This window comes from Lissotriton vulgaris, chromosome 7 (genome assembly GCF_964263255.1).
Source record: "Lissotriton vulgaris chromosome 7, aLisVul1.2, whole genome shotgun sequence".
In the NCBI taxonomy this organism is placed as follows: domain Eukaryota; kingdom Metazoa; phylum Chordata; class Amphibia; order Caudata; family Salamandridae; genus Lissotriton; species Lissotriton vulgaris.
In genome coordinates this window covers 116,616,410-116,688,498 of record NC_141695.1, presented here as the reverse complement: position 1 = coordinate 116,688,498, position 72,089 = coordinate 116,616,410, and the positions used below count along the sequence as shown (strand labels likewise).

At 46.6% G+C, this 72,089-nt stretch overlaps 1 long non-coding RNA gene across 1 annotated transcript; it reads right to left on the bottom strand.

The window, feature by feature from the left end:
* Nucleotides 1-37,197: 37,197 nt before the first annotated feature.
* Nucleotides 37,198-57,847, bottom strand: LOC147700954 (uncharacterized). The gene is made up of 2 exons (XR_015297419.1): nt 57,750-57,847; nt 37,198-39,100 (listed from the first exon to the last, which is right to left on the bottom strand). It is a non-coding gene; the product is annotated as an uncharacterized LOC147700954 (long non-coding RNA).
* Between the last annotated feature and the right edge of the window lie 14,242 nt (nt 57,848-72,089).

The following is a 72,089-nucleotide window of genomic DNA, read 5'->3' as shown; positions in this document are numbered from 1 at the left end:
CTTTGTCCATGGCTGTCCTAGCAATCATTACCCACCATATTTTCATCCTCTGCAAAGTAGTCATCAGCATAGTACTGAGTCGTCCTACCAGACGCGTTATTCTGCTGGTCAAAACTATTCATTGAATTCTGAGGCGGGAAGGAACGTGCGTTCTGGGGAATATGTCCACGTCCCCTTCCTCTAGGGGCTTGTTGAACGCCTCGACCTCTCGCACCAGAAGTACCATTCGTACACTGTAACAAAATCGGACAGCTACTCTTAAAATGACCCTCTTCTTTACAATATGCACACTGATTGGGTCCATACGGTAAACGCTGTTGAGAAGACTCGTTTCGTTGCGAGTTTCTCGAATATTGCTGAGGCTGCTGATAATCACGCTGATTATTAGTGCGGGGTGGATACGCCTGTTGCATCAGAATTTTAGTTTTTAATTCCTTAGTTTTTTTATCCACTTTCTCCAACTCATTTTTGTGCCTATTTTCGTAGTACTGGGCGGTGGCTAAGATCTGTGCTGACGTGGAGACAGCCCAAGCACTCTCGGAATCCTTCAACTTAGCACACAACTCCGGAAGTAAGTTATGCACAAATTTGTCAACGAACAATCTCTGGCCACCTTCGGTAACCATATCCTGACCGTTATGATCTACGAAAGTCTCTTCGAATCGCGTGAAAAAGTCAGACACAGTCTCGTCCGTCTTCTGCTTACACGCAGACAACTTGTCCCAGTTTATACGTAATTCAGGCATTAGAGTCTTCATAAAAGTTATTATTCTACCAGGGAGTTCCGCAATTAAAGGTTCGGGTTTAGCACCACCAATTTGTCTGCTATCTACAGCGGCAATGTTAACCCATGTGTCACCTAACTCTCGATCGTGATCGGCGTGGCGAACCTTTCCCCATAAAGGCTGTGGAACCACGTTCCCAAACAACATGTCTATATCGGCTAAGTTCATAATGCATGAGCTTACAGTCTGTGATAACTCCTTATAATACCCTGCAGGATTTTTACGGGGGTCAGGCAATGTCTGTTTAAGGGCCAAGACTTCAGATCTCTTCCAAGGAACATGAACCCATACACGCTGGAAATGCGGCGGGATGGCTGGATTAGCATTTGCGTCCCTTTCCCTCCAAACCGGCGGAACCTCTCTCATGGGATACTGTCGCACCTTTTTCCTACCGGGTGTGTCACATTCAAATAGTGATCGAGAAATGCCCCCTTTACTCCGATACGACAACAATATCGCAACCACTCTCAACATCAGCGCCTACAATCATGCCCTCCGAGAACTCGAACCGCACACGGTATAGTTCAGGCATATCGTGTTCCGGATCATTTCCCTCCAAATCTTCACAGAGAAATACACACATTTGCTCAAAAACATATCTTTGCTTCGATGCTTCCCATCGACGGAAGACTTCCACAACAGACTGTACATCATATCTCACAGTATCCACAACCCATTTACGTGCTAACCGATTCAGTAATTCTCTCTTGATAGTCAGGCAGTTGTCTCCGCAACTGTCTTCGTTCTATGTTAGGGGTCGTATTAGGAGACCCAAAGAAAGGTGAGAAAAGACCAGCAACAGTGTTGGCCATTCTCTGTCGAACAGAAGGAGAAACTGCGGAAGGACAGAAACACCAGGAAAGGCGTGTTGAGGTAAAGCAGAGGTGAAAGCAGTAGCAGAGGTAGTATTAGGATGAGTAGTCGGAACAGTAGGCGAAGTCGTAGGGAACATAGATAGAGTAGGTAGCAAAGGCAGCGGCCCTTGAGGGGGCTGCGCCGGAGGAGCAGGAACCAGCTGAAGAGGAGCTGGTGATTGCGGTAGAACCTGTGGTCCAACAATAAGGGGGTGCACAACCAAAGGTTGCTGAGGCGCGGTAGCGTCTGCACATAAGGAGGTGGTGAACTCAGTAAATGAGACATTAAAGAATCTTTATCAAGTACTTCCTTTGATTCTAGTCCTTTACGTGGCAAAACTGGGTAGCACTTATCTACTGCTAACTTCCTACTTCTAAGAATTTGCTCACTCTCTTGCTCTTCCTCATCTCGGAACGCAACTGCAGCTTGTACCATTGACATACCTCGTTTATTTTTCTTTGCTAATTTCATTTCTTTCTGTTTTGCTTCTTTGCGCCATAGGCGGAAAGAGTCAAACATCGCCGGCCGGGCTTTCTTCTTAAAAAGATTTACCTCTAGATTATCTAAAATCTCTGTGTCAAAGTTACCATATTGGGGCCATTTTAGAACACCATCGTTTCTGGTGTATCGGATCCATACTTCATTATATGTGATGGGGCCTATGCCGTGTTTCACATAGAGCTCATGTGTTGGAGTTCCAATCGGAGGAACCGGACACGAATCCTCCAACCGGGAATCCCTATTACAACCAAGGCAAAACAAATTTCCAAGTCTGCTAAGACCAGGCATCTTCACGCTCTAGTCTAGCTTCAAACTTCGAAGGATTATCGAATACGATAGTCTTGTGAATACACAAGTCCTTCGGTTTTGGCACTTGCAAGTTCCAAACAAAACCGTCCCGAAGGATACCCAAAAACTAAGAACCAAACTAAGGACTGGGAGACACTCCACTTCTACTTAACTGAGATATCGATGACGTCATCAGAAGACTTATTTATCGTTTCGCTCTACCAATCATCAAGGGTCCAAAACAGGGCGTAGCCGTCGGGACGCGGGGAACCTCGCAGCAAAGACCTTCGGACCACATAGACATGCAGGGGTCACTGAAGTGGTTGGCCGTCCTCCGGAATTTTCACACAAAGCTCCTCACGAACCTCTGGCTTGGACCGGTACCGCTGATACCGCCTCACGTTGGGCGCCAACTGGAGTACCCGGTTTTTATGGACCTGGCGGTGCCAGGGAATACACCTGAAAACTCCTGAGTCCTTCCTGTTTCAGACTACAGAAACACAGAGTCTTCTAGGTGAAGTCAAATATCGTATTTATTGGCTGCAGCCAGTAACAGATATCCCAGCATGAAGCGCATGTATGTTCTCAGGAGACTGCTCTCTTTTACGAAGCCAGCCTTCTTCTTTTATACAAAATAATGTGCTTTAGGCAAACATTCCTTATTTTACGGTTGACCATCCAAATATTTTTACTACAAAGGAAAAGCAAAGTCATGATGACAAGCCCACATTTCTGTTCATCCAGCTCATAATTAATTACCCGGCGAGGTCCAGTATTCGACGGACCCCCAATAAAATCGGGCACCTCCTCCTCGTAAAGCAAGTCATAAAGCAAGAAACAGGGACAGGTGTGTGCAAGATTTAGGCATGGTTTGTGTGCGATGAAAGGTTTATGATATGTTGTGCCTTAATACGAATCTAGCTCGGCCGCTGGCCGAACAGGTTTGGCTTCGGGCAGAGGAGTCAGCTTGCCCAGGTCACAGAGGAGTCAGCTTGCCCAGGTCACAGAGGAGTCGGCTAAGGTGTACGTGTCCTTCGGACCAGTTTTCGGCCTCAGTCATTTGGCTACGTGAGGGCAATCACAAGATGGATGCCGTTCACAAAATGGAACCCGAGGGTTCCTGACGGAAACGCTGATTTAACGGTGAATTCGTCACTCAAATATGACGAAAATGCTTATACATAGTATACTTGTCATTTCCGGTCCGTTGATACCAAAATTGTCATGATGTGACGATGTTCGAAACACGGGTCCAGAATTTGCGGTACCACAGACCCTCCTTTTGCCCTTACATAGGCAATTTAACCTATACTCACTCTAATCTGAGTCTAGTTCTATATTCATGAAGTCATTGAGATGTTGCTGTAGCATCATCTTATTACTTAGCTCGTTTCTTGACACAGGTTTCCTTATACACGATGTAGCACAGAAGCCACATATTGCAGGACCGGACTGCACACACAGACAGAGCAGAAAAAGAATGGCCAAGACCACCCCAATGACTATCAATATCTTCCAACCCCAGGCGGATATCAGTTCCCAGAACCACCCCATCAGTGACCAGTCTCCTTATCCACGTGAATATATTCAGAGATTTTATGCAGTTTGGAGATGGCCTGGTATACTGTCGGAGCGTTATCTGGGATGAAGATGCAGCAACTTGATTGGATCACCTTACATACCCCACCTCGGTCTGCAAGTATGACGTCTAAGGCGACCCTATTCTGAAGAGTCATAAGGCGGTCCGACTGGAGCTCCACAGTCAAGTTACTAAGGGCACCAGCAGTTTCGACTATGGTAGATTCAACTACCCTAGTCAATTGGCGAATGTTCCTGCTGTTCACCATAGGCCCCCAGAACGGCAGAAAACCTTTTACGAAGTCTCCAAATTCTTGTCCCGTAGTGTCGACTTTACTCACGACACCTCTAACAGTCCTTGTCCTATGGTAATCTGCCGCAGCCGTGTAGGTGGGAGGCAACAGAAACTAAATGAAACGCATGCCCGAGAAGTCGGGGGATAGCCATGTATACGCTCTATCATGGCAGATGAAGTAGGTGCCCTTAGCTGCTAGGAATGAAGGGGAGGTCTGAGACGAAAAGACATACGTTTCAGTACAGACACTCTTCCCTAACTGAGCTCCGGGATTCCTGCCATTACCTTGCAGACATAGGTGACCCTTATGGGGTACAATCCAAATCGGGGAGGATCTCTTTGCTTGCTCGTTCTCATTCAGAGCAACTCTATATCTGGTTATGTTCCATCTAGTGTATGCTTGCAACTCATCTCCAGGAATGGTTCTATACGAGTCAATGTCTCTACTCATATTCGTGATTCCTACCACTAATGCCTTGTTGCTCGAGTTACTTCTCGTGGGACGTGGGGGATATGGTTCGATGGCAAATAGGAACATCGTCTGAAACGCCCACAAGGAACCATAGTAGCTGAATGGCACGACGAAATATGGGATGACTTTATCTGTCGTATGTGGCATAAGACCACACACCCAACAATTAGTTGTGTTCATTACTAATTGGTGTTCGTGTAACAGCTGAACAAATGAATTATTTGTAAATTCTGATCTTCTAGCGGTCTCGTGTTCAGGCAGAGGGTGAAAAGAATGTGAGGAAACAGTAGGAGGAGGTATGGGCTGTGTAGTGGGTGCAAATGTCACTTGAAAAGTGAATAGAACATATCCGATAAAAAATGTCATCACACTAAGCAACATACAAATACATAATGCCAGAAATCGTGTTCCTGTCATTAATGTACACATTTTGGCTTTAAAGTTCATTGGTCTGGCAGGTCTCTCCATCTTAGAAAACTCCATCCTTCCTAATTTGCTGCCTGCGGTGGTAGGGTGTTTCTGCTAAAGAGTGCTTCTGTCAGTCCAGGGTGACTCCCTTAAACCAACAGAACTGTCGACCTAATGTCTTCAGCTGCACTCCAGAGACTTGGGCAACCGTGACCCTAGCAGCAGAACCGGATGGCGGTTCGAAAAATAAAAATGAGCAAGTTTCTCAGATGAGAGAGCTGCACAATCAAAAATAGTCAAAAAGTAAATTTTTATTTGTCCATAGTCATAGTTCTTGGCCTCAAATTGTAGCGTGTTTTTCCAGGGATTGTCTGGTTTTCGAACAGTTCAGGTTCTGTAATGTTCAATCGCATCGACGGTGGCGCAGATCCTTGCAAAATGTCGTCGCTCTCGCGTACAGTTTGTTCCTTTTACCTGTGCATCACTGAAAAGCAGGAAGCGAGGCAAAGTTTCAGTCTCAGAATCAGCAATCCCCTCCTGGACCCACCGGTCGTGAGGCAGGGGTAGAGGGACCCTTTTGCAATGGGCCCCGTGGATCCAGTGTTTCTTTCCTTCTACTCGTACGGCGGATCTTGTGGAGAGAAGTACTAGGTGGGGACCGGTCCAGCGGGGCTCATCATTCTTTGTCCTCGGAAAATTCTTCACGAGCACATAGGTTCCAGGGTCGATAGGATGTCCTGGAGCTTCAGTAGCTTGAGGTAGAGTATCATGTACCTGTTGGTGTAAAACACGCAATTTAGCCGTCAATTCGTACAAGTAATGAAGCAGTACAGAGTGCTCTAAGTCGATGAATCTGGCTGGCCTTGGCACTCCCCATATGTTGGCCGGACGGACAAACACTATTTCGTAGGGACTAAGTCCTACCCTCATGTGCAGTCATTCTTGTGGATAGGAGTGCCAAGGGCAGAGTGTCAGGCAAGTAAGACCAGAACTCGCTTGAATTTTGGCCAGTTTTAGTTTTAGCGTGCCGTTATAGCACTCTACTAATCCAGCTCATTGGGGGCGATTTGCAGCGTGGAATTTTTGATGAATGCCTAGCCCTTCAAACACTTTCTTCATCACTCGACCCACAAATTCACTCCCATTATCACTCCAAACCATTCTCGGCATTCCGAATCTGGGGAAGAACTCCTTGATAAGGGCTTTAGCGGTTGATAAGGCACTATTGTCTTTCAGGGGGTATGCTTCTATCCATCTTGAAAAGGCACAAACAACAACGAGTACGTATTTCAGATTGTTGCACCTCTCCATGTGGATGAAATCTAGCTGCAAAACCTCGAACGGGTACGTAGGAGGAGCAAAATGACCAGCTGGAGTTGGGGTTCCCCTACCAGGATTGTATTTCAGACACACCATACAGTTCTTGACTATATTCTCTGCATACTCAGGGATTCTGGTGTTCTGCCATACTGGAGCCAGTAACTTGCAAATTCCTTTCACACGGATGTGCGCCATTCCATGCGCCATTGTAACCACTGCAGGCACATACGCATCGGGTAGCAACCAACACTGATGCTCCGACAATTCAACCCAACAACCATTTGCGTCCAATTTACCTGTGCTTTCTTTCCATACCCTCAGTTCTCTCTATGTAGCTCTTCACACTCTCAATCGTGTCTTCACACATACCAACGTCACCCACCCATCGTGCAGGGCCTGCAACATACATTCGACTCATTGTATTCCTTGCGGTTTCTTTCGCAACCTCATCCGCAAACGCATTTCCACGACCAGCATCATCTGTAATCTTTTTGTGTGCACTGCATTTCACAATCACCACTTGCAACGGCAAACTCAGTGACTCAAGAAGCTCATTCTCCAACTGACCATGCTGGATCTTAGCACCATGCGAAGTCAAGAAACCTTGTTCACGCCACAAACGTCCAAAACTATGGGCAACACCAAAGGCATACTGACTGTCAGTGTACACATTCACTTGTTTTCCTTTTGCCAACACATACGCTCTTGTTAATGCAATCAACTCTGCTGCTTGCGCTGAGTTATGTGGGATACGTGCAGTTTCAACAATCGTATGCAAGGTCGTAACAGCATATGCCGCAGTCGTATCGCCATTCGGCAACTTGATACATGAACCATCAACCCACAAAGTGCCATCACATTCTGCTAGGAGAGTGTCCCTAAGATCTATTCTCCCTTTCGTTTCTTCCTCAGTTCTGAGGAAACAATCATGTGACTCTTCAACATTTTCTGTCTCGACTGGGATCGGCAACAACGTAGCTGGGTTTAATGTATTACACCTTTTGACGTGCACATGACTCGCTAGGAGTGTCAATTCATAACCTGACAATCGAGCACTAGTTAAATGCTGTGTCTTGGTTCTGTTTAACAAAGTGTCCACTGCATGCGGGACCATCACGATTAACATGTTATTCATTACGAACCCAGCAGACTGTCGAATAGAAACGGCTGCTGCAGCTGTGGCTCTCAAGCAACTCGGCAATGCCTTAGCTACCGGATCTAGAGTCGACGAAAAGTACGAGCATGGACGTTGCTTGTCCCCAAAAGACTGTGTCAACACTGAAAATGCACAACCTTCTTTCTCATGGACGTATAATGTAAACGGTTTACTGTAGTCAGGGGTACCCAACACAGGAGCCGAACACAATGCATCGCGTAATTCTGAAAAACTTTTCTGACAATCTTCAGACCATGGGATGGGATTCGGTGTATCTTTACAAGTTAATGCCACCAAAGGTTTGTCCAATAAGGAGAAATTCGGTATCCATTGCCTACAATATGATGTAATACCTAAGAAAGCACGCAGTTCTCTCTGTGTTCTTGGCACACTCAACTTTGCAATTGCCTGAATTCTTTCTGGGGTCAGTTTCCTTCCCTCCTTCGATAAGAGGTGATTTAAGTAGGTCACTTCTTGTCAACAATATTGCAATTTTGAAAGAGACACTTTGTGATGCAATTCAGACATATGACACAACAACGACAAGGTGGCTTCTTTACAACTCTCCTCAGTATCTGCAGCAACTAACAAATCATCGACGTACTGAATAAGGGTAGCGCCATCAGGTAAAACAATCGTATCAATCGTGTCAAGCTGTGTTTTCAAAGCCTGGCTGTATATTGATGGACTTTCGCAGTAGCCTTGAGGAGCGCGCTTGAAGCGGAAACTTCGGCCTCTTAAACTGAAGCCAAAAATATCCCTGCTCTCCTTGGCAATTGGGATGCTGAAGAAAGCGATCTTCAAGTCAATCACTGAGAACCAAGCCGCTAAAGCGGGAATCATAGTCAATAGGGCAGTTATATCAGGAACAACCGGAATCTGTTGCACAACGATCTTATTCACCTCTCTAAGATCAAATCACGAACCTGTAAACAGGTGGCTGGGAAGGATCAGTGCGTTTCAGAACAGGACTATTTCAAACATTGCCTTTCGTCTCTTCAATTACATCTTTATCAATCAGGTCATATATTATTGCCAACAATGCCTTTTCACCTTCGCTAGAAATTTTGTACTGGGGAATGCGTGGCATTCTAACATTGGCTTTCAATGTCACAACATATGGCAATATTTCCAAAAGACCCACATCATTAGGACCAGTAGCCCAAAGAATATCCGGAAGAGAAGACAATTCTGTTGGAAGTTTATCCTTTGATAAATACATCGGAGAAACCACTCTCTTGCACAGTGTAAGTTGTACTCCCGAAGGAGAACAGTGCAGTCGCATACAATCTTTTCAATAGGTCCAATCCCAACAAATTTTCACCACAACCTGTCGTCAGAATGAGGGGTGCTTCCAATTCACAAGGTCCAATAGAAAGGGACATAGGACTAGAAATCGGGTTCCTAACTGGGGCGCCAGAAAAACCTACAGAAACATTCATTTCGCCAGACAAAGGTGCGCCAGGGAGTTTTGAGAGCATAATAGAACTCTTTGTAGCACCAGTATCCAACAGAAAAGGCTCTGACACACCTGATGTAATCACCTCAACATAAGGTCCACTCTGATCTACTGGAACTGAAACAACTCCCTCTCTTTGTCCATGGCTGTCCTAGCAATCATTACCCACCATATTTTCATCCTCTGCAAAGTAGTCATCAGAATAGTACTGAGTCGTCCTACCAGACGCGTTATTCTGCTGGTCAAAACTATTCATTGAATTCTGAGGCGGGAAGGAACGTGCGTTCTGGGAAATATGTCCACGTCCCCTTCCTCTAGGGGCTTGTTGAACGCCTCGACCTCTCGCACCAGAAGTACCATTCGTACACTGTAACAAAATCGGACAGCTACTCTTAAAATGACCCTCTTCTTTACAATATGCACACTGATTGGGTCCATACGGTAAACGCTGTTGAGAAGACTCGTTTCGTTGCGAGTTTCTCGAATATTGCTGAGGCTGCTGATAATCGCGCTGATTATTAGTGCGGGGTGGATACGCCTGTTGCATCAGAATTTTAGTTTTTAATTCCTTAGTTTTTTTATCCACTTTCTCCAACTCATTTTTGTGCCTATTTTCGTAGTACTGGGCGGTGGCTAAGATCTGTGCTGACGTGGAGACAGCCCAAGCACTCTCGGAATCCTTCAACTTAGCACACAACTCCGGAAGTAAGTTATGCACAAATTTGTCAACGAACAATCTCTGGCCACCTTCGGTAACCATATCCTGACCGTTATGATCTACGAAAGTCTCTTCGAATCGCGTGAAAAAGTCAGACACAGTCTCGTCCGTCTTCTGCTTACACGCAGACAACTTGTCCCAGTTTATACGTAATTCAGGCATTAGAGTCTTCATAAAAGTTATTATTCTACCAGGGAGTTCCGCAATTAAAGGTTCGGGTTTAGCACCACCAATTTGTCTGCTATCTACAGCGGCAATGTTAACCCATGTGTCACCTAACTCTCGATCGTGATCGGCGTGGCGAACCTTTCCCCATAAAGGCTGTGGAACCACGTTCCCAAACAACATGTCTATATCGGCTAAGTTCATAATGCATGAGCTTACAGTCTGTGATAACTCTCTGATAATACCCTGCAGGATTTTTACGGGGATCAGGCAATGTCTGTTTAAGGGCCAAGACTTCAGATCTCTTCCAAGGAACATGAACCCATACACGCTGGAAATGCGGCGGGATGGCTGGATTAGCATTTGCGTCCCTTTCCCTCCAAACCAGCGGAACCTCTCTCATGGGATACTGTCGCACCTTTTTCCTACCGGGTGTGTCACATTCAAATAGTGATCGAGAAATGCCCCCTTTACTCCGATACGACAACAATATCGCAACCACTCTCAACATCAGCGCCTACAATCATGCCCTCCGAGAACTCGAACCGCACACGGTATAGTTCAGGCATATCGTGTTCCGGATCATTTCCCTCCAAATCTTCACAGAGAAATACACACATTTGCTCAAAAACATATCTTTGCTTCGATGCTTCCCATCGACGGAAGACTTCCACAACAGACTGTACATCATATCTCACAGTATCCACAACCCATTTACGTGCTAACCGATTCAGTAATTCTCTCTTGATAGTCAGGCAGTTGTCTCCGCAACTGTCTTCGTTCTATGTTAGGGGTCGTATTAGGAGACCCAAAGAAAGGTGAGAAAAGACCAGCAACAGTGTTGGCCATTCTCTGTCGAACAGAAGGAGAAACTGCGGAAGGACAGAAACACCAGGAAAGGCGTGTTGAGGTAAAGCAGAGGTGAAAGCAGTAGCAGAGGTAGTATTAGGATGAGTAGTCGGAACAGTAGGCGAAGTCGTAGGGAACATAGATAGAGTAGGTAGCAAAGGCGGCGGCCCTTGAGGGGGCTGCGCCGGAGGAGTAGGAACCAGCTGAAGAGGAGCTGGTGATTGCGGTAGAACCTGTGGTCCAACAATAAGGGGGTGCACAACCAAAGGTTGCTGAGGCGCGGTAGCGTCTGCACATAAGGAGGTGGTGAACTCAGTAAATGAGACATTAAAGAATCTTTATCAAGTACTTCCTTTGATTCTAGTCCTTTACGTGGCAAAACTGGGTAGCACTTATCTACTGCTAACTTCCTACTTCTAAGAATTTGCTCACTCTCTTGCTCTTCCTCATCTCGGAACGCAACTGCAGCTTGTACCATTGACATACCTCGTTTATTTTTCTTTGCTAATTTCATTTCTTTCTGTTTTGCTTCTTTGCGCCATAGGCGGAAAGAGTCAAACATCGCCGGCCGGGCTTTCTTCTTAAAAAGATTTACCTCTAGATTATCTAAAATCTCTGTGTCAAAGTTACCATATTGGGGCCATTTTAGAACACCATCGTTTCTGGTGTATTGGATCCATACTTCATTATATGTGATGGGGCCTATGCCGTGTTTCACATAGAGCTCATGTGTTGGAGTTCCAATCGGAGGAACCGGACACGAATCCTCCAACCGGGAATCCCTATTACAACCAAGGCAAAACAAATTTCCAAGTCTGCTAAGACCAGGCATCTTCACGCTCTAGTCTACCTTCAAACTTCGAAGGATTATCGAATACGATAGTCTCGTGAATACACAAGTCCTTCGGTTTTGGCACTTGCAAGTTCCAAACAAAACCGTCCCGAAGGATACCCAAAAACTAAGAACCAAACTAAGGACTGGGAGACACTCCACTTCTACTTAACTGAGATATCGATGACGTCATCAGAAGACTTATTTATCGTTTCGCTCTACCAATCATCAAGGGTCCAAAACAGGGCGTAGCCGTCGGGACGCGGGGAACCTCGCAGCAAAGACCTTCGGACCACATAGACATGCAGGGGTCACTGAAGTGGTTGGCCGTCCTCCGGAATTTTCACACAAAGCTCCTCACGAACCTCTGGCTTGGACCGGTACCGCTGATACCGCCTCACGTTGGGCGCCAACTGGAGTACCCGGTTTTTATGGACCTGGCGGTGCCAGGGAATACACCTGAAAACTCCTGAGTCCTTCCTGTTTCAGACTACAGAAACACAGAGTCTTCTAGGTGAAGTCAAATATTGTATTTATTGGCTGCAGCCAGTAACAGATATCCCAGCATGAAGCGCATGTATGTTCTCAGGAGACTGCTCTCTTTTACGAAGCCAGCCTTCTTCTTTTATACAAAATAATGTGCTTTAGGCAAACATTCCTTATTTTACGGTTGACCATCCAAATATTTTTACTACAAAGGAAAAGCAAAGTCATGATGACAAGCCCACATTTCTGTTCATCCAGCTCATAATTAATTACCCGGCGAGGTCCAGTATTCGACGGACCCCCAATAAAATCGGGCACCTCCTCCTCGTAAAGCAAGTCATAAAGCAAGAAACAGGGACAGGTGTGTGCAAGATTTAGGCATGGTTTGTGTGCGATGAAAGGTTTATGATATGTTGTGCCTTAATACGAATCTAGCTCGGCCGCTGGGAGAGGACCTGGCCGAACAGGTTTGGCTTCGGGCAGAGGAGTCAGCTTGCCCAGGTCACAGAGGAGTCAGCTTGCCCAGGTCACAGAGGAGTCGGCTAAGGTGTACGTGTCCTTCGGACCAGTTTTCGGCCTCAGTCATTTGGCTACGTGAGAGCAATCACAAGATGGATGCCGTTCACAAAATGGAACCCGAGGGTTCATGACGGAAACGCTGATTTAACGGTGAATTCGTCACTCAAATATGACGAAAATGCTTATACATAGTATACTTGTCATTTCCGGTCCGTTGATACCAAAATTGTCATGATGTGACGATGTTCGAAACACGGGTCCAGAATTTGCGGTACCACAGACCCTCCTTTTGCCCTTACATAGGCAATTTAACCTATACTCACTCTAATCTGAGTCTAGTTCTATATTCATGAAGTCATTGAGATGTTGCTGTAGCATCATCTTATTACTTAGCTCGTTTCTTGACACAGGTTTCCTTATACACGATGTAGCACAGAAGCCACATATTGCAGGAGCGGACTGCAAACACAGACAGAGCAGAAAAAGAATGGCCAAGACCACCCCAATGACTATCAATATCTTCCAACCCCAGGCGGATATCAGTTCCCAGAACCACCCCATCAGTGACCAGTCTCCTTATCCACGTGAATAGATTCAGAGATTTTATGCAGTTTGGAGATGGCCTGGTATACTGTCGGAGCGTTATCTGGGATGAAGATGCAGCAACTTGATTGGATCACCTTACATACCCCACCTCGGTCTGCAAGTATGACGTCTAAGGCGACCCTATTCTGAAGAGTCATAAGGCGGTCCGACTGGAGCTCCACAGTCAAGTTACTAAGGGCACCAGCAGTTTCGACTATGGTAGATTCAACTACCCTAGTCAATTGGCGAATGTTCCTGCTGTTCACCATAGGCCCCCAGAACGGCAGAAAACCTTTTACGAAGTCTCCAAATTCTTGTCCCGTAGTGTCGTCTTTACTCACGACACCTCTAACAGTCCTTGTCCTATGGTAATCTGCCGCAGCCGTGTAGGTGGGAGGCAACAGAAACTAAATGAAACGCATGCCCGAGAAGTCGGGGGATAGCCATGTATACGCTCTATCATGGCAGATGAAGTAGGTGCCCTTAGCTGCTAGGAATGAAGGGGAGGTCTGAGACGAAAAGACATACGTTTCAGTACAGACACTCTTCCCTAACTGAGCTCCGGGATTCCTGCCATTACCTTGCAGACATAGGTGACCCTTATGGGGTACAATCCAAATCGGGGAGGATCTCTTTGCTTGCTCGTTCTCATTCAGAGCAACTCTATATCTGGTTATGTTCCATCTAGTGTATGCTTGCAACTCATCTCCAGGAATGGTTCTATACGAGTCAATGTCTCTACTCATATTCGTGATTCCTACCACTAATGCCTTGTTGCTCGAGTTACTTCTCGTGGGACGTGGGGGATATGGTTCGATGGCAAATAGGAACATCGTCTGAAACGCCCACAAGGAACCATAGTAGCTGAATGGCACGACGAAATATGGGATGCCTTTATCTGTCGTATGTGGCATAAGACCACACACCCAACAATTAGTTGTGTTCATTACTAATTGGTGTTCGTGTAACAGCTGAACAAATGAATTATTTGTAAATTCTGATCTTCTAGCGGTCTCGTGTTCAGGCAGAGGGTGAAAAGAATGTGAGGAAACAGTAGGAGGAGGTATGGGCTGTGTAGTGGGTGCAAATGTCACTTGAAAAGTGAATAGAACATATCCGATAAAAAATGTCATCACACTAAGCAACATACAAATACATAATGCCAGAAATCGTGTTCCTGTCATTAATGTACACATTTTGGCTTTAAAGTTCATTGGTCTGGCAGGTCTCTCCATCTTAGAAAACTCCATCCTTCCGAATTTGCTGACCGCGGTGGTAGGGTGTTTCTGCTAAAGAGTGCTTCTGTCAGTCCAGGGTGACTCCCTTAAACCAACAGAACTGTCGACCTAATGTCTTCAGCTGCACTCCAGAGACTTGGGCAACCGCGACCCTAGCAGCAGAACCGGATGGCGGTTCGAAAAATAAAAATGAGCAAGTTTCTCAGATGAGAGAGCTGCACAATCAAAAATAGTCAAAAAGTAAATTTTTATTTGTCCATAGTCATAGTTCTTGGCCTCAAATTGTAGCGTGTTTTTCCAGGGATTGTCTGGTTTTCGAACAGTTCAGGTTCTGTAATGTTCAATCGCATCGACGGTGGCGCAGATCCTTGCAAAATGTCGTCGCTCTCGCGTGCAGTTTGTTCCTTTTACCTGTGCATCACTGAAAAGCAGGAAGCGAGGCAAAGTTTCAGTCTCAGAATCAGCAATCTCCTCCTGGACCCACCGGTCGTGAGGCAGGGGTAGAGGGACCCTTTTGCAATGGGCCCCGTGGATCCAGTGTTTCTTTCCTTCTACTCGTACGGCGGATCTTGTGGAGAGAAGTACTAGGTGGGGACCGGTCCAGCGGGGCTCATCATTCTTTGTCCTCGTAAAATTCTTCACGAGCACATAGGTTCCAGGGTCGATAGGATGTCCTGGAGCTTCAGTAGCTTGAGGTAAAGTATCATGTACCTGTTGGTGTAAAACACGCAATTTAGCCGTCAATTCGTACAAGTAATGAAGCAGTACAGAGTGCTCTAAGTCGATGAACCTGGCTGGCCTTGGCACTCCCCATATGTTGGCCGGACGGACAAACACTATTTCGTAGGGACTAAGTCCTACCCTCATGTGCAGTCATTCTTGTGGATAGGAGTGCCAAGGGCAGAGTGTCAGGCAAGTAAGACCAGAACCCGCTTGAATTTTGGCCAGTTTTAGTTTTAGCGTGCCGTTATAGCACTCTACTAATCCAGCTCATTGGGGGCGATTTGCAGCGTGGAATTTTTGATGAATGCCTAGCCCTTCAAACACTTTCTTCATCACTCGACCCACAAATTCACTCCCATTATCACTCCAAACCATTCTCGGCATTCCGAATCTGGGGAAGAACTCCTTGATAAGGGCTTTAGAGGTTGATAAGGCACTATTGTCTTTCAGGGGGTATGCTTCTATCCATCTTGAAAAGGCACAAACAACAACGAGTACGTATTTCAGATTGTTGCACCTCTCCATGTGGATGAAATCTAGCTGCAAAACCTCGAACGGGTACGTAGGAGGAGCAAAATGACCAGCTGGAGTTGGGGTTCCCCTACCAGGATTGTATTTCAGACACACCATACAGTTCTTGACTATATTCTCTGCATACTCAGGGATTCTGGTGTTCTGCCATACTGGAGCCAGTAACTTGCAAATTCCTTTCACACGGATGTGCGCCATTCCATGCGCCATTGTAACCACTGCAGGCACATACGCATCGGGTAGCAACCAACACTGATGCTCCGACAATTCAACCCAACAACCATTTGCGTCCAATTTACCTGTGCTTTCTTTCCATACCCTCAGTTCTCTCTATGTAGCTTCACACTCTCAATCGTGTCTTCACACATACCAACGTCACCCACCCATCGTGCAGGGCCTGCAACATACATTCGACTCATTGTATTCCTTGCGGTTTCTTTCGCAACCTCATCCGCAAACGCATTTCCACGACCAGCATCATCTGTAATCTTTTTGTGTGCACTGCATTTCACAATCGCCACTTGCAACGGCAAACTCAGTGACTCAAGAAGCTCATTCTCCAACTGACCATGCTGGATCTTAGCACCATGCGAAGTCAAGAAACCTTGTTCACGCCACAAACGTCCAAAACTATGGGCAACACCAAAGGCATACTGACTGTCAGTGTACACATTCACTTGTTTTCCTTTTGCCAACACATACGCTCTTGTTAATGCAATCAACTCTGCTGCTTGCGCTGAGTTATGTGGGATACGTGCAGTTTCAACAATCGTATGCAAGGTCGTAACAGCATATGCCGCAGTCGTATCGCCATTCGGCAACTTGATACATGAACCATCAACCCACAAAGTGCCATCACATTCTGCTAGGAGAGTGTCCCTAAGATCTATTCTCCCTTTCGTTTCTTCCTCAGTTCTGAGGAAACAATCATGTGACTCTTCAACATTTTCTGTCTCGACTGGGATCGGCAACAACGTAGCTGGGTTTAATGTATTACACCTTTTGACGTGCACATGACTCGCTAGGAGTGTCAATTCATAACCTGACAATCGAGCACTAGTTAAATGCTGTGTCTTGGTTCTGTTTAACAAAGTGTCCACTGCATGCGGGACCATCACGATTAACATGTTATTCATTACGAACCCAGCAGACTGTCGAATAGAAACGGCTGCTGCAGCTGTGGCTCTCAAGCAACTCGGCAATGCCTTAGCTACCGGATCTAGAGTCGACGAAAAGTACGAGCATGGACGTTGCTTGTCCCCAAAAGACTGTGTCAACACTGAAAATGCACAACCTTCTTTCTCATGGACGTATAATGTAAACGGTTTACTGTAGTCAGGGGTACCCAACACAGGAGCCGAACACAATGCATCGCGTAATTCTGAAAAACTTTTCTGACAATCTTCAGACCATGGGATGGGATTCGGTGTATCTTTACAAGTTAATGCCACCAAAGGTTTGTCCAATAAGGAAAAATTCGGTATCCATTGCCTACAATATGATGTAATACCTAAGAAAGCACGCAGTTCTCTCTGTGTTCTTGGCACACTCAACTTTGCAATTGCCTGAATTCTTTCTGGGGTCAGTTTCCTTCCCTCCTTCGATAAGAGGTGATTTAAGTAGGTCACTTCTTGTCAACAATATTGCAATTTTGAAAGAGACACTTTGTGATGCAATTCAGACAAATGACACAACAACGACAAGGTGGCTTCTTTACAACTCTCCTCAGTATCTGCAGCAACTAACAAATCATCGACGTACTGAATAAGGGTAGCGCCATCAGGTAAAACAATCGTATCAATCGTGTCAAGCTGTGTTTTCAAAGCCTGGCTGTATATTGATGGACTTTCGCAGTAGCCTTGAGGAGCGCGCTTGAAGCGGAAACTTCGGCCTCTTAAACTGAAGCCAAAAATATCCCTGCTCTCCTTGGCAATTGGGATGCTGAAGAAAGCGATCTTCAAGTCAATCACTGAGAACCAAGCCGCTAAAGCGGGAATCATAGTCAATAGGGCAGTTATATCAGGAACAACCGGAATCTGTTGCACAACAATCTTATTCACCTCTCTAAGATCAAATCACGAACCTGTAAACAGGTGGCTGGGAAGGATCAGTGCGTTTCAGAACAGGACTATTTCAAACATTGCCTTTCGTCTCTTCAATTACATCTTTATCAATCAGGTCATATATTATTGCCAACAATGCCTTTTCACCTTCGCTAGAAATTTTGTACTGGGGAATGCGTGGCATTCTAACATTGGCTTTCAATGTCACAACATATGGCAATATTTCCAAAAGACCCACATCATTAGGACCAGTAGCCCAAAGAATATCCGGAAGAGAAGACAATTCTGTTGGAAGTTTATCCTTTGATAAATACATCGGAGAAACCACTCTCTTGCACAGTGTAAGTTGTACTCCCGAAGGAGAACAGTGCAGTCGCATACAATCTTTTCAATAGGTCCAATCCCAACAAATTTTCACCACAACCTGTCGTCAGAATGAGGGGTGCTTCCAATTCACAAGGTCCAATAGAAAGGGACATAGGACTAGAAATCGGGTTCCTAACTGGGGCGCCAGAAAAACCTACAGAAACATTCATTTCGCCAGACAAAGGTGCGCCAGGGAGTTTTGAGAGCATAATAGAACTCTTTGTAGCACCAGTATCCAACAGAAAAGGCTCTGACACACCTGATGTAATCACCTCAACATAAGGTCCACTCTGATCTACTGGAACTGAAACAACTCCCTCTCTTTGTCCATGGCTGTCCTAGCAATCATTACCCACCATATTTTCATCCTCTGCAAAGTAGTCATCAGCATAGTACTGAGTCGTCCTACCAGACGCGTTATTCTGCTGGTCAAAACTATTCATTGAATTCTGAGGCGGGAAGGAACGTGCGTTCTGGGGAATATGTCCACGTCCCCTTCCTCTAGGGGCTTGTTGAACGCCTCGACCTCTCGCACCAGAAGTACCATTCGTACACTGTAACAAAATCGGACAGCTACTCTTAAAATGACCCTCTTCTTTACAATATGCACACTGATTGGGTCCATACGGTAAACGCTGTTGAGAAGACTCGTTTCGTTGCGAGTTTCTCGAATATTGCTGAGGCTGCTGATAATCGCGCTGATTATTAGTGCGGGGTGGATACGCCTGTTGCATCAGAATTTTAGTTTTTAATTCCTTAGTTTTTTTATCCACTTTCTCCAACTCATTTTTGTGCCTATTTTCGTAGTACTGGGCGGTGGCTAAGATCTGTGCTGGCGTGGAGACAGCCCAAGCACTCTCGGAATCCTTCAACTTAGCACACAACTCCGGAAGTAAGTTATGCACAAATTTGTCAACGAACAATCTCTGGCCACCTTCGGTAACCATATCCTGACCGTTATGATCTACGAAAGTCTCTTCGAATCGCGTGAAAAAGTCAGACACAGTCTCGTCCGTCTTCTGCTTACACGCAGACAACTTGTCCCAGTTTATACGTAATTCAGGCATTAGAGTCTTCATAAAAGTTATTATTCTACCAGGGAGTTCCGCAATTAAAGGTTCGGGTTTAGCACCACCAATTTGTCTGCTATCTACAGCGGCAATGTTAACCCATGTGTCACCTAACTCTCGATCGTGATCGGCGTGGCGAACCTTTCCCCATAAAGGCTGTGGAACCACGTTCCCAAACAACATGTCTATATCGGCTAAGTTCATAATGCATGAGCTTACAGTCTGTGATAACTCCTTATAATACCCTGCAGGATTTTTACGGGGGTCAGGCAATGTCTGTTTAAGGGCCAAGACTTCAGATCTCTTCCAAGGAACATGAACCCATACACGCTGGAAATGCGGCGGGATGGCTGGATTAGCATTTGCGTCCCTTTCCCTCCAAACCAGCGGAACCTCTCTCATGGGATACTGTCGCACCTTTTTCCTACCGGGTGTGTCACATTCAAATAGTGATCGAGAAATGCCCCCTTTACTCCGATACGACAACAATATCGCAACCACTCTCAACATCAGCGCCTACAATCATGCCCTCCGAGAACTCGAACCGCACACGGTATAGTTCAGGCATATCGTGTTCCGGATCATTTCCCTCCAAATCTTCACAGAGAAATACACACATTTGCTCAAAAACATATCTTTGCTTCGATGCTTCCCATCGACGGAAGACTTCCACAACAGACTGTACATCATATCTCACAGTATCCACAACCCATTTACGTGCTAACCGATTCAGTAATTCTCTCTTGATAGTCAGGCAGTTGTCTCCGCAACTGTCTTCGTTCTATGTTAGGGGTCGTATTAGGAGACCCAAAGAAAGGTGAGAAAAGACCAGCAACAGTGTTGGCCATTCTCTGTCGAACAGAAGGAGAAACTGCGGAAGGACAGAAACACCAGGAAAGGCGTGTTGAGGTAAAGCAGAGGTGAAAGCAGTAGCAGAGGTAGTATTAGGATGAGTAGTCGGAACAGTAGGCGAAGTCGTAGGGAACATAGATAGAGTAGGTAGCAAAGGCGGCGGCCCTTGAGGGGGCTGCGCTGGAGGAGTAGGAACCAGCTGAAGAGGAGCTGGTGATTGCGGTAGAACCTGTGGTCCAACAATAAGGGGGTGCACAACCAAAGGTTGCTGAGGCGCGGTAGCGTCTGCACATAAGGAGGTGGTGAACTCAGTAAATGAGACATTAAAGAATCTTTATCAAGTACTTCCTTTGATTCTAGTCCTTTACGTGGCAAAACTGGGTAGCACTTATCTACTGCTAACTTCCTACTTCTAAGAATTTGCTCACTCTCTTGCTCTTCCTCATCTCGGAACGCAACTGCAGCTTGCACCATTGACATACCTCGTTTATTTTTCTTTGCTAATTTCATTTCTTTCTGTTTTGCTTCTTTGCGCCATAGGCGGAAAGAGTCAAACATCGCCGGCCGGGCTTTCTTCTTAAAAAGATTTACCTCTAGATTATCTAAAATCTCTGTGTCAAAGTTACCATATTGGGGCCATTTTAGAACACCATCGTTTCTGGTGTATTGGATCCATACTTCATTATATGTGATGGGGCCTATGCCGTGTTTCACATAGAGCTCATGTGTTGGAGTTCCAATCGGAGGAACCGGACACGAATCCTCCAACCGGGAATCCCTATTACAACCAAGGCAAAACAAATTTCCAAGTCTGCTAAGACCAGGCATCTTCACGCTCTAGTCTACCTTCAAACTTCGAAGGATTATCGAATACGATAGTCTCGTGAATACACAAGTCCTTCGGTTTTGGCACTTGCAAGTTCCAAACAAAACCGTCCCGAAGGATACCCAAAAACTAAGAACCAAACTAAGGACTGGGAGACACTCCACTTCTACTTAACTGAGATATCGATGACGTCATCAGAAGACTTATTTATCGTTTCGCTCTACCAATCATCAAGGGTCCAAAACAGGGCGTAGCCATCGGGACGCGGGGAACCTCGCAGCAAAGACCTTCGGACCACATAGACATGCAGGGGTCACTGAAGTGGTTGGCCGTCCTCCGGAATTTTCACACAAAGCTCCTCACGAACCTCTGGCTTGGACCGGTACCGCTGATACCGCCTCACGTTGGGCGCCAACTGGAGTACCCGGTTTTTATGGACCTGGCGGTGCCAGGGAATACACCTGAAAACTCCTGAGTCCTTCCTGTTTCAGACTACAGAAACACAGAGTCTTCTAGGTGAAGTCAAATATTGTATTTATTGGCTGCAGCCAGTAACAGATATCCCAGCATGAAGCGCATGTATGTTCTCAGGAGACTGCTCTCTTTTACGAAGCCAGCCTTCTTCTTTTATACAAAATAATGTGCTTTAGGCAAACATTCCTTATTTTACGGTTGACCATCCAAATATTTTTACTACAAAGGAAAAGCAAAGTCATGATGACAAGCCCACATTTCTGTTCATCCAGCTCATAATTAATTACCCGGCGAGGTCCAGTATTCGACGGACCCCCAATAAAATCGGGCACCTCCTCCTCGTAAAGCAAGTCATAAAGCAAGAAACAGGGACAGGTGTGTGCAAGATTTAGGCATGGTTTGTGTGCGATGAAAGGTTTATGATATGTTGTGCCTTAATACGAATCTAGCTCGGCCGCTGGGAGAGGACCTGGCCGAACAGGTTTGGCTTCGGGCAGAGGAGTCAGCTTGCCCAGGTCACAGAGGAGTCAGCTTGCCCAGGTCACAGAGGAGTCGGCTAAGGTGTACGTGTCCTTCGGACCAGTTTTCGGCCTCAGTCATTTGGCTACGTGAGGGCAATCACAAGATGGATGCCGTTCACAAAATGGAACCCGAGGGTTCATGACGGAAACGCTGATTTAACGGTGAATTCGTCACTCAAATATGACGAAAATGCTTATACATAGTATACTTGTCATTTCCGGTCCGTTGATACCAAAATTGTCATGATTCTGAAACACGGGTCCAGAATTTGCGGTACCACAGACCCTCCTTTTGCCCTTACATAGGCAATTTAACCTATACTCACTCTAATCTGAGTCTAGTTCTATATTCATGAAGTCATTGAGATGTTGCTGTAGCATCATCTTATTACTTAGCTCGTTTCTTGACACAGGTTTCCTTATACACGATGTAGCACAGAAGTCACATATTGCAGGAGCGGACTGCAAACACAGACAGAGCAGAAAAAGAATGGCCAAGACCACCCCAATGACTATCAATATCTTCCAACCCCAGGCGGATATCAGTTCCCAGAACCACCCCATCAGTGACCAGTCTCCTTATCCACGTGAATAGATTCAGAGATTTTATGCAGTTTGGAGATGGCCTGGTATACTGTCGGAGCGTTATCTGGGATGAAGATGCAGCAACTTGATTGGATCACCTTACATACCCCACCTCGGTCTGCAAGTATGACGTCTAAGGCGACCCTATTCTGAAGAGTCATAAGGCGGTCCGACTGGAGCTCCACAGTCAAGTTACTAAGGGCACCAGCAGTTTCGACTATGGTAGATTCAACTACCCTAGTCAATTGGCGAATGTTCCTGCTGTTCACCATAGGCCCCCAGAACGGCAGAAAACCTTTTACGAAGTCTCCAAATTCTTGTCCCGTAGTGTCGTCTTTACTCACCACACCTCTAACAGTCCTTGTCCTATGGTAATCTGCCGCAGCCGTGTAGGTGGGAGGCAACAGAAACTAAATGAAACGCATGCCCGAGAAGTCGGGGGATAGCCATGTATACGCTCTATCATGGCAGATGAAGTAGGTGCCCTTAGCTGCTAGGAATGAAGGGGAGGTCTGAGACGAAAAGACATACGTTTCAGTACAGACACTCTTCCCTAACTGAGCTCCGGGATTCCTGCCATTACCTTGCAGACATAGGTGACCCTTATGGGGTACAATCCAAATCGGGGAGGATCTCTTTGCTTGCTCGTTCTCATTCAGAGCAACTCTATATCTGGTTATGTTCCATCTAGTGTATGCTTGCAACTCATCTCCAGGAATGGTTCTATACGAGTCAATGTCTCTACTCATATTCGTGATTCCTACCACTAATGCCTTGTTGCTCGAGTTACTTCTCGTGGGACGTGGGGGATATGGTTCGATGGCAAATAGGAACATCGTCTGAAACGCCCACAAGGAACCATAGTAGCTGAATGGCACGACGAAATATGGGATGCCTTTATCTGTCGTATGTGGCATAAGACCACACACCCAACAATTAGTTGTGTTCATTACTAATTGGTGTTCGTGTAACAGCTGAACAAATGAATTATTTGTAAATTCTGATCTTCTAGCGGTCTCGTGTTCAGGCAGAGGGTGAAAAGAATGTGAGGAAACAGTAGGAGGAGGTATGGGCTGTGTAGTGGGTGCAAATGTCACTTGAAAAGTGAATAGAACATATCCGATAAAAAATGTCATCACACTAAGCAACATACAAATACATAATGCCAGAAATCGTGTTCCTGTCATTAATGTACACATTTTGGCTTTAAAGTTCATTGGTCTGGCAGGTCTCTCCATCTTAGAAAACTCCATCCTTCCTAATTTGCTGCCCGCGGTGGTAGGGTGTTTCTGCTAAAGAGTGCTTCTGTCAGTCCAGGGTGACTCCCTTAAACCAACAGAACTGTCGACCTAATGTCTTCAGCTGCACTCCAGAGACTTGGGCAACCGCGACCCTAGCAGCAGAACCGGATGGCGGTTCGAAAAATAAAAATGAGCAAGTTTCTCAGATGAGAGAGCTGCACAATCAAAAATAGTCAAAAAGTAAATTTTTATTTGTCCATAGTCATAGTTCTTGGCCTCAAATTGTAGCGTGTTTTTCCAGGGATTGTCTGGTTTTCGAACAGTTCAGGTTCTGTAATGTTCAATCGCATCGACGGTGGCGCAGATCCTTGCAAAATGTCGTCGCTCTCGCGTGCAGTTTGTTCCTTTTACCTGTGCATCACTGAAAAGCAGGAAGCGAGGCAAAGTTTCAGTCTCAGAATCAGCAATCTCCTCCTGGACCCACCGGTCGTGAGGCAGGGGTAGAGGGACCCTTTTGCAATGGGCCCCGTGGATCCAGTGTTTCTTTCCTTCTACTCGTACGGCGGATCTTGTGGAGAGAAGTACTAGGTGGGGACCGGTCCAGCGGGGCTCATCATTCTTTGTCCTCGTAAAATTCTTCACGAGCACATAGGTTCCAGGGTCGATAGGATGTCCTGGAGCTTCAGTAGCTTGAGGTAAAGTATCATGTACCTGTTGGTGTAAAACACGCAATTTAGCCGTCAATTCGTACAAGTAATGAAGCAGTACAGAGTGCTCTAAGTCGCTGAACCTGGCTGGCCTTGGCACTCCCCATATGTTGGCCGGACGGACAAACACTATTTCGTAGGGACTAAGTCCTACCCTCATGTGCAGTCATTCTTGTGGATAGGAGTGCCAAGGGCAGAGTGTCAGGCAAGTAAGACCAGAACCCGCTTGAATTTTGGCCAGTTTTAGTTTTAGCGTGCCGTTATAGCACTCTACTAATCCAGCTCATTGGGGGCGATTTGCAGCGTGGAATTTTTGATGAATGCCTAGCCCTTCAAACACTTTCTTCATCACTCGACCCACAAATTCACTCCCATTATCACTCCAAACCATTCTCGGCATTCCGAATCTGGGGAAGAACTCCTTGATCAGGGCTTTAGCGGTTGATAAGGCACTATTGTCTTTCAGGGGGTATGCTTCTATCCATCTTGAAAAGGCACAAACAACAACGAGTACGTATTTCAGATTGTTGCACCTCTCCATGTGGATGAAATCTAGCTGCAAAACCTCGAACGGGTACGTAGGAGGAGCAAAATGACCAGCTGGAGTTGGGGTTCCCCTACCAGGATTGTATTTCAGACACACCATACAGTTCTTGACTATATTCTCTGCATACTCAGGGATTCTGGTGTTCTGCCATACTGGAGCCAGTAACTTGCAAATTCCTTTCACACGGATGTGCGCCATTCCATGCGCCATTGTAACCACTGCAGGCACATACGCATCGGGTAGCAACCAACACTGATGCTCCGACAATTCAACCCAACAACCATTTGCGTCCAATTTACCTGTGCTTTCTTTCCATACCCTCAGTTCTCTCTATGTAGCTTCACACTCTCAATCGTGTCTTCACACATACCAACGTCACCCACCCATCGTGCAGGGCCTGCAACATACATTCGACTCATTGTATTCCTTGCGGTTTCTTTCGCAACCTCATCCGCAAACGCATTTCCACGACCAGCATCATATGTAATCTTTTTGTGTGCACTGCATTTCACAATCGCCACTTGCAACGGCAAACTCAGTGACTCAAGAAGCTCATTCTCCAACTGACCATGCTGGATCTTAGCACCATGCGAAGTCAAGAAACCTTGTTCACGCCACAAACGTCCAAAACTATGGGCAACACCAAAGGCATACTGACTGTCAGTGTACACATTCACTTGTTTTCCTTTTGCCAACACATACGCTCTTGTTAATGCAATCAACTCTGCTGCTTGCGCTGAGTTATGTGGGATACGTGCAGTTTCAACAATCGTATGCAAGGTCGTAACAGCATATGCCGCAGTCGTATCGCCATTCGGCAACTTGATACATGAACCATCAACCCACAAAGTGCCATCACATTCTGCTAGGAGAGTGTCCCTAAGATCTATTCTCCCTTTCGTTTCTTCCTCAGTTCTGAGGAAACAATCATGTGACTCTTCAACATTTTCTGTCTCGACTGGGATCGGCAACAACGTAGCTGGGTTTAATGTATTACACCTTTTGACGTGCACATGACTCGCTAGGAGTGTCAATTCATAACCTGACAATCGAGCACTAGTTAAATGCTGTGTCTTGGTTCTGTTTAACAAAGTGTCCACTGCATGCGGGACCATCACGATTAACATGTTATTCATTACGAACCCAGCAGACTGTCGAATAGAAACGGCTGCTGCAGCTGTGGCTCTCAAGCAACTCGGCAATGCCTTAGCTACCGGATCTAGAGTCGACGAAAAGTACGAGCATGGACGTTGCTTGTCCCCAAAAGACTGTGTCAACACTGAAAATGCACAACCTTCTTTCTCATGGACGTATAATGTAAACGGTTTACTGTAGTCAGGGGTACCCAACACAGGAGCCGAACACAATGCATCGCGTAATTCTGAAAAACTTTTCTGACAATCTTCAGACCATGGGATGGGATTCGGTGTATCTTTACAAGTTAATGCCACCAAAGGTTTGTCCAATAAGGAAAAATTCGGTATCCATTGCCTACAATATGATGTAATACCTAAGAAAGCACGCAGTTCTCTCTGTGTTCTTGGCACACTCAACTTTGCAATTGCCTGAATTCTTTCTGGGGTCAGTTTCCTTCCCTCCTTCGATAAGAGGTGATTTAAGTAGGTCACTTCTTGTCAACAATATTGCAATTTTGAAAGAGACACTTTGTGATGTAATTCAGACAAATGACACAACAACGACAAGGTGGCTTCTTTACAACTCTCCTCAGTATCTGCAGCAACTAACAAATCATCGACGTACTGAATAAGGGTAGCGCCATCAGGTAAAACAATCGTATCAATCGTGTCAAGCTGTGTTTTCAAAGCCTGGCTGTATATTGATGGACTTTCGCAGTAGCCTTGAGGAGCGCGCTTGAAGCGGAAACTTCGGCCTCTTAAACTGAAGCCAAAAATATCCCTGCTCTCCTTGGCAATTGGGATGCTGAAGAAAGCGATCTTCAAGTCAATCACTGAGAACCAAGCCGCTAAAGCGGGAATCATAGTCAATAGGGCAGTTATATCAGGAACAACCGGAATCTGTTGCACAACAATCTTATTCACCTCTCTAAGATCAAATCACGAACCTGTAAACAGGTGGCTGGGAAGGATCAGTGCGTTTCAGAACAGGACTATTTCAAACATTGCCTTTCGTCTCTTCAATTACATCTTTATCAATCAGGTCATATATTATTGCCAACAATGCCTTTTCACCTTCGCTAGAAATTTTGTACTGGGGAATGCGTGGCATTCTAACATTGGCTTTCAATGTCACAACATATGGCAATATTTCCAAAAGACCCACATCATTAGGACCAGTAGCCCAAAGAATATCCGGAAGAGAAGACAATTCTGTTGGAAGTTTATCCTTTGATAAATACATCGGAGAAACCACTCTCTTGCACAGTGTAAGTTGTACTCCCGAAGGAGAACAGTGCAGTCGCATACAATCTTTTCAATAGGTCCAATCCCAACAAATTTTCACCACAACCTGTCGTCAGAATGAGGGGTGCTTCCAATTCACAAGGTCCAATAGAAAGGGACATAGGACTAGAAATCGGGTTCCTAACTGGGGCGCCAGAAAAACCTACAGAAACATTCATTTCGCCAGACAAAGGTGCGCCAGGGAGTTTTGAGAGCATAATAGAACTCTTTGTAGCACCAGTATCCAACAGAAAAGGCTCTGACACACCTGATGTAATCACCTCAACATAAGGTCCACTCTGATCTACTGGAACTGAAACAACTCCCTCTCTTTGTCCATGGCTGTCCTAGCAATCATTACCCACCATATTTTCATCCTCTGCAAAGTAGTCATCAGCATAGTACTGAGTCGTCCTACCAGACGCGTTATTCTGCTGGTCAAAACTATTCATTGAATTCTGAGGCGGGAAGGAACGTGCGTTCTGGGGAATATGTCCACGTCCCCTTCCTCTAGGGGCTTGTTGAACGCCTCGACCTCTCGCACCAGAAGTACCATTCGTACACTGTAACAAAATCGGACAGCTACTCTTAAAATGACCCTCTTCTTTACAATATGCACACTGATTGGGTCCATACGGTAAACGCTGTTGAGAAGACTCGTTTCGTTGCGAGTTTCTCGAATATTGCTGAGGCTGCTGATAATCGCGCTGATTATTAGTGCGGGGTGGATACGCCTGTTGCATCAGAATTTTAGTTTTTAATTCCTTCGTTTTTTTATCCACTTTCTCCAACTCATTTTTGTGCCTATTTTCGTAGTACTGGGCGGTGGCTAAGATCTGTGCTGACGTGGAGACAGCCCAAGCACTCTCGGAATCCTTCAACTTAGCACACAACTCCGGAAGTAAGTTATGCACAAATTTGTCAACGAACAATCTCTGGCCACCTTCGGTAACCATATCCTGACCGTTATGATCTACGAAAGTCTCTTCGAATCGCGTGAAAAAGTCAGACACAGTCTCGTCCGTCTTCTGCTTACACGCAGACAACTTGTCCCAGTTTATACGTAATTCAGGCATTAGAGTCTTCATAAAAGTTATTATTCTACCAGGGAGTTCCGCAATTAAAGGTTCGGGTTTAGCACCACCAATTTGTCTGCTATCTACAGCGGCAATGTTAACCCATGTGTCACCTAACTCTCGATCGTGATCGGCGTGGCGAACCTTTCCCCATAAAGGCTGTGGAACCACGTTCCCAAACAACATGTCTATATCGGCTAAGTTCATAATGCATGAGCTTACAGTCTGTGATAACTCCTTATAATACCCTGCAGGATTTTTACGGGGGTCAGGCAATGTCTGTTTAAGGGCCAAGACTTCAGATCTCTTCCAAGGAACATGAACCCATACACGCTGGAAATGCGGCGGGATGGCTGGATTAGCATTTGCGTCCCTTTCCCTCCAAACCGGCGGAACCTCTCTCATGGGATACTGTCGCACCTTTTTCCTACCGGGTGTGTCACATTCAAATAGTGATCGAGAAATGCCCCCTTTACTCCGATACGACAACAATATCGCAACCACTCTCAACATCAGCGCCTACAATCATGCCCTCCGAGAACTCGAACCGCACACGGTATAGTTCAGGCATATCGTGTTCCGGATCATTTCCCTCCAAATCTTCACAGAGAAATACACACATTTGCTCAAAAACATATCTTTGCTTCGATGCTTCCCATCGACGGAAGACTTCCACAACAGACTGTACATCATATCTCACAGTATCCACAACCCATTTACGTGCTAACCGATTCAGTAATTCTCTCTTGATAGTCAGGCAGTTGTCTCCGCAACTGTCTTCGTTCTATGTTAGGGGTCGTATTAGGAGACCCAAAGAAAGGTGAGAAAAGACCAGCAACAGTGTTGGCCATTCTCTGTCGAACAGAAGGAGAAACTGCGGAAGGACAGAAACACCAGGAAAGGCGTGTTGAGGTAAAGCAGAGGTGAAAGCAGTAGCAGAGGTAGTATTAGGATGAGTAGTCGGAACAGTAGGCGAAGTCGTAGGGAACATAGATAGAGTAGGTAGCAAAGGCGGCGGCCCTTGAGGGGGCTGCGCCGGAGGAGTAGGAACCAGCTGAAGAGGAGCTGGTGATTGCGGTAGAACCTGTGGTCCAACAATAAGGGGGTGCACAACCAAAGGTTGCTGAGGCGCGGTAGCGTCTGCACATAAGGAGGTGGTGAACTCAGTAAATGAGACATTAAAGAATCTTTATCAAGTACTTCCTTTGATTCTAGTCCTTTACGTGGCAAAACTGGGTAGCACTTATCTACTGCTAACTTCCTACTTCTAAGAATTTGCTCACTCTCTTGCTCTTCCTCATCTCGGAACGCAACTGCAGCTTGTACCATTGACATACCTCGTTTATTTTTCTTTGCTAATTTCATTTCTTTCTGTTTTGCTTCTTTGCGCCATAGGCGGAAAGAGTCAAACATCGCCGGCCGGGCTTTCTTCTTAAAAAGATTTACCTCTAGATTATCTAAAATCTCTGTGTCAAAGTTACCATATTGGGGCCATTTTAGAACACCATCGTTTCTGGTGTATTGGATCCATACTTCATTATATGTGATGGGGCCTATGCCGTGTTTCACATAGAGCTCATGTGTTGGAGTTCCAATCGGAGGAACCGGACACGAATCCTCCAACCGGGAATCCCTATTACAACCAAGGCAAAACAAATTTCCAAGTCTGCTAAGACCAGGCATCTTCACGCTCTAGTCTAGCTTCAAACTTCGAAGGATTATCGAATACGATAGTCTCGTGAATACACAAGTCCTTCGGTTTTGGCACTTGCAAGTTCCAAACAAAACCGTCCCGAAGGATACCCAAAAACTAAGAACCAAACTAAGGACTGGGAGACACTCCACTTCTACTTAACTGAGATATCGATGACGTCATCAGAAGACTTATTTATCGTTTCGCTCTACCAATCATCAAGGGTCCAAAACAGGGCGTAGCCGTCGGGACGCGGGGAACCTCGCAGCAAAGACCTTCGGACCACATAGACATGCAGGGGTCACTGAAGTGGTTGGCCGTCCTCCGGAATTTTCACACAAAGCTCCTCACGAACCTCTGGCTTGGACCGGTACCGCTGATACCGCCTCACGTTGGGCGCCAACTGGAGTACCCGGTTTTTATGGACCTGGCGGTGCCAGGGAATACACCTGAAAACTCCTGAGTCCTTCCTGTTTCAGACTACAGAAACACAGAGTCTTCTAGGTGAAGTCAAATATTGTATTTATTGGCTGCAGCCAGTAACAGATATCCCAGCATGAAGCGCATGTATGTTCTCAGGAGACTGCTCTCTTTTACGAAGCCAGCCTTCTTCTTTTATACAAAATAATGTGCTTTAGGCAAACATTCCTTATTTTACGGTTGACCATCCAAATATTTTTACTACAAAGGAAAAGCAAAGTCATGATGACAAGCCCACATTTCTGTTCATCCAGCTCATAATTAATTACCCGGCGAGGTCCAGTATTCGACGGACCCCCAATAAAATCGGGCACCTCCTCCTCGTAAAGCAAGTCATAAAGCAAGAAACAGGGACAGGTGTGTGCAAGATTTAGGCATGGTTTGTGTGCGATGAAAGGTTTATGATATGTTGTGCCTTAATACGAATCTAGCTCGGCCGCTGGGAGAGGACCTGGCCGAACAGGTTTGGCTTCGGGCAGAGGAGTCAGCTTGCCCAGGTCACAGAGGAGTCAGCTTGCCCAGGTCACAGAGGAGTCGGCTAAGGTGTACGTGTCCTTCGGACCAGTTTTCGGCCTCAGTCATTTGGCTACGTGAGGGCAATCACAAGATGGATGCCGTTCACAAAATGGAACCCGAGGGTTCATGACGGAAACGCTGATTTAACGGTGAATTCGTCACTCAAATATGACGAAAATGCTTATACATAGTATACTTGTCATTTCCGGTCCGTTGATACCAAAATTGTCATGATGTGACGATGTTCGAAACACTGGTCCAGAATTTCGGGTACCACAGTGCAGCAAAAGGACCACCGCACACCTGTTACCCAATGACATTACAGGATTGGTGTTTTGTCACATGGGCATAGCAAGGGTGACATGGGACCTAGAATTAGCAATGATGTACACCCCTCTCACCACGGGTGGGGTAGTAAAATACCTTGATACAGGGTTCAGTGCCGCTGCAGGCCTCTGGTGCCAGGTCCCAGCAGCACGATTGATATATTTGTCCAACTGTTCACCCCTCATGCTGCTGGGAGCCCAGAGGAAAGGTCAGCCATGGAAACTAGAGAAAGTAAACAGAGCTTTCAGAGCCCGGTTTGCTTTCTATCCCTGGCATTGTCTTTAGGGCACATCAGCTCGTGCCACTTTGCCCAGACGGAAGCTGCTGCTTGACTGCGGATGGAATGCTAATGGACAACAGGGCTGCCCAGCCAGCGTACCCAGCATTGTAAGCTGGGTGATGTGAATCCGTGGACTGTGGCACCTGCACCCAAGGGTATCTTGGTGCTGAATAACAGATTTTTATTGTAACCCAACTCAATCGTACATATTTGATCGACCGCAGAATGATGAAAGGCTAGGTGGACCCGCCTGGATTTGAACCTGTGACCACGAAGTGTAACACAAGCCCCTTCGGTGGGTGCATTAGTCCACTAGGCCACCCCACCCAGTTGGAATCCGATGGTCACAGGTTTGAGTCTGACAGGCCCTCTCAGCCTTTCATCTCCCAAAGGCTGGTAAAGCACAGGAGGTTTGGTAACAATAAATATTTGTTATTTGCCAAGAGAGCCAACAGGTTCTTTGGGGTGAGCAGGCTCTTTGGTATGGCACGCCTTATGCTACACCAGAGGCGCTACAGAAGCGGTCTGAGCCTTGATCAGTTGCCAATCGTAAGAAGTGCCACTTTATGCCAATAACTGAGAATAAATGACCAAATGCAAAACAGGTCACGTGTTGAGATGTGCTCTCCCTAATTCCATAGTTCTTTGTGTGAAAATATAGGTCTGGTTATGTTATGGTTCCTTGTGTAAAAGAGAGAAGCCATGCTTGTTTTCACTGTTCCTACTGCCATTATATGCAAGAGTCAAACATACTACAGTGCGCAGCACCAGCAAGATGGCAAAAATTTAGGAATCTGACTTTTAAACATTACAAAAAAGTATCTAAATTTGTTGTTAATGAATCATGATCATGTGTAATGTCTTTATCAAAGAAAAAGGCATAATGAGTGAACGGCCCTTATTACAAAAAATTATAAACTGTTATTTCCTTTACGTACATTTATGTTGCAGTTATAATACCAAAGCAACTTCATATTGCTTCAGGTTTGGTTTCAACTTATACATATTAAAACTTGGAAAACCTCCATTTGTTTACTGCCTTATTGACTAAAGACAGCAAGAACAGGGCACATTGAGGTGGTTGCCCTGATGTAGAAATCCTTCCATGATATAGGCTGCAGCAACCTAGGGTCCCCATTCCATTGCACTGGTGACAGAGCACTTTTGTACTGGTGAGGCTGCAATTTACACAGATGTTTACTGACCAGTTCAAAATTGTGTTTGCAGGGACCGATCTGTACGAGCGCTGCACCAAGTGAAGTTACATTTTTTGACTCGTTGGTCAGTCCAAACCCTGGTGCAAGATTGCTTGCCACTGGTGCAAAATTGTTCGGTCATGGGGCAATTCTTGCTCCCGGCCCCCAGTCTGGTCTGCTCCTAAAGCTGCAAGAAGAAAAAAAGTGCTTAAAGCATTTGCATCATGTCTTGCACCAGGGCAAATTTTCACAGCTCATGAAGTTAAGTTTGCAGCTTCAGGGGTAGACTCACGCACATGCGTGCCCATTAGCTGAGGAAACGCAGCTGTAATGGCACATGGGCCAAATTGCTTGTGGGGTACGAGGAGGTGACAGAAATAAATGCAAGTAGAGAAAGGGGGAGAGGGGTAGACAACAGAACAGACGGGGAGGGAACGAGAGAGGCACAGATGGCTGGAGTGAGAGAGGTGGAGTAAAAGGGGGGTGGGAGGAGGGAAACAGGTGCAGGAAGACAAAGTGACACAGTCTGAGGCGCGAGCATCGAGGTAGGATAAGTGCTCGAGACGCAGGTCAAGAGATGCCCAGGGAGCCCGTGTCCGTGGTGCAAGAGCTGTCAGAACGTCACTGATCCAGTACACTGCGTCTTACGTGACGTCACATATTTGATGTTATGTTATTATTGTCGTTGGTAGGTGTTACTGTGAGAGTGAGGGGCTGTCTCCTATACAGTAAGAGACTATGTTTTGTTGTGGCTGTCAGTTTATTAGTCCATGAGACTGTCTCGTGTTATTGGCGAATGCCTCTGTGCACTGGCTTTTAGATACAGGAATGGGCACCAGGGGTTTAAGAGTTGTTGTTGACGTTAATTGGGCAGGAGAAGGGGAGGGGGGGCTGCGGGGCAGGTGGCGATGCTTTCTGAGCTGGTTTCAGAAATGTCAATGAAACAGGGAGATACGTACCATGTCTCGGATGTCGTATGATATTTCGCTGTGTACACAAGGATGTCTTCTTTTCTTTTACAGCTGGAGGTATCTGTGTACGGGGTAAACAGGCGCCAGGCCTGCCTCGCGCGCTGTAAGGGGCCACTGTGCGTTGCCAATACTTGAATAGGCGGAGGGGGGTGTTCTCGTGCTGTGTGTATGTGAGCGTGCGCTAATACGTTGACAAGAGCTGTCTCTTCTGCTCTAGAGCATGTTTCTGTGTGATAGGTCTAAGGTCTAAGTAACGAGTACGGGAATAAGCATGAAAAGGAAGCTATTTAGGAATATCAACTTACCCTGGCGGCGAGTGAGATTTGTGTCGTTACAGGGCAGGATAGGAATGAGAGGCTGGAAGTTGCCGGCGCCAATGCCAAGTTCGTGTTCATCGATTTCGGAAGCCGTACATTACAAAAGAAATGCGCGACTGCCGTTCTCAGACCTGAAGGTGCCTCGCACACCTCTTAAAAGCACAGCACTTTGAAAAAAGATATACAAGTTATAGGAGCATTAATGGCGTGCCTGGCAATCTTAAAGCAAAACACACGCAAAAGCTACATCGGGATAGGATATGTATACACACACGCCGCGCACGTGCACACCGCCTGTCCGGGCACGTGCCAACTTCGGTCTCCCTTAGGGACAGAAAGCAGCAGCAATAGTCTTGCAAGCGAAACAGCACATGCGCTGCATTCGCACGCGAGACCTAAAAATTTTAAACTGAGCAGGTGTCTGTGGCGAGCTTGGCCTCAGCTGGGGCTGGAAGAGCCGGGCCAGGCCTGTGTCAAGGTGCAGAAATGTCTGCACTGTTCACGCTATCGGACGCCTTTGAGCGTGCACACGCATGCTTCAATGCACAAGTGGCATCACAAGCGGGCACCGTGATATGTATCACACAAAAACGGGGCACACCTACAGAATGTCACAAAACACCAGGATTGTGTGTGCGCACACAAGTGTGCACCACACATCCATAGCAGGGCCTCCAACAAGCGGCGCAACACACAGCTGTGTCTACACACTAAAGGGCATCACTGCGGACGATTGTCAAGATATACACGTGGTGTGTGTCACACACCGATACCACTCCTGAACATGTGCACCAAGAGGAACGGGAATACTATGCAGGGAGTAACATGTGAAAACGCTATACTACATAACTTCATTCATTAAAGTATGTAATACGCATGAACACGATATTTCAATATAGGCAATAATTCACAATACACATTGCTAGGCTACATTATGATTAGAAATAGACATTGATTGGACACTGATGCTTAATTCTTTAGCGCCGATGTACACTTCCAAGTTTTCCATGTTTACAGCGGAATAAATTAATTTTTAAACATAGGTCTCGTAAGAGAATATCAATTTTGAAAGATGTCATTTTTTGGTAAATGATTTTATTTGGTTGAACCGCAAACAAAATTAATGAGTTTGTTTAGCAAGATCACATTATAACAAGCGCTGAAAGACAAGCTTATTTATTGTCTTAAAATTGCGACATAAAGTGATCTATGGTGCACATAAACACCATGTAGATTCTTGTCTTTGAAATTTTAAACATGGTGTATGTCTGTGTCCCCCTAGATGCTGTGATGCGGGATGAACTCCGCTCATATCTATATAGGAATATTGAGTTGAACCTGGAGTAACTTTAGACAGATTCATCTTTGGTGATAACATGTGGAGAGTTTGTGTTTACTATAGGCTGATCTATTGAGCCTCATTTTCTATCCCCGAGATTCGGATACAGTACTTTGAAGCCATAGCACTGCTTGTGTGTCTCAATAGAATTTTTTTTAAGGATTGTTTTAAAATAGAGACTTTTTTTCACTTTTGGAAATAATTTGGAGTAGCAATTGGTCCACGAGTATAGAGGACATTGTTACAGGAGGACTTTTGAAATTATGCAATGTCCTGTAATATTTATTTCTCTGTGTTTGTTTTGGTTAGAAAGTGGATGTTACTTGGTCTTGTCAGATCGGACTCATCATCTGGACACACCGATTTGAAATTTGGTCCTTTCAATATTTTATTTGGTGAGGAATACATTTTTTCCCCTCTTCTAATGGGTGTGTGGATATGGATATGGATATGGATATATATATATATATATATATATATTTGTTCGCTTTTTCCATCCTTTCCATCCCCCCTTCTTTTCATCTCTTTTTCTTTCTTTCCCTTCTACATCCTCTATCATACACTAGTAGTAGAAATATAAACACACATTGTTTAAATACATATGTGTGATATAAAATCATCAGTGTGTTTCTATGTACACGCTGTATACATTTGTGGAAGTTATGTTGGTGTTTATTTGTAACTGTTCGATATATTTGCGGTAATGTTAAGTGTTAGTGCCATTATTTATGTAAACTGTTACTGTTTTTATATTGGTCTGGTTGGTTTTTCGTACATATGTCTATATGTTGATTTGTGTTATTTACAGCCCTGATGAAGTTCCCATAACAGGAACGAAACGCGTTGGCTGATGTCCTATGTTTACATAAGAATAAAGAATATTGAAAAAGATTGCATTGGCTGTTCTGTGACTTCATCCCTGGTGCTGCCTCCATGCTTTTTTTAAAGTTATAACGTGTGATTAGTACTGACAATGTGTGCTAAAGATGGGAAACATGTCAATGGCATGCCGGAGGGATGTGCCCAAGAAGGGTTTAGCATGTGCAAGTCTGTTGTCCTTATAGCAGGTCTGAACAATGACCTACCATGGGTGGGACTCAGAAGATACGTAGCGGGACATTGGGGTGGCTATCCATGGAGGACTGTGTTGGATGTTTTGTATGAAACATCAAACTGGGATGAATGACTGATATGGACTTCTTTTCTCTAAAACAAAATGCCATAGAAGGGATAAACATACAAGGGCTGGCAAGGAATAGTCCCTCAAAAGGTCATGTTTTTAGGAGTAGGTTTGTCTCTCCAGAATGACAGCCGGGGGTATATCATAATTTGGAAGAGGGCATGACCATGCATTGCCTACAATGGGAGCCATTATTTGCTTCAGTGGATGTGGTAGTGGGCGCAACCTTGTACAGAAGGGTGGGTCTTGGACCGGAAAGGGCTCAGCCTTTGCAGCTTTGAGTGTCACTGAAAGATAGTTACAGTCAGTAATGTGGAAAGTTCAAGACTGCATGTGATCCTACAGATGTAGAGCGAAAGAGACACCATCAAAATACAGGAAGCGAGATGTAAATACACAATTCTTTTAATATGGAAAAACAACAAAAGCAGTGCTGCACTCTCGACTTTACTGAGATTTTAACAAAATACAATTTAGTATCCCGGGGGTAGGAAAATCTAAGTATACACTTTACGAGGTAAAAAAAGATGATTTTTTTCAAATACCCCAACACCTTTTCCTCTAGAAGTGTTTCTCTGATCAACAGTTGTGTTTTGAAGAATCGCTTTCAACAAGAAAACCAAATCACAAACCAGGATATATAGGTTTCATATTTGTGTATGGTCATACGATAAACCTATTCAACCAATACCTTGCTTCACCACAAACCCATATCTTGGTTATAAGCGTTGTAAACAAATATATACATGCAAATTAAATAATCTCAATAAGTTTTCGAATCACTATTACAGCGCGGTAGTGAACATAACGGGTCACTTGCATCGCCTCTCAAGTTCTCTCCACATGCATCACTAGACATTATAAATTTACATTCTTGCTTAAATGAGAGAGAAAGAGAAGGTGTTGGCACCTAACTAAGCAGAATTGTACTCCAAAAGTTAAGACATTATATACCTTTTATATATATATATATATATATATATATATATATATATATATATATATATATATAGTGGAGAACACCAGTTGCTCCTGTGGCAACAGTCATCTAGGCCTGCGCTGGCCCATCGTACAGTGATACCAGCATGCACAGGTACCAACTGCTTAGTTGAAGCCCAAGTATTGCCTGGTTCATCGATGATGATGTACTTGTAAGTGCCATATCATCTCTCAGGGGCGTGACCAACTCTGACCCATGTGTTACTTCGTTTAATGGCACTTTGTATCAGTCCTGAGTTTAATAGGGAGTACTTAATACGCTGAGAGAACATGTAAAGTCCCTAGCACCAGACATGTCCTCTACACCATACCAGGCCATGCCATACCTAATAGTTATCACTGAAGCTCAGCCTCCACTTTTACATTTTCCCTACAGTTCCTCCGCCACATGTTGGGTTCTTAAAGCTCTGCCAACATTTTGATAAGCCCTCTACCGTACTTCTAGACATGGCATGCAGCCTTTACTGTTCTTGGAGCTTTGCCAGCCACCTATGGTACCCTTATAGCATGGCTTTTACGCCGCTGTCGACACTGCCACAGTCTTGATTCAGTCTCTATGGCACCTTCATGGCATGCCACATGCAGTTTACATGAAGTTCAGCCACCATTTTGAACTCCTGGTGACACTCCGTGCATCCGAAAGGTTGGGCCTGTGCCTCCTGCCACAGCATGGGTGCCTACGTGTCACCCACTCTTACTCAACTGCAGCCAGCCTGTTTCTGCTGGATAGGAAGGGGCTCGCGGTTGGGTGTGTGACATACCTGCCAAAATTGGATTTTGTGAATGCGACTGTGTCTGCCCAAGCTGGCACGGTGCTTGTAGCTCTTGTGGCAGTGGGAGCAAATATATGCCTCGGTACTGGTTGACGATGCCTGCATCTGCGCTGACTCAACAATTGTCCTGTTTCCCTCAATGTGGTGGTGGTTCTTCATGGCACTGAAAGACTCCATGTTCTCCCCACACTCAGTGCAGATGTAGTGCTCTTTGAAGCTGGACCCCTGCTTAGCAACCTCAGCAGACTCCCGAGATGGCCTGCCATCTTGTCCAGGACTTTGTAGCACTGGCTTCTGATGGCCTTGCTGGCTGTCATGGTACCGATGGTGCATTTGAAGGCCTAGGGCTGTTTTAAAGACCCGGCTGCACTCATTGCACTTGTGATCCCTGGATTTCGGCATCTTGAGGTCGTTGCTGATGGTCTCCAGAACCTTAAGCTTCGTTGATTAATTCTCTGGCCTGTCCATCATGGTATACTGCTGGCTGGTTGTGTCATCAGATGCCTTGGTAAATAGATCTGTTGATAAAAAAAAATAGAAAATAAAGATTAGATAGCCTTGCTGCTTTAAATCTGGAAGGTCACTTCGTCCTCTAAGAAGGGGTAGCCAGAGGTTGAACAATGGTGGTCAGGGTTTAGCTTCTAAGCATCTCACAGTGCACGCTGAATTAAACATTATAGTTTAGCAAAGAGAATACCTCAGGAGAGCACCTACCCCCAGGAAGTGAAACGGACATCCTACTTCCAGGTCATGGAGGCAATGGAGGGTTTGGAGTCGGATGGTGTGATAACCTCCAAATAAATATATCCTTGGCCTGGTAGTTGGGTCTGATGGCCCGAGTTAGGTCTGATATGTCCGATTTTATGGTCATTCTGATTTCTCTGAGGCGTTTTATCTTGTTCATTTATTCTTATCAGGAACTTAAATATATTTAAGCCCAGATTGTCAAAGATTTGCTTCTCGGCTGGGTCACTTTTTTTGATTCAGCCCTGGCACAAAATCTTTGTTATTTACAAAGCCACCAAAAAGTTGATATGCACGGCGTTGTGAGAAAAAAATAATGCAAATCAGCACACTGCGCTGACTTGAATTAACTTTGCATCAAAGAGGTGTTCCGTGGGGGCTGTTGGTGCATCAAATGCACACATCTATCCTCGATTTTGACGCAAACCCACATTTACGAAGAGCTGTAGACATGGGTTTGCACCAAAATGGTGTACCAGCCCCGAGGCATATTCTGCAGCACATATACGAAGAGAAAAAAAGCCTCTAAGAGTTTTTGTGTATGAAGATACTCTTTCCTACTCACAAACTATACTAGCCATAACACAGATGTCTGAATAGGCACACATATTGGGCTGGGTACCTGGTCACGCAGTGGTGGGTGGGAAGGGGTGAGGCCCAGGGGTTATGGGTGGACAGTTGGGGATCTATTGGAAGGTTTGGTACCGGTCCCCCAGTTGGGGATTTGGCTCCTATCGGACCGCAACAGATACTTCCATGTTTGTGAAGTATGGGGTGGGGGATGTTGGGGAAGGGGGGCTGGTTTTACCTGTTTGATTGCGCATTCACATTGTTTGCTTGGAACTCGTGGTATATTCTGGGGAACACATGCATAGGTCACGAGAGTGTTAGTCTTTTGTCATGTCTGATACCGAGGCTGAAAGGCAGGTAATCCCCGGTTTCCTGTGTGTAGTTAGTTGGAATGTTCGGGGGACACTGGACAAGGTGAAGCGAGGGGCCATTCTTCAGTACGCCAAGAGGGCTGGGGCCGATGTGCTCCTCCTTCAGGAAACACACCTACTGGGTAGTAAAGCCATATGCCTCCAGTGGTATGGATATCTTCAAGGGTTTCACTCAGGGTTCACGCGCGGCGTATCGATATTGATCCATCGCAGGGTCCTGTGTGAACACGAGAGACTTTGGTCAGATATGGAGGGAAGGTATTTCTTCATACAGGGCAGAATTGGGGGAGAGGTTTTGACTTTGGGAAGCGTATACGCCCCACCACCATTACAGTGGTCCTTAGTGGAACGACTCCAAACACTATGGGGGGGACATGCCGGACACATTCTCTGTTGTAGGGGGAGATTGGAATGATGCGATGGAACGGGGTCAGGATAGATGAGAGCGGGGATGCGACTGGGGTGGGATGATCCCCTACCAAACTGCACTCCCTAACTACGGGGCTGGACTAGACGGATGTATGTATGGAGACACCTACATAGCCCTCGCAGGTAATACACTTATTTTTCTACAACACATGACTCCTTTTCGAGGCTAGAATATGTATTTGTCCCCAGGGGGATGGTGCACAGAGTGTTGTCAGCGAGTATTCTACCCAGAGCCTTGTCAGATCACTCGCCCGTTGCAATCGCAATTCGGATTGGCCCGGGGCGGCAGCCTCTTAGATGGCGTATGTCGGGGTGGCACCTGCAGAAGGACAAATACAGGGAACACTTGGTAAGTGGGGTGATAGATAACTATTTGGTAGCTAATGTGGGATCAGTTGAGTCCCTGGCTGTGCTTTAGGAGGCATTGAAACCCACTTTGAGAGAGGTGGATATCTCCTGGTGTGGCTGCGTGGAGGGAGCGGCAGAAGGACCTGGTGCGTCGGGAGGCAGATATCGAGGCGCTGGAGGGTAGGGGTCGGGAGGCAGACGGAGGCCCGGCTACGACAATTGGTTTTAGCTGAGCAGCAATATGCAGCAATACTAATGGTTGAGGCTCGTCAGGCTTGGCTGCCAACACACAGTAGGGTCTATCAATGGGGTGATAAGCAAGCAAGATGCTCCACCGCCTGTGCCAGGGTACCTTTCACGCCCAGCCCCTGCCTCGGGTCCTGTACCCTGCGGGGGAGACAATTCTGGAGCACTCTGCTACTGCCGAGTGCTTTGCGGCTTACTTTGAGGACTTGTATTTCACCCAATGTCTCGAAGCGGAGGTTATTGTGAAGTTCATTGATGATCTTCCGCCTAAGACCGTTTTGGACGAAGTACGAGAGCAATTGGATAGGCCTCTATCAGATGATGAACTGGGTACGGCACTGGGGGAATTGAAGTCCAGTGAGTTTTTTAAGCAGTTCTTTGTGCAGTTGGCCTCACACTTTCGGCCAGAGGTGGGGGAGGCACGGGAGAGCGGCTTAATTCCCCCGGACTGGAGACATGCGGAAGTAGTGGTGTTCCACAAACCAGGTAGACCTCCGAAGCAGCATGCATGGATGAGGGTGGGCTGATGAAGTATTTGGGGGTCTTCTTGCCCGATGTCTCGGCTGTATCCAGAGACCGCAATCTATTCCCAGTGTGGGATCATACTAGGGAGGATCTCAAGGTGTGGTCCCGCATGTCCTTAATGATTTACGGTAGGTCAGCCATCTTTAAGATGGTGGCGCTCCCTCGTCTCCTTTACCAATTGCAAAATCATCCCCATCATATTTCACCCTTATGGTTCTGGCAGCTCAATTCGGCGCTGGGAGCGTTCTTGTTGGAAGGGGGCGCGGTTAGGTTGGCCCTGCGCACCTGTTTCTTATCCACATACACCGGTGGTCTACCCACGTCGGATGTCCTCTCCTACTACCAGGCTGTACATTTGTTGGTCCTCAATGAATGGTGGTACAGGGATAGGAGGGACCCAGCCTATGCGGTTGAGCGGCAGCTAATGGGCAACAAATCCTTACACACAATATTGTATTCCGTGCCACTTCGGAAAATTCTGCCCCTGGCCACACGGATGGTCTTTCATGTTTGGAGGAAGGCCCGGAGTAGGATGGGTGGTGGAATGTCCTGACTCCTCTGTGGGGTAACGGGCGCTTGCCTCAGCTAGCAGCCTTACAGGGCTTTCAGGGATAGGACTCTATAGGCATCTCGGTTCTAGGAGACGTGATGACTGACCTGAGACTTCAATCATTCCAAGATCTACGGGACGAATATGAGATGCCACGATCGCAGTTTTTCAGATACTTGCAGTTGCGACACGCGCTGGCGTCTAGTCTGGAAGGCCTGGAGTCTCTCCCTGATTTCAGCCCAATTGAAGCTACGGTCTTTATGGGGGGGGGGAACTACCAGACCGCAAGATTTCTCGCATATACCAGACATTGATCATTCATTGTTCCGCAACTTTGCAGCGGCTTAAGACGGTATTGGAGTAGAATGTAGAGGAAATGGAGGAGGACTGGGCGGAGGCATTGGCAAGTCCATGGGGGCGGCAATAGCCACGCGCCTGCGTCCGATTCAATTAGAATATTTACACAGAGTGTATTTTACCAGAGTGCGCTTGTGGAGGGCAGGAATGATTATATCCTCAGAGTGTCTTCGATGTGGCTCGGAAGAGGGAGCTTTTTTCCACACAGTCCGGAGTTGTCTCTCGTTACACAGATTTTGGAGAGGGGTTTTCTCCTGCTTGTCAGAAGTGCTGGGATGGGAGCCTCCCCGCACGACGCGCTTGGCCTGGTTACACTTCATGGAGGGTGTTGGGGGCAATAGATATAAGCAACACCTCCTATTGCTAGGTCTCACGTTGGCAAAGAGGGACATTGCCAGGGCTTGGAAGGCGCCCCAGGCGCCGTCGCTGGCTACATGGAGGAATGGTATAGATTTTTGCATGGGACTGGATCAGCTGGTCTTCATTGCCAGGGGGTGTCCCCGTAAACATTATAAGATTTGGAAAAGATGGGCGGACTACCAGGGACTATATTTAGACCCGCCGCTGGAAGGGGGTGTGCATTTGACGGATTGATGGGGTGTGGAAGCTGGACTTTGCTGGGTGGCAGATAGGTTCTAAGTATGGTTCCAGAGAAGTACAAAACGTTCTATTCTCCCGCCAACTACATTCTTCCAGCCAAGCCCTCGCCACTGTACCTCGCATCAACAAGACCACCATGGGAGGCAGATCCTTCTCATACCTGGCTGCTAAAACATGGAACTCACTCCCCACTTACCTTCGCCTTACCCAGAACCACCTAGCATTCAGAAAGCAACTTAAAACGTGGATATTTGACAAGTAATCCTCCTCCCCTCCCTTAGCGCCTTGAGACCCTCTGGGTATGTAGTGCGCTATATAAATTCTTTGACTTTGACTTTGAGCGCAATTGGGGGGGGGGGGGTAGTTTATTCTATTATGGTTCTTCAAGTATATAAAAGTCAACGTCAACTTTCTAGTACAATTGATGTGTGGAGCAGTCTCCGGGATGCGGAGCTATGCAGTGTATGTGAACCATGACAAATAAAGTTTGTTTAAAAAAAATATATATATATTTAAATGATATCATCACCTCCAGTACGTTTTCTGATTGGGACTTTGTTCCAAATCAGACAGCATAGTATTTACAGTTTCAATCTGCTGCATTTGAGTAATGAATTGTATTATGATGCATCCAATTTGGACACCATGTATTGTTATCAACACTATGGTCATCATTTCTTACACAAAGCTAGTATCCCACATAATGTTTTCTCTTACCACCAATGGAAACATTGCCAAACACCACCAAAAGGTTGTTCAACCACATTTGCACAAAAATTTGCTTTTTTCTGGGATTAACACTTCAGATCTGAGCTCATCATAAACCTGCACCTACAAAGAAAAATATGCTCACCAAAACGAAACAGATATACTCTGCTTCCTTATTGCCCAACTGTCTCTAAAGGGTTTAGACTTGAGAGAAACAATAGACACAACACCTGCCTAGGGGGACTAAAGATTGGCACGTTCAGGGAACTGAGGCCTTATTTACAGCATGCCTCATACCACAGCAAATTATCTTCCTGAACGACACAATGCAACAAACTTCCTCTCTTGGTTTAGCCAAGATAAAGGACCTTAACACACCTCAGACGCTTCGATTTCACACTTTGAGGGATGGAAAAATTTTACACAAAAAAAAAAAGAGAACAAACATTAGATGGCATAGGTGTCTCCAACAAGTAGTTCATGAGCTACTAGTAGCTCTTCGGGTACCTTCGAGTAGCTCTCCTGAGTGCAGCCCAGCCTATAATTATAGAAGTTTTTGTTTGGTTGAATAATTACATGTATACCAAAAGGTACAAATCCATCTATTTCAGATGGAAATATGTGTATTTTCATAACTCATAAGCGGATATTTGGAGAAAACTGGCTGAATTTTTAAGATGTATTTAACGCGGTCATCTGATTTGGAGAGATGTTACTCATATTTCCTTGGTGCCAGTGGGATTGCAGCTATGGTTTTTATGCATTATCCATATAAAGGCATTCCAAATTGATAATGTTTTTTTTTACTTTACTGCTGGCAACCCTGCAAAATACACTGATGTTATTATTGCTGTCTGTCTTAGAAGGGTTTGCCACCATTATTATTAGTAGCTCAGGATGATTCACTGAACAAATGTGGATCTTATTACAGAAAAGGTTGGAGACCCCTGGATGTTTCCTACAATTCATCAGCCCTCAACTGGAAGGGATGGTTGGTTTGGCCTGTTGACAGAAATACATAGATGTCAGTCAAGATTCAGGGGTGCCACCGAAGAGTTTAGTACCCATAGGCCTGACGAACGTTACGTACGAGAACAATCGGTGTGGTGATATCTTACAGTGTTGGGAAGTTATGCCTAGAGTGGCTAAAAACCGCAACACTGTCCCAGATGAAATAATACTTGTCCTTACATGGATCTCAGGGAGTTTTTGTTAGGATCCTTGCCACCGCATCAGAAGCACTTACTTAATGCCATGTACGTCAAAGTTTGGAAAATCTCCTAGGAGGAGGCTGCTGAGAGATTGTATGAGATTGACGGAATTGAACCTAGAAAATGCTTTGGCAGTGGTCGACAATGGCATGACCACACTAACATCCAGAATTTATTCACTGGGCAATATTGAGTCTTCTACAATAGATATAACAGAATAGGATTTACTATTCTTCAACGTGAGAAAACACAACTGTGATCCATTCTATTATTGAGCTGGACGCTGCAATTACTGCGTTCTAATCATGTGCCCTGGCAATATATCAACAGAACGTCTGTTTTCTGCATACAACCTAACTCAAAGACAGACTAGAATGATACAAAGATGCAAATATACAATGCTGAACATTGAAAAATTGGACCAATTACCTTTACTGTGGCTGAGTCACCTGCCACAAAATGGTTAATCCTTGGCTATATTACACTGCCAGTCACGACATTCTATTTCAATACGGTCCACAGTACCACTAGGTAGGCAGGTATGAAGGGTTGGGAGAAGGGTACATACATGAATCTTGGGAATTACCATACAGATTTAGATGCAGTAATGAGGACACTGACGTTTTTCTGAGAGGTTCAGACTGTGGAAGTTCTTTAAGTGGTTCTCTTGTTTGTCAGGATATTATGCTTCACAGAGCCTGTAATGCTTTGGTTGCAAATTTATTGTGTCACTGGAAAGGATCCCCAGTTTCCGTGATTCATCCTGTGTTCAAACTACTCCAGAATGGGAGTTATATGATGTTGAATAAGCATGGGTGTTGTGGGATGGTACAGGCATCGAAAATCTGGTCAAAGTAAGTTCCAGAGTTACCTGCTGTGTGCAGGTATTATTTTCTCCGATCCACAGAGTTAGTGAGGCAACGCTATGGCCTTCATTGGATCTTTCCCTTATACAGTTTGATTTTCCGAGCAGACTGAAAGCCATGCTGCTACAGAAGGATGGGACCTTAACCTCAGCCTGAGCGACTTGATCTACAGGTTGCAAGGTCTTCGGCTGAGATACAGGCAATAGTTCCAACTAACTTTCCGCTCAATTTCAGAGAATTGACAGATCGTATCTTTAACATGTCTGATACGGGTGGGATAGTGCATCTATTGAAGAGCATAGGTTCTGGACTATTAAGCACCTTTCGGACAATCTTCTGAGTGCTTGTACGCGATGCAGCACTCCTATCGGATCCCCGATCCTTTTTTGCTGAACTAGACAAGCTTCTCGTAGACTTGTTATGGGGGTCCAAATACAAACGAGTTAGTCTGGCCACTCTGCAACGAACTTGGCAGGTGGGGGAGTTGGAAGTCCCATGCCTGGAATACTACTACACCGCTGCAGAGCTCCAGCACGCAGTGCATTGGTTGGATTGGGACAACTAGGAAAAGACCCTGCTGGCGGGGTCTTTTGGAGAAAGGGAGCTACCCGAGTTACTGATGATGGGGGCGGCAGCGCCTCCGACATGCCCCTATAGAGTTCGTCATGTGGCGGAGATGTGGTAAGTGACGGTACGGAAAGTAATGAAGGATGCTCCGGACATGCCCTTGTGGGTGGTCCAACCATTTCGGCAGATTGCCGCATCAATGTCACCATTTCGGCAGATTGCCGCATCAATGTCAGTACGGAAATTGCAGGAGGGGGGTTATCAGACCATGGGTGACCTATATGAATGCACGATACATCACATGTGAACAGGCTCGGGAGAGGTTTGAGCTGGGTCACGGGCAATTCTTACAATATGAAAAGATTTCTCAGGTTCCTGAAAAGATTTCTCAGGTTCCCGGATGAACCTGCGATCTCCCGGATGCTACAGACTGTTAATAATGGTTAAAGGCAGAAGGCTGATTTCACATTTATATCGGGCAATGTGGGATGATCGAGTAAATGGGTTGCTGATTCAAGAGAAATGAGAGGCACTGACAGGGGATACTTTTAGCAACAGGGACTGGGTCAAGATCTATGAAGGCGTCAAACAAGTGAGTCAAACACGAGGTTTAAATTAATTCAATTTAACTATATACACCAAACATACTTGACCCCGAAGGTGTTACGCAAGAAATATCCGGAGCAGTCTCCCTGGTGTGGAGAAGCGTAGGCTGCGTTCATACACATGGCCTTGACATGTCGAGAGCTGCAAGGATTAAGGGCGTTGGTTCTCGAGGTACTGAGGGGGACGACAGGCTGGGATCTAGCAGGAGATCCGGGTGGTACTGCTGAGATTGCTGCCTCGACACAAGAAGAAGAACCTTAGTCGAAAGCTAGTCATATTAGGGCTTGTGCTTGCAAAGAGGTGGATTGCCATATTATGGTGGGCCGCCGTTCACCCAGCATATCACAGTGGGTGCGGGATGTGCAGGAGTGGGTGACTGCTGAGTTGATTTGAATGCAGCGGCTCAGAAAAGATGAGAAACTAGAAGATGTACAGGCTTGGAGGGCTATGGTGGCAGAGCTGGTAACTGGGAGTACAGACGGAGCATATAGTGACGCAACACGGGGGCGTACACTCAGGCAGGAATTAGAAAATAGCAACATGGTGAGAAATGCAGGGTAGCATGGTACTACCGGAAGAGGCAAAACGAATGAAGAGATTTGGGCCGTCAGTGTATGCCATGTGGGATCCAGGCATGGTTTGGGAGGGGTGGGGAGGAGTTCTTGTTGGGGGAAGGAGGGGTGGGCGGGGAGGGAGGGTAATTGACCTGCAGCGCAGAAGCTCGGGCCGTGGGCCAAGGCAGGGATTTGTAAGATTGTTCATGATTACGGCATGATACAGAAGATACATATGGGAGAAGCAGAAGGAAGGGACACCCGGGAAAAGCTTGTATATTACGGCGGTTGTACACAGGTTACGGCCTGCGGGATCTGGACAGCGAACATTCAGTGCGATATACCCATGCTGATATCTGTACAACTTGTCCGTTTAAAAGATCAATACAGATATATTTTTTTTAAAAGTTGTACCAGACAATCTGGCTAGACACTCACAGTCGCAAGTTTAGTAGTACAGGATGAGGTAGAGAATGATGCACAACTACGGATGCGCCCAACCTCCGAGGATCGCAACCTGTGAATCGGACACCGCATGCAATGAGCATGCAGTCAGTGTGTAGAAAAAGAAATGCAGCACGGACGACGAGGCGGGCCATGCCGAGTCCCGCAACCGTAATTCTGCTCACCACCAATGAGACGCTTGTGTGTGCTGGGGCCCCACAATGCAGGGACCACACTCCTTAGATGCAGGCACGGTTTGGGGGCTCCACACAAGGCAGTCCAGTCTCCAGGAACAATACTTAGTTCCACGCTCGCACTGCGCTGCATTCAGGATCTGGCAGACAAAGTAGGCGCTTGTGAGGGCACCGCTCTCCAGGTGACACATGCAGAAGATGTAGGTACTTCATGGGAGGCCTTTGATGTCCCTGAGACCTTCACAAAGAACAGGGTACCAGCCAACAAGACCTTGGAGAGCACACTTCAGGGCGCCACACAGCAGCAGGTAGCTGGCCTAGGCCAGCCACTATTCAGGCTGGGTGCACTATCCCTTCCAGTGGCAGTCTCCTCCTTGTGCACAACAGATTAATCAGGCAGTGTGCACAACACAGACCAGGATGTCTGGTCCCAAGTCAGTTCAAGCGTATCTCTGCCCTGCTGAAGTATGGACCAATAGTTATACTGTAGTGTGCGTTTGAAGTCGGGGTGGTTCAGAGGGTTCCCCTTTGAACCACAGCTGTCTCTCCTAAATTTCAGTACTGTCTGCCATGAGGCCTTGGAAAGCAGATCTTAGTCTTTAGTGGGTCATGATCTGGCTTCCCATAGGCCAAGTTTAAAAACCTCGCCCCCCCCAATCTATCCAGCCAAGTCCTCGAAAGGGCAGAGGACTGTTGTTCCAGTTGCATGCCCAATGTTTATGTTGTCTCTGGGGAATGCACAGATGTGCTCTCCCAGCCTCCAGGGTGAACTGGAGTAAAACTAAAAAGGCACACAAAACAGTTTAGCACAGATAAATGCCCACTTTCTAGAAGTGCAGAAAGAACAATTGATGGACAGAATCCTGCACAATGTCAAACATTCACCCCAGTACAGAGATCTGGGCCTAAATCTATCGTTTTTTTGCTCCCCATGCCTTTTCTGTTCAGACCCAGCCATAAGCAAATCAATCTTGACCCAAAGGGAATAACCCAGCACAAAATGCCAGGCCAGGTCCTCCCTGGACTGGAAACAAGCATCTTGGGACCGGTTTCAGGGTATCACCCCTTATTAGCGAAGCTAGGTTGAGTCCAGTGGCAAGGAGAGCACGGGACCCACATCTGGGCATACCCATCACACTCGGGGTGACAAATGCAAAAAGAACAATTGATGGACAGAATGCTGCACAATGTCAAACATTCACCTCAGTACAGAGATCTGGGACTAAATCCATCTTTTTGCTCCCCATACCTTTGCAGCTCAGACCCAGCTGTATGCAAATCAGTCTTGACCCTGTTCCCCTTGGGAAAAGTCCAGCCCGAACTGCCAGGACTGGACTGGAAACACTGCAGTGGCTTGGAGAGCACGGGACCCACGTCTGCGCATACTCGTCCCATTCAGGTTGACACATACAAAAAGAACAATTGATGGACAGAATGGTGCACAGTGTCAAACATTCACCCCCTTAACCGAGATCTGGGCCAAAATCCATAGTTTTTTTGCTACAGATTACTTTCTAGAAGTGTCCTTTCTAAGCTATTAACAACAAATCCACCCTTATCACTGGAGAGGATTTGACATTGTGAATCAAATGATAGTAAACAACACGTTGCTGCTCCACTGTAAGCCAATACTTCAGCTTAATGTAATTTCAGCCATTCCCCCATGTTAACCTATGGGGAGAGCAAACTTCATAGGTAGTGAAAACACACGTGGGTTTTTTTTCACTACCTGGGCAGGGAACAGATGTGTAACTGCCCTGTCTTTCCCCTTTCACATGCTCCACTCCACCTAGGGCTCCCTAGGGAAGCTCTGGTGCTTGTGAAAAGGCACCCTAAACATTGGCCAATGATTTAGTAAGGCCAACCTGAGCATAAGTGCAAATGCACACACACAGACCTGCAATGGCAGGCTGGAGAAATAGTTGTAAACCCCATGAGGTAACTCCCTGCTGTAAGCTAAAACAGTAGTTTAAAAGCAATTCCTCCATGTTGACCCACGGGAAGAGCAGACCTAATTGGTAGGGAAAACCCACATGGGGATTATTCACTACCTGAGCAGGGAACACACAAGTACCTGCCTGCCTACTACTTTCCCCACCCCTCAGGGCTTAGCCTAAATGCCTGAATGTGCCATAGTGGTAGTGAACAGTACACTCAGCATTGGCTAATGCTTTCAGCAATGCCAACTTGAGCATACGTGCAACTGCGCACACACAGGCCTGTAATGGCAGGCTTTAGACATGTTTTAAAGACTATTCTGGTGGGTGGTATAATCAATGCAGGAGCCCACTGGTAGCCAGTGCAGGACCTGCCCTGGGTATGTGGAATAACTCTTTACAGGGTATTCAAAAGTCCAGCACCCAAACCAATCAGGTAAGAAGCACTTCCTAGCGTGCGTAGGAAGGGCTTGCACACTTTCCCAGTGCATTACAGTAGGAAAGTGCCCAGTGTCCTCAGGCCACGAAAAGAGAATCAGCAAAAACCAGGAGGAAAAAAAGCAAAACGTTTTAGGCAAATCGCCTAAGAAGGGCCATTTCCAACAAATGTTTTATAGCTACATTAATACAAATAGAGAGCACTTTTAAATGTGCTTTAGAGCTGGATTAATATAAATAGACAGCACTTTTAAATCTCTTCTAGAGCTGTGTTAATCATCCCTGACTAATTATTAAAGGAAACAAAAAGCAGAAAATACATTCTACAAATAAATATATAAGGTTTTGTTTAACTTCCTATGTATTATCATTCCCATGTCTTTGCAGACTCTTAAAGCAACAACAAATGGCCAATACTTTCCTATTGAAGAGGTGGCAACCCTTTCATCGCATCCGGTTGGCTACGGTAGATTTAGATGGTAAGAAGGGGGGGGGGGCTTTCTGATCGTGGTCTGGAGTATCTACATTTAAGGATCTTTCTAAGGCTCAAACTCAAAACCCACCACCCAAACAAAGGGAAGAGCCCAATCCATTGCAAAATAGTGAGGATGTATTTGGTGCTAAGAAATAACACTGCCAAATACCCAATGCAGTGCATACACCTCGGCGAACTTACATACTCTGCACTGATCACTGCAGAGTATGCAAGGGCGCTGAGGGGTATGCACTGTAAGTGCATTTGATATTTGGCACTGCTATGTATACCAGTCGGCGCTGTTAACATACTCCGAAGGAATCACTGCAGAGTATGTAAGGATGCTAACGGGTATGCACTGCTGTGCATACTCCTTGGTGCCCTTACATACTCACGAGTATATAATTCTTATATACTCCGAGTATGTAAGGGTGCCGAGGTGTAGGCATAGCAGTGCAGTCAGTGTTTTTTAAACAGGGCCTTAAGAGGGAGCTATCCCTCGATGTTTAAAAGTCCCTGCATATTAAAGTTTGACCTGCACTCATTTTTAAACATAGAGGGACTGCTCCCTCTTCCTGCATTGTTTAAAAAACAAACACTGCAGATTAATTCTGCCCGTGGAGGGGCAGAATTTATTGGTAATTCTGAGTTACAAGGATAACACATAATTACCGAATTCCGCCTAATGAATTAAAAATTCCACCAACAACCTAACAGAGAGAGAACTGGTTACAGTATCAGTCTCCCACTGTTGCAGTGATTCTGCTCTGGAACAGAACTATGCTTGGAACCATACCACCTCAGTGTCCATGAGTCAGGTCCAAGTAGCTATAGTGCTTCACTTGCCCTCTTAACCTTACTGGAGAAACAAGTGAATTGGCAGCCTAAGAGCACAACCCTCTTGACCCTCTCAGGGATCGCTGTAACAGGACACACCCTTGCTTTCTCTCACTCGTAATTGTCCAAGAGACATGAATAAAGATTTGGATATTTATTCAAGTTATCGTGATCTGAAATGCAGTATATGTGCCACAATTAGAAAATGAATGAATAATGAAAATACTGTTAGCATGGTTAATAATCCATATACCATGAAAAGCTCTGTCATTTTATAAGACAGAGTGACCTAACCACCTACCCCTGTTACTAAAGCTAAGTGATTATATGAAAGATCTCTGGGATTACCGGCAGACCTCGTACCTTAGCATACACAAATGGACGTTCTATATCTCAGCAGACACAGTGCTCTTGTCTCAGAACTCTCATCCATGTGCCTGTCTGTGGCTCATGTACTCATCTATATGATAGAACATGTGTGTGCATAAACAACAGCTGCATACTTGGGTTATGTCTAGGTGCTAGTGCCTGGCTTCAAAGAACAACAAGGGACATTGTTGTTTGACCTTGTCGGTGGTGCTCAGACTAAATCCCAGGAAAAGAACGCAATGTGAAAACCTATACAAGTTCCTTGTGAAAGTACAATGTGGAACAAAAGCAAGCATGTTTATATAGTAACGTGTGCCAAGGAAAATGAGGTCTTCAACGTGTATAGTTAGGATCACATAGGAAAAACTACAATGGGCCATGCAGGAAACACATGACACCACCAAAGGTGATTCAGCTTCTGCAAATGAAGCCACCAAATGTGGTTTCAATCTTTCTGTAGAGCTGCGTCATCACGGGCATTTTAGCTTCCTTACAAGCAACTTGCGGTCATGTGTGCTTCCGCTTCCTGGAGCACTGCAAGGGCCCCTGGGCCTCACCAAACAGATCGAAGGTTCGGGTCCTTTCCTATGCTGAAGGTGGCTGCTAGCAATTCTTCCTATTCCAGCACCTCCCAGTCTTATGTTTTTTACCTCTGTGTATTTATTTTTAAGTTAAAGCAAAATACTTTAGCAACTGTACACCACGCCATCAAAATTAGCATAGGTATTCATACATGCCAACGTTTTATAGCAAATAAGTGGGGGATTTTTTAAAAAAATTGTCAGGATGATATATTTTCCTCACTGACTTGTATTAAAGCAGAGGCAGTCTGCCTGAATCAGGTCTATTGTTATTTGTGGCGACAGACAATCATCTTTTAATTTTTGGCAGTTTCAGAACATAGGGCAAAAAAACACTAACAGAGTTCTAAACTCTATTTTTTGTTTGAGCTCTGTAAAACTGCCAAAAATAAAATATTGAAGCCTGTCACATGATCTAATCGTCCCCCGAAGTCAAAGTGTTTACCTTTGATGTTGAGGTAATTCTTGAAGGGGGAGATTGGAGGGTGCTCGACAGGCATCAACATTTAATTTTTGCCAGTTTTACTAAACTGAATTGGGTTTCTGCAGCAGGAATCGGGAGGTGGAAGACTAGGATTGAAATCTGCAGTCTACTGACTGAATTGGGAGGGTTGGCATGTATGGGTATTAAATATTTTGTCTATCTATAAATGCAGTGTTTCTCTCGTCCCCCTCCAAGACCACCCTTCCAACCATCAGTCCCAACCATCAGTTGGTGACTGCTGGTGACGACAACTTGGGATCTGAAAAGGTAACACAGACATCATCTACATATCATGAGATCTTTTTGGCTCACCCGCAATCTCCAGGAATCCCGTTACATCAGTGCTCAGTCTAACCCAGCATGCCAACACTTCAACACATAGGGCAAACAGCAGAAGAAGGAGTGGGCGCCCCTGCCTGGTGTCTCGCTCCAGCTTGAATGAATCAGAGCGCCCCATTGACTTTCACCGCTGCCATTGGCAACTCAGAGTACAAACAAGTCAGGTCAAACCTGAATCTCCTCAAGACTAGTTGTAGGTACGTCTAATTGATGAAGCCAAACACCTTTTCAACATCCCCTGCTATGATGTCTATTGGGCCTTGAGTATTTTCCATTTTATCCAGCCAGTTGTACAGTCTTCTGAGTTTGAGCCTTGCTGCCCTACCCAGGATGAACCCAGTTTAATCCCAATGTATGAGCGAAAAACTAACTTTTATTGGTCGCGGTGCTTTTATTTTCACAAAACGTTTGACTTCAGTGTTTCAATCAACAATGCTTTATTCGATTTCTGTCTTAGAAAATCATAAAAGCACATAAAATAAGAATAAATTAAACAGTAAGAATAAAAAGTGTCCAATATGAAATCCATTTTGATCCGCTAGCGAACTCCTCTAAGACATAAAATAATTGTTATCCTGTTTTCCATAAATCAAGACATTCATATTACAATGTTTTTCCTGCGTTTAAAGACACTTTTAAAAACATTGATAGTTTCCATACTACGTGTTCAATTTCCAAAAGCTGTAATGATATAAAAGCAGGACGACATTGTCTAAGACCCAGTGACTTTAAAATTGGTAAAATCCATATTTTCTTTTGCACATCGTAAAATTTGCAAAATAAAACAACATGATGTGTTGGTTGTTCTAAATGATCATCGCAGGGACACAAGTGCATAACTCTTGACCAGTCATTCATTCTTGGGGAGATTGTTAAATCTATGTAGAATCTCTAGTCTGAATCTTGTCAGTAGTAATCTATCATGGCCAACAGGGACAATACTTAGGTATGGTTGGATGCTAAAAGTTGTTAAAATCATTTGATTAGACTTCATATACATATTTAGAAGGTGTTGGCCCTGCAATGGAGTCAGTTGTTGCTACAATACCACTGGACTCCATTGGCTCCTGGTGTCTTACCCTACTGCATTTGTTTCAGGGGTTCAAAAATTTCAGTCAATGCGAGATCCTTTTCTAATGACCAACCATCTTCTTCCCAAGAGTTGGTACATCTAGCTCCCCAGGAATGAAGCAATATCCTCTTCCCTGCATGTTTGTTTGCCTTTGTTTCTGATAGTATTGTGCAAATGTTTGTGCCATTTCATGATCTATTGTATCGAGAAACAGCCTTTACCACGCAACCATTACAACGCATAATGGTTACATTGTGGTTTTAACAACGCAAGTCATTACGTCGACTTGCACTGGAGGGCTCTCTAGACTAAGGAATAGCGTGAATTACTATCTCAACACTTTCCCTACGGTACATAGACTGGAGTTGGAATATTAGTTCACACTATTCCGAAGTCCAGCGCCCTCCAATGCAAGTCAATGTAACAACTTGCGTTGTCAAAACCATGATGTAAAATGCCGCGTTGTGATGGAATGTGTGGTATCCCATTGTATCTACATTTCCATCTTCTTGTAAAAAATTGTCCACCCATGTAGACTCCTCCCTCTTCCCCAGCTAAGGAAGGAGGTGTCTTTTTGTTTCTCTCCTTCCGCACACAATTTTCGTTGTAGGAAGAATTGGTACGACCTACTGCATTGTGTGTACATTGTGGTATTATTCTATGATGGGCCCTAGCAGATTATTTTGTGATTCTCGCTCTCAATATAGTCTTTCAAGTGTCATGGTCTCTTCTTGCAATGCTACAGCTTGTCTCACCATACATTTCATGTTCTGCACTTTTATGTTTTGTTCCCCAACTCTAAGGACATCTTTGTATGCTCCCCAGAGTATTATTAGAGATTCCATGGAACCTGTTATTATTATTATTATAATAATAATAATACAGAATTTTGTATAGCGCAATCGGCTACCTCACGAGGAGGTGTCCCGGTGCTGTGAGAACAAGATGTCATGACCGTAGAGGCAGGAAGAGGGTGGCAACTAGCGTGGCTGGGTGAACAGCCAGGTTTTCAGCAGATGCTTGAAACAGACTTCGGATGGGGCCTGCTGAAGAGCATGGGGGAGCGAGTTCCATAGTGTCGCCACGTTGGGCGAGAAAGTTCGTCCTCCCAGTCGGGCTCTTTTTGCTCTGGGAACTGCAAGTCTGACCTAGTTGTTGGATCTGAGGGAACGAGATTGAGTGTACCTAGGTAGTCGATCTTTCAGGTAGTTTGGGCAGTTACCGTAAATAGGTCTGAAGGCCAAAGTAAGTGCTTTAAATTTTATTCTGCTTGCAACTGGTAGCCGAGGGAGAGGAGATACGGAGATAGTTGAAGTACAGTGTGAAGTCCGCCCACAGCCTATTCACTTTCCTTGTATGTTTTAAAACCCATGCATCTAGTCTCCAACTACATCCTGGGTGGCTAGCCTTTTTTCCCAGTGTTATCTGAGAGGTGAATGGTCCGAAACATCTCTGCCTCTGGTATGGATGCAATCCCTTCATTGGAGTGAATATGTAGCCGAAGCGAGAGAGTGTTTTGAGGACCTTTTGATAGAAAGGAGTGTTGCTAGTTTGAGTTGACAAACATCGGACAGGTCAAGTGTATAGGCAAATTGTGCTAAATGAATTAATGTGAGAGGGGATCACTGGAGGGGACGCCATCCTATCCAGAGCACGATCCATCACATCACTGACTTCTCCCCCTATTATGTGTATCGTAGCCTCTCTTCTAATAATAATAATAATCCATATTTGTAAAGCACAAAAATATCACCCCTTAAAGTTTCAAGGTGCTGGGGGCCGTCTGTGAGATTAAGTGAGCTATTGGCCAGAGTCACATGGTGTTGAGCTGAGCTGCCGCCAGGGATCGACGCGTGAGCCCCGTGCTCCAGAGTCAGCCACTTAGGCCACTGTGCAACACCTCTCTCTCGACACTATTGTATCCAGCTGGAGTTTGGGAGGTATATACACAATCAAGACCATTACACCTCATCTTCATCCTCCTCGTCCCAGTCCGGCCTTGTAAGACGCGTCTGCCTCACAAGGCAGGACTGGGATGAGAAGGACGAAGATGAGGGGTAATGAACATTGATGATAAGTAATACAACATTACAGACCGTCTACGCCATGCCCCTACACTCGCATATGAAATGTATCTGGATTGGACCACCTCTTGATAATCCATGGATGGCTAACAAAAATAGCTACTCCTTTTGAGCACTTTGTGAATCCCGGATGTACCAGTGATATATATTGGCCGCTATTCCGAGATTTACAAAAACTTCCCAGGAAGTGGGCCCCTTGTGGTAGCACTAGATTTGGGGGTTTTATATGGATATAATGGGCCACCACAGGTTCACGGGATACACAATACAGTCTTACTCCTAGAAGTTCATATGGCAATCCATATTGTAGATCAGATGATGAAAACATACACGGTAACGTGTGGTTAATAGTCACCACTGCGCTCCGCTATGCACGAAATCCAGCACGGAAACAGAATGCACTGTAACACGTGGCAATTGAGAACCACCCCGCTCTGCTAAACTGTAAATCCATAAATTAACCACATACACGGTAACGCATGGAAATAGAAGCACTGCCGCTATGCCCAATGCCAACGGTCGTTACCTCACGAGCAGAACATAAACACCAACAGAACTGAAACGGTAAAGCGCGGCTACTAGAGACCACCGCTGCATTCGGCTCAATACTCCAAGTAAACGAATAGTCCTCGGCGGGAATGAACTAGAACTAGTTACTCACAGAATCAAGCGATCCCGTGGAAACCCAATCGCTGGAAACTAAACCTTCACCGGACTCACCGCGAGTGCGGTCTCACACGCAGAGCGAGCGCGGTGCACACGAATCAGAATTACGCACAATGACGTCCGTGAGGATGGCGTCTAAGTACTTCCTGCGCCCCACTGCCTCATGTGATTTGTAGTTTTTTAGGGTAAGGCATGCGCCGCTACGGATGGATCCTGACAATAACCTTGTAAATGGCTGCCTCTGTTCCTCTGTTGCCGTGGGACTGTGAGCAGGGAGTGCATACTTCTCCGGTCCAGTCACATCAAATCGGGGCAGCAGTTTACTGGACACCCCTGGGCGTACGTGGTCCTGATGGTTCAGAGTTTTTGAATTCGGGTTGCGGGACCGTGCCTCTGGTAAAGGCCACATGTTTTTTGGGAGGACTGTTGGGCCCCCGCGGTGACACCACTTGGCATAGAGCCCGATTCAATATGTGGATAAAGAGCAAGGCGCACAGCTGAAAGTTATTTTTGGGTTAAAGTTGATGTATGTAGTTCAACCGCAGTGTTTTAGAGTAGGGTGCTCCTTCAGGTAACGGATCCGTCCAATCCGTGAATAGCTTAATTCACGAAAAGTGCACACATAGATAGTATATGCTGTAGTGAGCGCTCTAGCGTTGCACGTCACGTAGCTACGTGACGTGCGGTGACGTAGGGAGGCAGCGCGCGAGCAGGCTGGGCAGAGGACATGCTCGGCGCTCCTTGTACAATACAACTTGAATAAATAGAATACACAGCAATCCGACTCCGAGAGTTATTGGGGGAAGAAGGCACATCATTACAGTGGCGACGAGGGTGAGACCCACGACCCCCCACAGCACAGATCACGCGACGAGTAGCAGAAACGGAGCGGAGTCGCGGAGCGGAGAGCGCGAAGGGCCCGAGGGAACGCACGTGACCACACCCTGACCGGGCACCACAAGGAGCGCAACAGAGCCAATAAGCACCCGGAACAGTGCACCACAGGCGCGCAGTGAGTAACCTGCTAGAAGCTGCGACGCAACCCGCGCCGGAAACTAGTCACGTCCACGGCCCACAGGGAACCGCACTGGCTACCCCACCTGAGCGGGAAGGGGCTGAAAGGAGCAGCCCCCCACCCTTACCCAGCGAGGAGGAACGAAACAGCGCGCCAGGGAGCCCGAGAAGCCCAGAAAGTGCGCCGCCCACATCTAAGGGCGAGAAGATGAGCGCGCAGGCGGGGTTCGCGATGGCCCCAGTCCAGTTCCTTCCCAGACCAGGGGAACCCCTCATGAAATGGGAAGACTGGAAGGAGTACATAGATAATTTTATAGAAGTGCTGGAAGACGAAAGCGAGGAGAAATTTAAGCCACCAAGAAAGAAACGTATCCTGCTGTTAAACCTGGGCCCGGAAGGCCTGAGGATCTACAAAAGCCTGGTCCCAAAGAAAAGAGAGGCGACGGATGACGACGTGTACGCACACGCAATGGAAGACCTGGATGAACACTTCAAACCATCAGTATGTGTCTCAGTGGACAGGTTTAACTTCCAACAAAGGAAACAACAACCAGGGGAAACGGTGGAAGAGTATGTGGCGGCGCTGAAAAAACTAGCATCCTCATGCAGATACGCCAACTGGGAAAGTGAATTCATAAAAGACCAGGTGGTGATGCACACCACGTGCACCAACGTGCAGGACAAGCTATGGGCCGCAGGCGACACCTCACTCAAGGACGTACTAGTGATAGTCAAGAGGGCCGAACTGGCGCGAAGGTGCGCAGCGGCCGCGAAGAAAGAACCCGTGCCCAGTGGCGTAGTGAATAAAGTGGGCGATGAAGAACACCACAGAGACCACCAAACACGGAAACCGCCAGAGAAGGGTCCGAGCAGATGGCAAAATAACCCAGGCCCCCCGGGCAAATCGGCGGGAAGTAACAAAAAGTCCTGCTACAGGTGCGGAAGTTGGTCGCACGAGGCGCACGACCGGAAGTGCCCCGCGTTTCGCGCCAAATGTATGTTTTGCGGAATTGTCGGCCACTATGAGAAAGTGTGCAGGAAGAAAGTGTCCAAGAATGCAGTGAAGTACGTCGGGCGAGAAGTGGAGGAACCGGACGAAGTGGCTGAAGTAGCTGAAGAAGAGGTGGTGACGGTCCTCTGCATCTACGACGAGATCCTGAGCGTGGATGGCCAAGCCCGAGGTACCGACGGAAGGAGGACGATGAAGCCAGTCCTGGATATGACGATAGGAGGCGTTGGAATCCAAGTGGTGGCAGACACAGGATCACCATACACCATAATTCCGAGAACCGTCTGGGAGGAGAAGTTTGCCCCACAACTGGGCCCCGGACTGGAGAGACTGGACATACGTCCCGTCACCTACAATGGAGACCGCATCCCCATGGCTGGATGCAGGAGGCTGAACTTCGAGTTCAGGGGCAGAACAGCCTGGTGCAAGCTGTACGTCTCTGAGAAAGGCCCTTCTGTCCTGGGGTGGCTCGACCAAGGAGACTTAGGCATCAAATTGGACCCAGGAGGCAAGGAGCAGATCCTGCTGACGGAGCAAGAAGAGGGGCCTGACACGGACAGATGGAGGAAGGTATTTCCCACTGTCTTCGGGGGCACAGTGGGGAAACTCGACAAGTTCGCACACAAAATCATCCTCAAGGAGGGAGCGGTGCCGGTGGCCCACAAGGTGAGAAACATCCCATTGGCTGTGAGGGACGACGTAAAGGAGGAGCTACGGGAGCTAGAGAAAAGAGGGATCATCGAGCCGATCACCTGCGCCGAATGGTTGGCGCCGTTGGTGGTGGTGAAGAAACCCAACGGCAAGGTCCGTCTATGCGTTGACCTGCGCGAATTGAATAAGAACATTGTGGTAGAGAGGTTCCCCCTACCCCGAATAGAGGAGATGTTGGCCAGCACGAGGGGCGTCCAGTGGTATTCCACCATAGACTTAACATCGGCTTATCACCAAATTGCACTACACCCGGAGAGCCGCAAATTGACTTCGTTTATAACCCCCTTCGGGTGCTATCAGTTCCACCGCATGCCGTTCGGGCTAGCCTCAGCGGCAGCGGTGTTCCAAAAACTCATGCACCAGTTGTTCAAGGACAGACCTGGGGTCCAATACTTCCAGGACGACATCTTGGTGATGGGACGAGACAGATCCGACCACGACAAGAAACTGAATGACGTATTGGGAATCCTGGAAAAGAGGGGCCTCACGGCAGAATGGACCAAGTGCCGAATAGGAATGGAAAAGGTGACGTACTTGGGCCATGAGATAAGCGCACGAGGAGTAACACCCAAGGCGGAAAACGTGAAAGCTATCTGCGACGCACCCCCACTGGCCAGCAAGGAGGAAGTCCGATCATTCTTGGGGATGGCAGAGTACTACGGAAAGTTTATGGAACACTTCGCCTCAAAGACCCACAACATGAGACTCCTCACAAGAGACAACAGTGAATTCCGGTGGTCGGAAGAGGCCCAGCAGGAATTTGAAAAGGTAAAAAGGGAGGTGGCAGGAGCTGTCCCGCTACAAGGATTCGACCCCCAAGGAAGCACCGTACTCACAACGGACGCTAGCGACAAAGGACTGGGAGCAGTCCTCATGCAAGACCGCGGCCAAGGGAGACTGGAAACGATATGCTTCGCATCCCGCACCCTGAGCGACACTGAGAAGAAATATAGCGTGGTCGAGAAGGAAATGCTGGCAGTAGTGTGGGCCATGTCTCGGTTTAGGCAATTCCTGTGGGGCACCAGGTTCCGGTTGAGGACTGACCACAAGCCCCTGCTCAAGGTACTCACATCAAGCGGACATGCAGACGCAACGCCAAGGATTTCCAAGATGTCACTCAAACTAATGGAATTCCGATATGATGTGGAACATATCCCGGGAAATAAGAACAAGGTGGCGGATTACCTAAGCAGGGCGGCAGCAATGGAACCCAGCACAGAACGCAGCGAGGGAGCGGAAGAGTGGGTCGCACTCACGGAAGACCAAGAAACAACAGTGAGCAGACAAGAATGGAAACTAGCATATGAAGAAGACCCCGTTCTGGAAGAAGTGAAAGCCCATATAGTAAGGGGTTGGCCAGACAAAAACAAGACAGGGCGAGATCTCATCCCGTACTTTGAAGTTAGGGAGGAACTATCAATGGATGATCAAGGCATATTCATGTTTAGAGGAGAGAGAGTAATACCACCAGCAAAAATGATCCCCCTGTTGTTGGACATGTTGCATGAGGGCCATCTAGGAGCTGGAAAGCTGAAACTGAGGGCCAAGCAAAATTATTGGTGGCCGGGAATGGACTTAAGAGCGGAGAGACACGTTAGAGAGTGCCCGAGGTGCCAAGGCGCAGATAAAACACTCAAACCCCTGCACCCAGCCCTGGGGAAGTTTGATCCTCCGAAGAATCCGTGGGAGGAACTGTCTATAGACATTTTGGGTCCTGTCCTAAATGCACAAGGAATACAGAAATACATCTGCGTCATGGTGGATCGATATTCCAAATGGCCGGAATTGAGAATAGAAGAAACAATGGACACGAAAACGATAGTGAGTTTCATGGCCGAAACTTTTGTGAGAGAGGGCATCCCAAAGTGTGTCCTCAGTGACAACGGCCCCCAATTCCGATCCGAAAAATGGTCCCAATTCATGCGGAACACGAACACCGGCTATAGCCCATTCCAGATTCTCAGAGGCCGGGAACCTTTCACTCAGGACAACAGAATCTGGAAGGAAAGAGTAATCAAGAGCGAGTGGTCACCGGCCGTGGTGCAGGCCAACCTGGAAAGAGCCCAATCTGTGTACACCAAACACTATGATGCGCGGAGGAATGTAAAGGACACCTCGTTGGAGAAAGGAGAATGGGTGAGAGTAAAACTGGCCACTCTGCAGAAAAAGGGAGAAAGCAAGTACAGCAAGCCCCTGCAAGTAGTGGAAGTAAGAGGTAGGGCGGCCTTGCTGAGCGACGGAAATGTGTGGTCGCAGGACCGCATGGCCAGGTGCAACAAAATACTCTGCTGGAGGGTCAACAGGACAGATGGAGGTAGTGAAAGCAACAGCGAGACCCTCTGTGAATATGGGGGAGAGGATATAGACATCGAGGAGACACAACAAGAGGACATTGGTGCGAGTGGGGAGCAGCGGAGTGAAGAGGATAGGAGCAGGAGTGAGCCTAGTGCGGCTGCGCTAGGAAGTGGTAACGAGAATGAAACGACAACTGCCACGGCCCCGGTAAGACTGACGAGAAGGGGAAGGGCGGTGGTCCAGCCTACGAGATTCAGAGACTACGACATGAGTCAGGACTTGTACATATAGTTTGTTGGGAAAAAGGGGAGATATGTAGTGAGCGCTCTAGCGTTGCACGTCAAGTAGCTACGTGACGTGCGGTGACGTAGGGAGGCAGCGCGCGCAGCGAGGCAGTAGCGCGCGAGCAGGCTGGGCAGAGGACATGCTCGGCGCTCCTTGTACAATACAACTTGAATAAATAGAATACACAGCAATCCGACTCCGAGAGTTATTGGGGGAAGAAGGCACATCATTACATATGCATCCCTGGGTAGGGACGGGCACACCGTAGGTTCTTAATATAAGACTCCTTATGATTTTGTACAAGTTGTATTGTTTTATTCTTATTTTCACAGATTTATACTGATATTTTTGTCATATCATGTAGATTGTTAAGGCATATTTATGCATTATTAGTTTTCCATAACATCCTTATCATGCTCTGATGCATTTCGGGCTCAACAGCCCTTTGTCCAGGAGCTCAGAGTGCCGGAGTATATGACAGCTTAAGTTAGTTTTTTTTTCCGGCGTATCTCGGAGAGACATCTATGACCAGTCTTGTCAAATGTTCCAGCCAGTTGTACCCATAAGGGCCAGGTTACCGCCATCGCGCCCTCTGCCCTGAGACTCTTCCACTGGGGGCTGGATGGAACCTGTGTTTCTGTCAACCTCCGAACCCTGTAAGGTTCTCAAGACGAAGATGGGGGATGTCCATGTGACTGGGACCCCCTGCACCACGTGCTCTAATGTGGACCCAGGATTTTCACTCTTCTAAAGAAGCCTGCAGTGCCCCCAGGGCCCTTTGTCACCTCTCGCCACAATGGCCACCAGGGCCAACAGCAGAAGGCTGGGGAAGTGTTCCTGCCCCACTCAAGAGAGTTGCCATCTGCAGTCAGCGCAGCCTCAACTAGAATTCCGTGGGCAGGGGGCCACTCTCGGATTCTTCCTGCCTGGCAGCTTATTTCAGGTGGCAGCACCCACGCAGTGGCGTACCAAAAGTTGAGGGTCCCACCCTGCAAGGTATGTGAAGGTTCACACTCTGGACTCAGTCAAGGGCTCTCACCAGGGTTGTGAGCTGAGGGGAACCCTGGAGCTTGCCCTTCCCCCAGCACTGCAATAGCTGTGGGGGTCCTGTGTTACGCCACTGCACCCATGCAGGCTTGGTGTCGCCACTGGTGCCGCCCCCCTGTGGGCTTCTGGGGTCAAGGGTGGATGGCAAGTCTGTCTGTGCTGCTCTCCCACTAGGATATAGACTGCCTGGAAAAAAGGGGGCGGGAGCGTATCCAGGGGCCGCAGGCCCCACTACATGCAATCCTGGTTCTGCAACCTTTATGGGACCTGTAGTATCCCCCCCCCATCTCCAGTACGAAGACCAGTAAGGGCCCGCAGGCTCCACAACAAGCAAACCTGGTTCTTCAACCTTTATGGGGCCTGCAGCATCACCCTCCCTCACCTCATCCCCAGTCCGATGACCAGCAGGTTGGCTTCTTTTCTGTTCCGAGGCGGTTCACCCTGGTTCTCCCCAAGCCGCACGAAGCACCCACCTAGGTCTTTCCTGCTATAGGGCCAGCAGCATCACTGGGGGCCCCCACCTCATCACCTGTGCAGGCTGCTCAGTGGGTAACTGTGACGCTCTCTGCTCACCTCCAGGTCCACTGATAAATAGTTCTTCTACAAGGCAAAATTCGTGATTAATTGGAAGCCTTTACGTATCAGTTCCAGAGTGTGGAGGGGGTGATTTGGGACTCACTATTAATATACTTTTCCAGAATAGGCTTGACCTTAACTTCTCCTCAAAGACTGAAAGCTTTGGACTGTATGATTTACTGCTGTGGAAGAACTTGATACTACTTTTCCAGCCGAAACAAAATCACATGAGATTTTCAGCCAGGTTTCATGCTGGTGTTTTCCTAGCAGTGGGAAGCATGGAATGCTAAATGTATGCGGTAAAACCAAACGGAGTAGAAGGTTCCATGTGAATTTATTGTGGAAAGTTTGGCCCACATGGCAATTTCCCAGTCCACTGGCTCTTCTCTGTAATTTCATGGCACTGGGGCGATTTTACTGCACAGAAATAGTAAAACGCGCCACAATAGGAAGCAAGATGGCGGTCGTGCAAGTGGCCAACAACGGCACGCAGACCTGTGGTTGAGTTCAGATACTAAGTAATGGACCGACCTGAGGAAAGGACCCTCGATATTTTTCACAGGCATTTTGGCATCCCCAGAAGCTGCCTGCAACTGGCGCTGATTCTTGGAAGCCTCATGGTGTATCAGCGCCTCGCCGCAGCTGCTCTTGGACATTCTGGCTGCACTGTCTGCCGCGGTACCAGCAATGGTGATGGGGCGGAAATCTGCCAGCTGAACCCTGAAGGGGAAGATCGCTCACTCTCGAGGCTAGGTGGACGACGTGCTCCTTCCACACAGGACACGGAACTTCCTCCGGAGAGGCGAGGCTGCCGGCAATCCCCATCTGGCAGGCCCTACGGTGGCTGAACTCCTCAGAGGATCAGCAGCGAGACTGGATCCACAGCCGCGAAGCTTGCTTGAAAATACTGAATCTGACCGGTTTGAAATTAACCCTGCAACATTGCACACATCGAAGAATGCACCCAAGCCCAGGTCTCCAGAAAAGAAGCTGATAGCTGGGCTCCCCATCCAACGCCAGGAGAAGGTATGCCAGCACTCTTCCACTCTCTTCCCTCAGCCCTAACCAAGGATAAGGACAAGGGGGGCTCTGATGTTCAAAACTCTACATTGAATGGGGTGCCAATTACAGCAAATGAACATATTACAGCAGATATGAGGGATGGGCTCCCTGTGATTGGGGAAGGCCAGGATCATCCAGGGGGGCAAAAGAAGCAGATGACCTGGATTTAAGGGCTGCTTTGAACCCAACTCCACAGAGCATACACCAGCCTGATGCTTGCAGCTATAACTCTCATAAATTAGCAATCCATGGTGTTCAAAACCAGCCATCAAGCACCACACAGTTAGGGCTACACCGGGGGGAAGGGGAAAGAGATCAACAAGGAGACCCAGAAAAGAAACGGAATGATTGCTTTTTCTCACTGTCGGGCGGGGCGAGTGGTCGGTGGATGGTTCTGATACCTCCTCTGAGTTTAGTGAGAATTACCGTGATCCAGAAGAGGGCAAAAGGGGACAACCTGAGAGCTGGGCAAAAAGGCCGGCCGGCTAGCTTCAGGGGGCAAAGATTTTGCTTGGGACAATACACCCACAGAGCATCTCACCAGCTCCTCTTCTGGGAACTAAAGGACACTATGCCTTGGATTCCCCTACATTGGACGCTATCTATCAGGCAATCTTAATGCACCAGGAAGAAACTTGCTGAGATAGACGTAAAGCACAGATGGGGTTAAGGAAAGTCCAAGGGCTGGTCAGGAAACTTACCAAGGCATGTAACACCATCGGGAAACACTTGACAGATCTTGAAATGAGAATCACCTCGACAGAGACCGTTCTGGCAGCTACTCGGGTACAAACGGAGGCACATGAATCCCAGCTGGTTGACATACAGTGGAAGCTGGAGGATCATGAGAACCGCCAGAGGCGCAGCAATCTACATTTGTTAGGGGTCGCAGAAGTGTTCCAGGGCTCAGATATCCAGGCCTATGTTGTGGAACTATTATGAGCTGCCCTTCCGGAGCGAAGGGGCTGGAACTGGTCACATGAAGTGCAATGGCTCATTTGCGATGAGGCATCCACCTAAAGAGGGTTCTAAGCCAAGGGCCATCCTTCATTACTTTGTTAACTTTCTCTTCAAACAGGCAATCTTTTAGAAAGCCAGGCCTGAAGCAAAATGATCTAGTTGGGGTGTCTCATTTTTTGTGCAACCAGACTTTTGCCACACAACGGTCGAGAGATGTTGGCGGCTGAGGCAGTTGATAAAGCCTTTTCAGGACAAAAATGCACACACTTACCTGGTTAACCCTGCACGTTTAAAAATGGTATGGGGGGACAATTTCAATACTTTGTTTCAGAGATCAAGCCAAAGGAGTTTCTTGATGGTTTTAAATCATAAAAAATGCAAAAATTAGGATTAACATGTGGCTAATCTATGTATGCATTCAGGGTTCTGATGTTAGCTCAACAAATGGAATGAGAGCCTGATATTTTCTTTTTCTTCTTTCTCCTTACCTAGTCCTCTTTTTTTCTTCTTTTTTTTCCTTTTTTCTTCTTCTTTCTCGTCAGTAGAAAATGTTTGTATAAACTGCACAACTCCATGGGTCACACATGCTGCACCCATCTCGTACAGGCTGCACCACAGTCTGACAGCTTCTCAGGGTTGTGGGGGAAGTGGTCGGTTGGGGGAAGTGAGAGGGGATATCTGGGGCGGTGGGGTTGGGCCGAACTGGGGGGGCACACGGGTGGGTTGTAGGTGAAGGTGGGTGAGCAAAACAAAAATCTTACGCAGAGATGGAATTGAGTCAAATACAATGTGGTTTTCTTTTTTATCTGATAAAGTTGCAATTAAGAACAGCAAGGCGCCATAAGTACAGACCTGAAGGGTAAAATAACCATATGCACCATAAATGAGGGAGGGCTGAATGACAGATCAAAGTGGTCAAGGGCGGCTGAGTTTGTGAGGTCGAATACCTCTGATATTGTGTGCCTGCAGGAGACACATATCCCTTGGGATAAAAGGGAGCTGAAGGCTATAAGGGGGTGCAATCTGCTGACCTGCGCCTCTCAGAGCTCCAACATCCGGGGGGGGGGGAGGTGGGTTGGCAATTTTAGCAAAAACCCATATAGGAGCAAAAGATTTAAGTTTTGGGATAGCTTTGAAACTTTTGTCAACCCCAAATAAGATCTAAACTTAACTCCAATGATTAAAGCGATACATCTTCTGGTGGACAAGTATGGTACTTGCTGAGTAGCCAAGTTGGCTAGCTCCCCCCGATCCAAATCAGAAGCTTTGATATGCAATGAGTAAAGGAAACTCCTCATACCATCTAGAGGGCAAAACTCCCCAGCCAAGAGAGAACAAGGGGCAGTGTCGGAAAAGAACAAAGAGGCGACACCTGATACTCCACAAGCATACAGTAATCGCAAGATGAGGACATTTAAAAAAAAAAACAAAAAAAAAAAACCCATATAGGGCCAATCAAGCACAAGCTGTGAGATATGCAGGGAAGGTGGGCACTGGTTTAGCTTGAGGTCGGACTCATAGTGTGTGTAATATATGGGTGGAACCAAGACGATCCAAAGATTCTTGAGGATCTTGAGGTGGAGCTAGCATCCAGGTTGCATCCGTTAGTCATCTGCGGAGATCTCAACATACATCAAGCATGGCCAGGGGGTGTCTTGCGAAGTGGAACAAAGTGTGGGGGCCTTGGAACCTGTATAGAGGTAATATTTGTATCCCACCAGCGCCACTGAATGACGATGAGACTCTTGAAACCCCCTAACTGTTTTCTTTTTTGACTCGCTTTAACCCAGACCAGCGAACTGGAGTACTTATAATCTCTTGATCAAGTTGTATAATGATATTGTACTGGGGTGGAGTTCACAGGAGCATTAACGGAGTCAGCAGGCTGGAAAAGTGCTTTTAGAGAGGGTTTTATTTGTAAGTAAGCCTTTTTTCTACGATTGGACAGTCTTATCCGGGCAATCTCGTCAGGCTCCGTTCTGACGCCTCTAGGGAAACTCGGTAGTTCCAGGGTGTTCCGCCGTTGACCAGGGGGTGTTGCAGCCAGAGTGATGTCGTCACAGTCGACCTCCAGGCAAAGTCCGGGAGAGCGCCACCCAAAAGGAAAGGAACCAAAACTACGGTATCAGGGAGACGTTCAGCACGCTCCGTGTAGGGACCGGGAGTGAGGGAAACCTTGTGTCCAATATTATACAAACGAACGGCAGTAGTGCTCGTGAGGGAGGGGGTCAGGGGATCGACTAGGCGGTATGTACACAGTGGTCTAACCACTCCAACCCGCCCACCCCGCAACTTTGCCCCGTACCTTGGAAAGCCACGCTCCTCCCGCGGGAGCGTGGCGGGGCGCTTTGCGGAAACGTTGGCCTCCTGGCTTGCTGTCTTCCGCTGGTCTGGTCGTGGTCTGCTCCGCACTCGGTCTCCACCCCACACCGCTCTCGTCCTCCGGGGGAAAGTCTTCCGGCGTCTTCCAGGATCTTCCTTCTTTTGACGTGTCGACGTTCGAGATGGGCGGAGTCTCGTTCTCAAGGTAGTCAGGCTTAAAGGAGCACTGTCCAGTTTCTACCTCGCATCCCCAAGGGTCCACAGAGACATGCTTGGTCCACTCCTCCACAGGAAGAGACGAAGGCTGCTGGAGGGAAAAGGGCGAGAGAGGAACAGCTGACCACCAGTCACGGAAAACGGGCTCCTCATTCTTACTCGTACCGGGATGACCCGCCGCCCGTCACAGATATGTAATGTTAATTTGTTTATAATAAAAAGAAATATTTAAAAAACATATACATCAAGCAGTTGAGACTCGGCGAGTCCAGCAATATCAGGGAAAAACCATTGAGTATTTAGGGCTCTGTACTCCCTTATGGACAGCCACGGTCTGGTGGACACATGGAATATTAAGCATCCTAGCAATCCAGGCTATTCCTATTACTCCTGCCCCCACTAGAAATATGTTAGACTTGATTATTTATGAAGAACAGCAGGTCTCATTAGTAAGGCTGATATTAGGAAGCTTTCAAAGGTGATCTCGGACCACAGTCCACTGATCTTAGAGGTCAAGGTCCAAGCAGCTAACAGACGCCATCACAAGTGGACATTTGACAGGATACTCTTGGTAAACGCAGTCTATGTTGATATTAAGAACTGGTCTGTTAGACCTGGCACCGTTGGCGTAGGTCTCCCTTGCATTGTTTGCCTTTGCCTCCTGTGTTTTTGCGGTATTTTGGACTTTGTTTTGCTAGTCTAGATGCTGTGGTAAATAAAAAGCTAGTTATTTACGCCGTTCGGAATTTCTATAATTACCCAAGAAATTGGTAATGCATAAAATGAGGAGCAGAGTCCGTGGTCTTCGAGTTGAAAGGGTTTTATTCCAGAACTCGAGTTAAGGGAGAGCTCCTTCACCAAGCGGGTTCAGGAGTAGTCTACTTTGCTTGAAACATAACAGCACTTATATACAGTACAAGTACAATCAAAAAGAAGGAGTTTCCCTTAGATTCGATTCAATCATTCTTGATGTAATCATACAGAAGACATAGCATACTTGTTCTCGTTTAAAGAATAACCTGAATAGCATTTACACATAGACAAACATATTGCATCGGGGCGATTGTGGTGGCAAGTTACAGAGTTGCTGGTATCTGAGGACAGAGAATCGAGGCATTGTTACAGGGTCATTTCTGTCGGAAAGGTAAAGAGGACGAGTCATTGTGCGTTCTTTACTTCGTACACAAGGGCGGTGATGTCTCACAATGGTATGTGTGTGCAGCGGGGAAGAAGGAGAATGGGCTGTAGTAAACTATTCTTCTTCGTGGCAGTCTTGTGTGCTTGATTATGTTTTCCCTTGGTTGTTAACCCAACCCGTGGCTGTCCTCGCAAACTAGGAAATCATTGATCTGTCTGGACCCCTCCTTGTGCAGCCCATTTCTTTATTTCATCTGAGATGGCATGTGTCTGTATGTCTAGCACATCTTTCAAGGGGTCTCTCACTACCATAGTGACAGTCTGTGTTAGTACCTGAGAGTCTGATGTGTTCACTAGACTCTGGGCTGTCTGTTTAGCAGTCCGGTCCGCTAAGTCATTTCCTTTGGATATGGTGTCTGTAGCTTTGGTATGCGCTTTGCATTTCAGAATAGCTATGGCTGTAGGTAGGTGTATGGCATCTGGTAGGGCTTGAATCAGGGGACCATGCTGTATTTTGGCCCCATGTGAGGTAAGGAAACCTCTTTCCTGCCATAACACTCCAAAATTGTGAACTACACCGAATGCATATTGGGAATCGGTATAGATGTTCACTTTCAATTGTTTTGCCCATATGCAGGCCTGTGTCAGAGCGATGAGATCTGCTGCTTGAGCTGACAGAATGTCAATTCTTTGGGTCTCTATAACTTTACAGTCCGTTGTTACTGCATAGGCTGCTACTAACTCTCCAGCACTTGTCCTCATGCATGATCCATCCACATAGAGTGTTACATCAGGATCTGGGAGTGCAACATCTGTTAGGTCTTGTCTTGGTTTTGTCACTACGTCGATCATTTCCACACAGTCATGTTGTGTCGTGTCATCTGAGCTTGAGGGCAAAAGGGTAGCAGGATTCAACACGGTGCATCGTCTGATCTCTATGTGTGGCTGAAAGAGCGTTAGTTCGTATCCTGTCAGTCTTGCTACAGTCAGGTGTTTGGTCTGCGTTCTGTTTAGAAGGACTTCCACAGCATGTGGTACTTGTACTATCAGGGGATGTCCTAACACTATTGAGTCACTTTGTCTTATGGCCAGGGCTGTAGCCGCAACGGATTTCAGGCATGCAGGCAAAGCTTGTGCTACGGGGTCCAATGTGCTAGAAAAATAAGCACAGGGTCTGTTTCTTCCTGCTTGGTCTTGGGTGAGGACGGATAGTGCTGTTTCGTCACGTTCTGTCACAAACAGGGTAAAAGGCTTGCTATAGTTCGAGGTGGCCAGAACTGGTGCTTGACACAGAGCTAGTTTCAGAGCTTCAAATGCTTGGGAGTGTTCCGATGTCCAAGGGAGAGTTGTATGAGTGGCTGCTTCCACTGTGGTTAACCGTATGAGTGGCTTGACTATGTGGGCATACTGAGGGATCCATTGTCTGCAATATGAAGTGAGACCAATGAATGCGCGAACTTCTTTCTGTGACTTTGGCTGTGAAATTGTCGAAATCAGTTGGATTCGTTCTTGTGTTAGGTGCCTACCCTCTTTCGACAGCAAATGTCCTAGGTAAGCTACTTGCTGTGCGCAGAACTGTAATTTTGAGGGAGACACCTTGTGACCTTTGTCTGTCAGGAAATGTAGGACTGTGAGAGATGCTTTTTCACATTCTGGTTCTGTCCTTGCAGTGACGAGGATGTCATCTACATACTGTATCAA